Source organism: Oncorhynchus masou, chromosome 15 (genome assembly GCF_036934945.1).
Source record: "Oncorhynchus masou masou isolate Uvic2021 chromosome 15, UVic_Omas_1.1, whole genome shotgun sequence".
Lineage (NCBI taxonomy): Eukaryota > Metazoa > Chordata > Actinopteri > Salmoniformes > Salmonidae > Oncorhynchus > Oncorhynchus masou.
Window position 1 is genome coordinate 19896981 of NC_088226.1, and position 70993 is coordinate 19967973.

General features: G+C 40.4%; 5 protein-coding genes across 6 annotated transcripts; 3 read left to right on the plus strand and 2 right to left on the minus strand.

Annotated features, from left to right (window-relative positions):
- Positions 1-3691: 3691 nt before the first annotated feature.
- On the plus strand, positions 3692-4678 carry LOC135555054 (interferon alpha-6-like). The gene is made up of 5 exons (XM_064987423.1): positions 3692-3817; positions 3914-4000; positions 4129-4278; positions 4375-4467; positions 4571-4678. Exons 1-5 carry the CDS (start codon positions 3692-3694, stop codon positions 4676-4678), a joined length of 564 nt encoding a protein of 187 aa, XP_064843495.1.
- Positions 4679-10770: 6092 nt separating this feature from the next.
- On the plus strand, positions 10771-12302 carry LOC135555055 (interferon a3-like). Its single transcript, XM_064987424.1, has 5 exons — positions 10771-10905; positions 11172-11240; positions 11371-11520; positions 11824-11901; positions 12228-12302. The coding sequence occupies exons 1-5, from the start codon at positions 10771-10773 to the stop codon at positions 12300-12302; spliced, it is 507 nt and encodes a 168-aa protein (XP_064843496.1).
- Positions 12303-17813: 5511 nt separating this feature from the next.
- On the plus strand, positions 17814-18798 carry LOC135555056 (interferon alpha-6-like). Its single transcript, XM_064987425.1, has 5 exons — positions 17814-17939; positions 18031-18117; positions 18249-18398; positions 18496-18588; positions 18691-18798. The coding sequence occupies exons 1-5, from the start codon at positions 17814-17816 to the stop codon at positions 18796-18798; spliced, it is 564 nt and encodes a 187-aa protein (XP_064843497.1).
- Positions 18799-29991: 11193 nt separating this feature from the next.
- Positions 29992-44686, minus strand: rdm1 (RAD52 motif containing 1). 2 transcript variants are annotated; one of them, XR_010457905.1, is made up of 8 exons: positions 44376-44686; positions 43662-43841; positions 41452-41577; positions 40720-40885; positions 40209-40307; positions 39371-39450; positions 38841-39025; positions 29992-31748 (listed from the first exon to the last, which is right to left on the minus strand). XR_010457905.1 is itself a non-coding variant. In XM_064988600.1 (7 exons), exons 1-7 carry the CDS (start codon positions 44478-44480, stop codon positions 38939-38941), a joined length of 843 nt encoding a protein of 280 aa, XP_064844672.1. In that variant the 5' UTR covers positions 44481-44686; the 3' UTR covers positions 38677-38938. The 2 variants fall into 2 exon arrangements, 1 of the variants encoding a protein (XP_064844672.1); XM_064988600.1 differs by lacking the exon at positions 29992-31748 and having other exon boundaries at positions 38677-39025.
- A 3687-nt stretch (positions 44687-48373) lies between these two features.
- On the minus strand, positions 48374-52622 carry LOC135555840 (somatotropin). The gene is made up of 6 exons (XM_064988601.1): positions 52521-52622; positions 51919-52058; positions 51666-51782; positions 50820-50975; positions 49532-49678; positions 48374-48918 (listed from the first exon to the last, which is right to left on the minus strand). Exons 1-6 carry the CDS (start codon positions 52597-52599, stop codon positions 48856-48858), a joined length of 702 nt encoding a protein of 233 aa, XP_064844673.1. The 5' UTR covers positions 52600-52622; the 3' UTR covers positions 48374-48855.
- Between the last annotated feature and the right edge of the window lie 18371 nt (positions 52623-70993).

Consider the following 70993-nt stretch of genomic DNA (forward strand, 5'->3'; position numbering starts at 1 on the left):
TTGTTCTATCAATGACATGATCAATTCATTTTAACAGTTACATAAGATAAATACGTTATATAAAAGCTGCATAATCAGAAACCTACATCTCAAATTAACGTCGTCGTCATCATCACATCACCATCAGCATCGTTATATAAGTCCATATGTCAGACTTTCTTACTCGCTCACATTAGGCCAAACTCACACATCATCGTCATCATTTTCGTCGTCTTGGTAAGCGCCCAACGAAGGCTAATCTCGGGCACATACTCTTTTATCAACTAGAAATGTCCAAATTGTAAAAAGTTGGAATTTACCGAATCAATGTAATAAGAATGAACCGCATGAGAGAAAAGGAAAAGTGAAGACAATACCACCGCCTTCTACCATCCATTTTAGAGGCGGGTCGGCTTCAGCCTTCATTCAACACTACCAGTCACTACCAGTTAACTACCAGTTAATAAAATGTGTTTTTATTTCAACGATGTGCGATATTAACGCTGAACACTCATTCTTCAGATTGATCTACCCGATTAAAAGAAAGTCACCACAAAATATGCAAAATATGATCGCTGTTCCTCGCCTATTGAAACAAGTTTCTGGTTAACCCTACACATAATCTAAAAAAATGTGGTGTGCAATGTACACAATATTGACCATGGCCCTCATTTGCTAAGATGAAGCTCTGCAACATTGTATAAATAGGCTACTGTGTTTTTTTCGTGTTTCATATTCAATATTGCTTGCTGAATAACTGCTGTCTGACCTCATGAAATGCATTGCTCCAATGCAATTCTCTGCAAATACATGTATGAAAACTGTTATTTTGCTGGGCAAAAAAACATTCTTATACATTTTACAATAGCATAATTAAGAATCGCCCACTGAAAAGTTGGATTTATAAAGGGAAGCGAAAGCCTGAACCATGCAGCCTTCTTTCACCACAAACGTACTTCATCATTATTATAGAATATGGACAACTTTAGCAATGTAGGTATCATATCGAATCACGATTAAAATAATCAGTTGTTAATAATTTCGAAAGTCTGCTACACTTAAATGATATAAAAAGAAACATGGTTCTATTGAGTATCTGCCTGACTCTGTTCGGCCGAGGCACAGCAGACTCCGATTGGTGCAGGTGGACGCAGTTCATGCACCAATCCGCTAAATTTTGCACCAGTCCGCTCTTTGGTGAACACAATTTGATGCTCAATACATCTCAATATTAGGCCTACATTTATTTTATTTCATTATAACACATTTTATTTAACCAATGCTTTCACTATCTGTACCACAACGTTTAATGTAAGGTTACTATTCCAATACAGTTCACTTTTTGACATTGATATGACTTTATTTCAGAGTGGACAATATCCAGTTCTGTGTCTAAAAAAAAGAGTCGAGCGCATGTTTCCACAGCATGTTTACAAGTACACACAGGTAGGATACACTTCAGTATCATATAGCAAGATGTTGATAGCCTAAACTATAGTATATGATTTTTTACCATTTCATGACAAATGATAAATGATAAATAAATGATAAATTGGAAGTTTTACCACGGAATTTATGAGACACCCTAATGCCTAAAACCCTGTGTTCTATCATGCAGGGCGAGGACCTCTCTGTGGTTGCATTAGAGGCTTCGGGATACATTGCTCAATTATATAATGACCGTTGTCCTGTCGCGTGGAACAAGAAAACGCCGAACCTGTTCATTAACAGATGACCTAGTTAAATTGAAATTAGAGGGATGCGTAAGTATGACCCGTCATGGTGTAAACTTAGCTATATTTGGGGGACAGATAATAATTTGCACGGGTCTTTAAATTGTGATTTAATCTCAATTATTTTTGCATAATATTTTCAGAACATATCTTAAGACAGAACTAATTCACTGACCACCATTTTATATTGTCTCCAGGTCGGGTAAGGTGTTGGGGCATCCTCTGGAGATGGAGGCTCGGTTACTTCAGGCAACGCGTCATGAAAACATATTTCGACAAGCTGAGCACCGTCTTGAAACTAAAGGTGGGTCCAATATCAAATGTCTTCGAAAAGAGGCTAAATTAATCATATGAAAGTTCTACATAACCGCAAATCGGATGAATTTTGCTGCCACAACTCACATGTGAAACATGGAACTTCCAAAGGCCTTTTTTGCCGTCGGATGCGTTGGCGCAGCACCTGCTGTGGTTGAGTTAACTTAAAAAATGCATGTCTCGTTTGCATACCAGGAACACAGCGCATGCGCATGTGAGATCGTGGGGTTGAGGTTCGCTTCAAACTGGTGCAGTTTTAAAAATTCCTCGACAGCAGAGTCAAGCGGTGACAAATCTACTGCAGAGTCAAGCAGTGAGGAAGAAGCGATATGTTGGACAAACCACATAATCATCAGAGACATGTGACATGCACCTGAGGCTGGCTAATAGATTGATGGATGATATATTTACTGACTGACTGATTTATAGGTGAAGGCTATGTATTTATTTATTCCTTTATCATTTTATACTAAAATTAAAAGAAAAAAAAGCATCTATTATCATATTGTTTGTATTCATTTACATATTCAGCCATCCATGCATTCATCCATTCAAACTGTCATGCATTAATTTGTTTATAGGCAATGTGCAGTTCAAAACAACAGCATAGTTGTCACTCAACCCCTATTTTGGTAAATAGCTGAGTGATAGGTTTCAATAAAAGTAACCACTATCAGAGAGATATTGTTTCAAGTAATCACCATCCAAGAGTTCAAAATGTAATTTTAACAACATTTGTAAGCTATACAATGTTTGTTTAGATGTACGTTGTTTCAAACAATGTCATAAAAAAGTACATTTTGGGTTCTGTTGAGGTAAGACAGGTGAACAAAGCTAATGAGGCATTTAAAAGTTATATATTCTTCAAGAGTCAATAAACCTGTGTAATTTAAAAGTCTAAATGGAATGTAGCCATCGCAGAAATTGTCCCTTTTGCTAAGCATATCCCAGACGATGAAAAGTAGTATTATTAGGGACTAGGATTTAGGTATTTTTCTAATAAGCCTACGATAACGTCATCACAACACATTGGCACATTGGTTTATTTATAGGAATATCCTTGCTTGTCTCTCGTAAGGGATAAATAGTCTCTCTCTCTCTCTCTCTCTCGTATTTTTCTAATAAGCCTACGATAACGTCATCACAACACATTGGCACATTGGTTTATTTATAGGAATACTTGTCTCGTAAGGGATAAATAGTCTCTCTCTCTCTCTCTCTCTCTCGCTCAGAAACGTTTGAGCTTTCACAAGGCCAGCTGTGAGTTACATTTTTTTTAAACTACTTAGGACAACGTGCCTCCCATGAAGGAACACTCGAAACACGATGAGAGGGTAGTGAAGCACAAGGAAAGAGAAATCCGGTCTTGCGGTTCACAAGGCAAAAGTTTCCCAAATTCATTCATTTTAACTCTTAATTTAGCGGGACACCCTTTCACTTTTTGTACATCCTTTCAATCCTCACTATTTAAATTCATCCACAGATATGGGATCAGAACACAAACCACATTTTCACTGGAGGAAAAGATCAATTTACTGGCAACAGGTGAGTCAACAATATGCTATCATTTGATAATTGCTTCAGGATACAAATATTGAATTATTATCAGGATTATATTCGACTAACAATGATCATCTGCTACAGATCATCTAACTACAATAAGAATGACACTTCAGACTGTCACTTGGATGAGCGCCTTCCTCTGCGTCGCGCAAGTTTGCTCCATGCCCATGCCTTGCCAGCTACAAGGACAGCTGGTGCGAATAACCCACAACCTACTGAGAGACATGGTACATTTTTTAACTTACTTTTGCTTTGAGATGTATTCTCCAACTATGTTTAACTGAATTCCTCAACGTGAATGCTGTATTTTCTATTTATTTCAGGGGGGCAATTTTCCTCTGGAGTGCCTGCAGGAGAATGTCTTCGTGGCATTCCCAGCCACCGCATTTTCAACCTCCGGCGCGCCACAGGTAAGGGCAAGCGAGTACATCCAAGTGTTTACAGCATGAAAGAGTATTTGCAACTGTTAGGATTAGAAAGTAGAACCCTTTATACTACAATTGATGTTATTTAAAATTATTGTTGTTGTCCGTTTCAGTTGAGCAGCAGTGGTGCTATGGCTATTTATGAGACATTGAAGAACATCGACACATTGTTTGGAGCTGGCGACCTGCCTACTAAGTGGGACCAACAGAAGTTGGAGAATTTTCAGAATATTGTATACCGCCAGATTGAAGAGAGCAAATGTGTGAGTTACTATGTCAACACAGATAGGTTAACTGTTTAATTGTGGTATTGTGGCATTTTTATTATTATTCATCGCCTGCCTTTTTCTTTCTGGCAGATGATGGGCAGTGTGGATACCAGTGATTATCTCATCAGGACAGAAGGACTGAAAACGTACTTTGGGAACATTGCAGGAGTCCTAAACGAAAAGGTAGACTATAGGTTAAACACAAATAGACAATGTTTTAGATAAAATCTCTACATTGGACAATATTACCCTACATTGCCCTAACAGTTTATTTGTATTTTCACAGAATTTCAGTTACTGCGCCTGGGAAGTGGTTCGAAAAGAGCTCCTGTACAGCCTACAGTTCATTCTGGAACACAACTCTGATAGCCTGCTGTGGGCCAACAGAACATGAATTTGAACTTGCAGAACTTTTTTACAGTTGTGTTTGATTTTAAAAGCCTACTATTCTACAATCATGTAATGTGCAACGTCAAACAGCAGTATTATTTATTAATGTATTTATTTATTTATTTAACAAGGTTATTTTTTTATGCATGCCTATTCATGAATTTATTGATTAATCTATTTGAAAATATGTTGCTCTTCATCAAATGTTAAGTTAATAAACATTTCTATAGTTTTAAATATTGTTAATCGGAGTGCTCATTCTGTAGCCAAGTCTGTCGATGTGTGAACATTCATATTTGTGTTAAACATGCTCAGAACATATGGATGGCAATACATTTAGTGCTTTAGCCTACGAATCAATTAAGGAAAGCCCTCAAATCAAGTCAAATGTATCTTCTCAAAATGTAGTTATATTGAAAATCCTTTTTTCAGTGAAGTGTGTTTTAGCATTGGACATGGCGGACCTGTTTTGAACGTTGTACTTAGAGTTCCTATACGAATTAATTTCCTACTATAGAGATCCTATTAAATTATTCGAAATCCTAATTCTATGGTTCCAACCCACTCTTTGGAATTGCGATCCACTATCAATACCGTAATCGGAACAATTTTAGCCGAATAGACTGAACGGGTGCACAGTGATTTCACAAGCAGTGAGGTAAAATGGTCGATCTTTAGCCTTCATTCAACACCATCAGTCTCTCTATTAATAACATGCATTTACATTTCAAAGGTGTGTTTTACAAACACTGAACAGACATATGTTTAGATTGCACTGCAATATGATTAAAAGAGAGTTAACAGACATAATGTGTGAGCAAAATGTGGTCTCTGTGAAATGTCATTTGAAACAACGGATCTTGCTAACCCGACACAGAATGTGAAAAGTGTGGTGTGCAATATGCACAATTTCAGCATATTTATATTGAACATGGCCCTCATTTAATAAGACAGAGACCTGCACCATTGTGTTACAGTTATTCGTTTTTCATATTCAATTATTGCCCGCTAAATATCTGCTTACTGTTATCATGAAATGCATGGCTCCAATGCAATTCTTTACATAGACATGTATGAAAACTGTTCACTTGCATTATATTCATCTGATTAATTTCACAATATAATAATTAAGAATCACTCACTGAAAATGTGGGCTAATAAAGTGAAGCAAAAGCCTGAACAATGCAACCTTCTTCAACACAAATAATTGTTTTTTATCTTCATGGAGCGATACTTGGTTTTATACTTCAACAATGTAGGTATCATATCGAATCAAGATTATAGGTTGTTAAACATTTATAATGTGTGCTGCTCTCAAGTTCTATCAAAAGAAACATGGCTTGAAATGGATGTGCGTCTGTCTGACTCTGTTCTGCTCGACAATGCAGCATCCCATCCGTGCAGGTGGACGCGGTTGGGCAGACTGAGCGATCTGAGCATAGATCTGCTCTTAGATATGGTGAATAACTTAAATTGCTCCAGTCCACTATTCTGTGTGCCCAAATTGATGCGCATAATAACGTGTCAAATAAGCTTGTTTACCAATCAGGACCTGAATATGACTACTTGTCACATAATAATTTAACGCGTTCATACATATTTACGTAGTTATTACACACTGATTACAATATCATTCGTATTACATATGTCACAACGATTCTTCGATAGGTATGCTCTGATGCTGTTAAAGTTGTCTCGCGCACCTACAGTGCTGGTCATAAAAAAAGATAACTATCTGGTGGATGCAAACAATGTTCTTCCTCAAAAACATAGCAAAACGACAATCTGTTTCAGTATCTATAGTTAGGTAGCTAACTATATAGCTTTGTGTCATCGTCTAAAATAACCCTAATTTATAAGACAGTTCTTATTTAATTAATGGTGGTCTGACCCATCTACGTTAAACTAGACACAATAAGGATTAGCCACAACAGTAGACTTTGCGGTTAGCCTTCAAAATAAAATTATGTCACTGACAGTGATGCAAAGTAATACAATAGTAGAATTATGCCATAATTTAATAGATCAAAGTAAACGAGTTTGTAATGTTGTTATTTAAAATCAACCAAAGACAACCATTTGTTAATTTGGGAGGAAACCTATGTAGAAAACCTGAAGTTTCAGGTGGCTAATATTTTTTTCATCGGTCTTTTTTTGGACACTTCTTCCAGGTGGCTGGGGGTCCCGGGGCTTCAGCGCAGGTGCACGATTCTCTACTTTGCGTACAGTCCCTGCTCTACTCATGGTGAACCTCCCTTCACATTTCTCACAGTCAATTGTGAATAACAACTCTTCAAATGTTTCCAGTGAAACGTCATGCAGAATCTGCATACCTACCATTTGATCTCAATCAGTTTAATGAGGATATACATTTACATTTTCTTGAGTTTCGTAGTCGCCTATAGTGTTGTTTTAAATGATTTACAATGAGTGAATTGTCGAGCAGATGGTGTAAACAAACTGTAGCATAGCCTACCTGTTTAGTTTAATTTCAAAGCACATATTTGGCCTAGCAGCACAATCGTCCTCAAATTTCATAAGAAATTCGTTTTTTTGTTGTTGTTGTTGTCTTACAGTAACGTTATACTACGCTATTATATTTGGTTCTGCTATGTAGAAAACTATCATTATGTGATCTTGCAGAAATAGATTCAGCTTTGATCTAACTTCATTAAATGAGCACCGTTCGCCACAGTAGGCTAGCATGTTGTCTATGAATAGAGAGGAGACTGTGTGGAGTTGGGGGTCCTGCACATGTGCAGAAGCTTCAGGACCTTTAGCTGTTGGGAGGAAATGTCCGTTTTTTTCAATTGCCTGTCTTTAAGTCACATCATTCTTTCAATAATCTCACCAGTAAAATCATAACTAACCAACACTAACACTTTGATGAAATTAATTCACTTTAAGCTGTCACTGTAGAATCAATATTGGTTTGTTCTTTACCTATAGAACACAACTTGAAACTTCAGGGGGAGGGACACAAGTGGTGGACCTGGTTTTCTGGATTTCAAGGTCTTTACACTGTCATTGTGAATAACATTTATCAAATGCATGTGTCAACAATGAATGCTTGGTTATGCTTTTCACTGAGTAAAAAGTCAAATCAATGTCATGGATATGAAATGGAAAAGTAAAAACGACGATAAGCATTTGTCTCCTGTGTTTACCAAAGTAATTTGTTTACATTGCCACTTTTTATTTATTTATTCCATTAATATGCCTACACTCTTTCACTGAACTAAATATAGAACCCAAGGTGTTCTTCCTCACTGAACCAAAGTTGGGTCCAAGAATAACTTTGTATGCTGCCATTTATGAATTATTACTGCTACTAATAAATAATATGTATAGATAAGAATATAATACATATATTTAATAAAGGACAAAAGAATACCAGCATAGTTTCGAGATTATATTATCATGTTATGCTAACGTCATCAGAAGCAGCCAAAAGAGTAGATCATCTGTCTCTAATAGAGTTACTGACAGACTCTGGGAAAAACAAATGGTGTTTTATCTTAAAAGTGATGTAATGATTAACTATTGAATCACCATGACATCTTACAAATAATTTATCTGATTGGTCTAATTATTCATTTTGGGGAGGAAAAAAAAGTGAATTGTGGCGGCTGCTACAATGTTGTACCAGGCTCATGTTACGCTTCCCAGGTGAAAGAGCATTGGGTAAGACAGACAGACAAACACGGAGAAAGTCTTGGTTAAGTGAAAGTGATGAAGGGATCTGGGACCAGCAGTGAAGCCGAGACGTATCAGTGGCTCCATAACAGCAACAATTTAGATTGTCTATCAATATCCGAAATAGACATAAGGTCTATGCTTTCCCAGCAGTTAACTGACTTGCCTAGTTAAATAAATGTAAAAACAAAGTAAAAAACAAGAATGGTCCACCACCCAAAGGACATTCATTCAACTTGGTGTGTGTTAGGCTACGTTATGTGAGCTAGCTTCCAGCAAGCTAGACGCCCATCTCGCCCCGTTGCAATGGACCGTTTTCTGATCAAGAGAAGAGATTTGATAGACATTGAAAATCCAGACCCAGGCCCTGTCTCAGAGGGGGCCAAAGAAGAATAGGGAGATAAGAAATAAGAAAAGAAAGATGAATCAGAGAGAGGAACTCGTGAGCCACGACGTGAGGGGGCACCAGAGCAGTTCGTCGCTGCTCGCTGTGCTCCCTCTGATTTAAACCAGTTAGTTACATGTTGAAGAACCAATTTATTTTATTATTTTTTTTACCTTTATTTTACTAGGCAAGTCAGTTAAGAACAAATTCTTATTTTCAATGACGGCCTAGGAACAGTGGGTTTAGTGCCTGTTCAGGGGCAGAACGACAGATTTGTACCTTGTCAGCTCGGGGGATTGAACTAAAAGCTAAACTAAAAACGAAACGCTCTAACCACTAGGCTACCCTGCCGCCCCAAAGCGTTGTCTTCGGTGTTATCCAGCCACAAATGTTGAACAGCAGGATCGCTACTTCAATCGTAGATGGTATGAGGATTACAAATGGCTGGAATGTTCTATTTCAAAAGGACCGTGCTTTCTGCTTTGCATGACGCCACTTTCAACGTCCCGGAAACCATGGCGGAGAGAAGGCGGCATTTACCCACGATGGCTACTGGAACTGGAAGAAAGCGACAAGTTCGTTCAAGACACTCAATGCTAGTGTTAAGCATACATATGCAATGATAGCGTGGAATGAGTGGACTATTCAGAAAGAGTCTGGGTCAACAATATGCAATGCTCTAAATGATGGACATTCGAAAATAGTCGGAGAGAACGGAGAGTATATGAGAGCAGTTGGAAAGTTCTTGTCCATGCTTAAAGGTTACAAAGACTACTTCGTGGACGCATGCTGCGTGTAAAAACCTACCTGAGAAACAAAATGGCAAACACTCGACTCAGCAACCTTGACTGCCTGTCCATACACGCAGAAAGAACAAATTTGCAACGAACCACAACAACAGACGCATGTCCTTCTATAAAACAACACTTGATGAGTAATTGATTCATTTAATATAAATATGCCATAGGATATTATTATGTGGTATTAAGTTAGGTAATTTTGTATATTGTGCGATGCATATTTTTTCAATAGAAATGTAATCACTAAGATTGTGATGATAGCCAGTTCGTTTTACAAGTGTGTGACACAGGCACAGGCACAGGCTAAATACATTGCACTTCTCGTTGTGGCAGCACTTTGGATATTATTAATTGAATTTCTGACGTTGTGATAGCCATTTCATCCGAAACATTATTACCAATGTACAGTTGTCTGATTATGCATATGAAATAAATGCACTTCTTGTTGTTGTCGCATTTTGGATGTATTGTGCTGTTATTGTTGAAAGACTTCAGTGCATGGGCGCTGTCCGGTGCCTTGTGGTCACTTGTAGCTATCACTTGGGCTTATAGCTATTTTGTTGAATATTCTTTCGATAAATTAAATTTAAAAAATTACATTTATATCAATGTGCTGTGTGTCATATCTGGTTTTATTGAAAAAAACGAGAACTTCCTTGTAACTCTGAAGTCATGAAAATGGACTATTTTCTTAGCAGCCCCAGGTATTGGGCAAGCCCCCCTTAAGCCTCCGGAGAGAAAAAAAAATCCTGGCGCTGTGCCTGCTTGCAAGAACCCCGCGAAAAAATATTTCGGACTAAATTAGAACGAAACCCACTACATTTATTTATTATGTGGGTAAATGTCTTAAGTTTGGGATTTATTTCGACTTCGACGATTTTGTTATCAGATTTTTTTATAACGTTTTTTTTTTTGCTGTTAAATGCCTAGTTTATAATCGCGAATAGCCTATATCTCAATATAATAACCTACATTGTCGTGGTTAAACTACCATTCAACGCTGAGATTTGGTCGTCCAGAAGAAGGACCAGGCATGGAATTCCTTTGCCGGCATGTGCAAGAGTCTGGAAAGTTAAAGTCCCCGCCTCCGATAGGTTAATCCGGGAAATTCTCCATACAGCTTTCCCTTTCCCAACTCCACATACAACTCCTTAACAGAGCCAAAATGTTCAAACTCAACAGGAAAAGTAAGAACGAAGCAAACGACTATTTAGAATGTATACAAAGGAGAACTGGACGTGTATTTGTCTTATTATTTGCGGTATGCAGAGCGTGTGTCATTGCTGTGACTGGATTCGACACCACTACGGCCTCTTGAGCGAAGAATACCTTTCCCTGCTGGACCAGATGGTGAGTTATCAGCACACTGTAAAAGGAGAATGAATGCATGTATTAAGGACAGCAAAACAAACAACCAAGCAAAATAGTAATGTGATTTAGCCTTTGTGTTAGAAGACTGTAATCTATATGTGAATAGCCATAGTAAAAGGGCGCTATAGCGGATATAATGACAGAGCGATCACGAGAGGATATATACATTAGGCTTATACTGTCCTTGCAGTATAAGCTATACTTTTAGACACGTGACTTAAAATACTATATTGGTGGTTTTCCAGGGAGGAGACATCACAGAGCAGGAGGCCCCTGTCTTTTTCCCCGAATCACTATACATAGATGACGCCAAGGTAAAAACTAGAATTTTGACTTTTCATGTTCTGATATGCTTTAGTATAGCGGTCCTGACCCAACGTTACATTGATGGCATAATTGAACCCTATACTGTTTATCGTCTTCTTTTTATAACTGCATGTGTAGTTTGAGGACAAAGTCAGATTCCGGAACGAGACCATCTATCAAATCACAAAAATGTTTGATGGGAATATGAAGGCTGTCACCTGGGACAAGAAAAAGCTGGACGATTTCCTCAACATTCTCGAAGGCCAATTTGAGAACCTTAAATCCTGTGTAAGTAACGGTTCTATTTAAAGTATAATTTATCCCTGTTTTGGTCAGGGCTCTCCAACCCTGTTCATGGAGAGCTACCCTCGTGTAGGTTTTCGCTCCAACCCCAGTTGTAACCAACCTGATTCAGTTTATCAACCAGCTAATTAATCGGCTGGGCTAGATGAGGATTGTAGTCAAAACCTAAATGACCGTATCTCTTCAGGAACAGGGTTGGAGGGCCCTGTTTTAGGTGTAGACTATTAACTGTACAAGTGAGAATCTGTGGGCTATTATGTTCAGTGGAAGGCTAATTTTGTCCAACAGGTATCACCTGCCAAGAAACCCGAGAGGAGACTGAAACGCTACTTCAAGAAGTTGAATAGGAAGGTTCTGAGAAAAATGGTGAGTTTGTTTTCGGATGGCAACGTGTTTAATACATCTGATCAAATGAATATAAACTAGGCTACACAAGAGCAGTTTTGGTGCACTTTTTCGGTTCTGGGGACATATGTATCAAGCGTCGAAGAGAAGTGCTGATCTAGTATGAGGTCTCCTCTGTCCTTATTCATAGTGATCTAAATGACAAAACGGATCCTAAATCAACACTCCTACTCCGAGGAGCTTCATACATTACTATTATTACATACGGCCCCAGCTCTTTGTTGTTCAAGACAAAATGGTCATGATATGTATGATATCTAATATGTACATTTTCCTTTGTTTTTCAGAACTACAGTGCGCAGGCGTGGGAGCTCATCAGGAAAGAGACGAAACATAATCTGCAAAGACTGGATATTTTTTAGGCAAAGATGCACTGATCATCCGGACTCATCTCAGAAGCTACACATTTACCAGTTTATAAGAATGCAAACAATCACGTGGGACCCTGTTAGTCTATTTATTATATTTAAAATCATAATAAATATATCATAGTTTGTAATTATTATACATTTCTCTTTTGTACCTGTGTTGAACTAAACTGTATTACCTGTCTACTTAAAAACCTGTGAAAAAGAACAATATTGAAAATGTGTCTATTTGAATTTCACTGCGTCTCTTTCTGCTTTTTCAGTGTCTCACACTTATTCTCAGTGGTGGAAAAATTACCCTTTTGTAATTATGGGTAAAAGTAAAGTAACCTTAATAGAAAGTGACTAAAGTAAAAGTAAAAGTCACCCAGTAAAATTCTACTTGTGTAAAAATATTTGGTTATACTTAAGTATCAAAAGTAAATGTTATTGCAAAAAATATACTTAAGTATCAAAGTAAAAGTATAAACTATTTCCAATTCCTTATATTAAGCAATCCAGACGTCACCATTTTCTCATTTTTTAAATTGAAAACCAGAGACAGTAGGGATGACCAGGGATGTACTGTTGATAAGTGCATGAATTGGACAATTTCCTGTCCTAATTAGCATTCAAAATGTTACGAGTACTTTTGGGTGTCAAGGAAAATGTATGGAGTAAAACGTACAATATTTTCTTAAATGTAATGAAGTAAAAGTAAATGTAGTCAAAAATATAAATAGTAAAGTAAAGTACAGATACCGCAGAAATGTCTTAAGTAGTTATTTAATGTATTTTTACTTAAGTACTTACACCACTGCTTATTCTAGATATTTGACCTGTTTAATACTTAGAAATGCGCCTGTTGTAGACAGACAGGGTGTCTGAGGGTTGCTCACAAGGTCGGCTCAGCGGGAGAGAAAATATTGGCTGAACACCCAGACTGTGGTTGCCAGGTGTTGTCCTCCTCCGCATCCGGTCTTTGAGAGCAAATGCTTTGCTGAGAAAGGAGACACTTGGTTATCTTTGTGTAACCCGTAGCGATAGTATCAATATGCCGAGGGGTAAGTACCTCGTCAGAGCCTCTGATTAACTTCCACATGAAGCGCTGTTTGTCTGTAATCTCTCCAATAAATATACATTCATTTAAGCTTGACTTTGGGGTCCTTAGTAGTAATTCCACGACTTGTGAATGAAATGTATTTTGTCTAAATTGTCAAAATTTCGTTCTTGTCTAAAGCCAATAAGAGTGTTTTTATCTAACCATCTGAGGGGATGCAGATTAAACGAGTTGCTGATCGTCAGTCACATGATAATTCTACTTCATACACCACATGACCAGACGTATGTGGACACCTGCTCATCGAACATCTCATTCTCCCCTTTGCTGCTATAGTAGCCTCCACTCTATGGGAATGCTTTCCACTAGAAGTTACTTGGAACATTGATGCGGGGAGTTGCTTCTATTCAATTCTATTCAGCCACAAGAGCATTGGTGAGGTCGGGCACTGATGTTGGGCGATTAGCCCTGGACACCAAGTGTCTCGTTCCATTTTTTTTTTTTTTTCCCTTAATATTACTTGGCAAGTCAGTTAAGAACAAATTCTTATTTTCAATAATGGCCTAGGAACAGTGTGTTAACTGCCTGTTCAGGGGCAGAACGACAGATTTGTACCTTGTCAGCTCGGGGGATTTGAACTTGCAACCTTTCGGTTACTAGTCCAACACTCTAACCACTAGGCTACCCTACCGCCCCCCGAAGGCTATCCCGAAGGTGTTCAATGGGGTTGATATCAGGGCTCGGTGCAAGCCAGTTCTTACACACCAATCTTGACAAACCATTTCATTATGGACCCTGTTTGGTGCATTGGGGCATTGTAAGGCTGAAACAGGAAAGGGCCTTCCCTAAACTGTCACCACAAAGTTGGAAGCACAGAATTGTCTAGAATGTATGCTGTAATGTTAACATTTCCCTTCATTGGAGCTAAGGGGCCCCAGACCACTATTCCTCCTCCACCAAACTTTACAGTTGGTACTATCCATTCGGGCAGTTAGTGTTCTTCTGGCATCCGCCAAACTCAGATTTGTCCGTCTGACTGCCAGATGGTGAAGCACGATTCATCACTACAGAAAATGTGTTTCCACTGCTCCAGAGTCCAATTGCAGCAAGCTTGACACCACTCCAGCCGACGCTTGGCATTGCGCATGGTGATCTTGGGCTTGTGTGCGGCTGCTCGGCCATGGAAACCCATTTCATGAAGCTCTCGACGAACAGTTCTTGTGCTGACATTGATTCCAGAGGCAGTTTGGAACTCATTAATGAGTGTTGCAACCAAGGAGAGACAATTTTTACGTACTATGCTCTTCAGCACTCAGTGGTCCGGTTCTGTTGCTTTTGTAGCCTACCATTTCGCGACTGAGCCATTATTGCCCTTCGACAGAAGGATTTGATTTGCCAGGTAGTCCTGAGGCATGGTCCTAGGGCTCAGGTCAAGAAAGAAAGAAAGAAAGAAAGAAAGACACAGACAGACAGACACAGACAGACAGACAGACACAGGAAAAAAAAGAAAAAAAAGAAAAAAAGAAAGAAAGAAAGAAGGAAAGAAGGAAATAAATAAAGGAGAGAGAGAGAAAGGAGAGAAAGAGATTTAGAGAGATCATGCTTAAATTCACACAGGACACCAGATAAGACAGGAGAAATACTCCAGATATAACAGACTGACCCTAGCCGCCCGACACAAACTACTGCAGCATAAATACTGGAGGCTGAGACAGGAGGGGTCAGGAGACACTGTGGCTGTCACGGCCATCGAAAGAAGAGGACCAAAGTGCAGTGTGGTGAGCGTACATTTCTCTTTTCATTTAAAATGTCGCCAACAAAACAAGAACCGACGAACAACCGGGAAGCTTACAGGGCTAAGTGCCACGAACAAAAGATAACTACCCACACTGAAAGGAGGGGAAAAGGCCTACCTAAGTATGAGTCCCAATCAGAGACAACGATAGACAGCTGTCCTTGATTGAGAACCATACCCGGCCAAAACATAGAAATAAAGAAACATAGAAAACAAAACATAGAATGCCCACCCAACATCACACCCTGACCTAACCAAATAGAGAAATAAAACGTCTCTCTAAGGTCAGGGCGTGACAGTGGCCCCATCTGATGATACCCCCGGACAGAGCCAAGCAGGCAGGATATAAAAGAGGAACACACTTCAGTATCATATGGCAAGATTTTAATAGGCTAAACTATAGTATATGATGTTTTTACAACTTCAAAATGATACATTGGAAGTTTATCCATGGAATTTACACCCTAATGCCTAAACCCCTGTTTTCTTTTACAGAGGTGAGGACGTCCCTGTAGTTGCATTAGAGGCTTTGGGATATATAGCCCAATTATTTAACGGCCTGACTCCTGTCAGGTGGAACAAGGAAACACTGAAACTGTTCAAAAACAGATGACCTAGTTAATTTAATACATTGGAGGGATGCGTCAGTATGATCCGTCATGGTGTAGCCTAAGCTATATTTGGGGAGCAGGCAATAATTGGCACAGGTCTTTAATTTGTGATTTAATCTAAATGATACTTGAATAACATTTTCAGAACCTTTATTAAAACAGAATTATTTCACTGACCACCATGTTATATTGTCTCCAGGTCGGGTAAGGTGTTGGGGTATCCTCTGGAGATGGAGGGTCGGTTTCTTCAGGCAACGCGTCTCTGAAAACATATTTCGATCACCACAAATTGGATGAATTTTGCTGCAACAACTCACATTTGAAACTTGGAACTTCCAAGCGCCGTTTTTGTCGTCGGTTGCGTTGGCCCAGCACCTGCTGTGGTTGAGTTGACTGAAAAAATGCACATGTTGTTTGCCCTCCAGGAACACAGCGCACAGCGGAAGTTCACTCCAAACTGATGCAGTTTTAAGAATTCCTCGACAGCAGAGTCAAGCGGTGACAATGTCGACTGCAGAGTCAAGCAGTGAGGAAGAAGCGGTCTGTTGGATAACCACATAACACCATTGGAGACATGTGACATGTACCTGAGGCTGGCTAATAGATTGATGGATGATATATTTACTGACTGACTGATTTATTTATATGTGAAGGCTATGTATTTATTTATTCCTTTACTTACCTATAACAAAATGAAATGGCATGCATCTATTATCATATTGTTTGAATTCATTTTCATATTCAGTCATCCATGCATTCATCCATTCAGTCAATCATGCATTCATTTGTTTACAGGCAATATGCAGTTCAAAGCAACAGCATAGTGGTCACTCAACCCCTATTTTGGTAAATAGCTGAGTGATAGGGTTCGATAAAAGTCCCCACTGTCAGAGAGCTATTGATTCAAGTAATGACCATCCAAGCGTTTAAAATTATAATTTGAAGTACATTTCGAAGCTATACAGTGTTTGTTTAGATGTAGTTTCAAACAATGTCATAAAAAATACATTTTGGGTTCTGTTGAGGTAAGACAGGTGAACGAAGCTCATGAGGCATTTAAAAGGAATATATTCTTTAAGAGTCAATAACCCTGTGTATCATTAATTTAAAAGTCTAAATTGGATGTAGCAATCGCAGTAATGTCCCCTTTTGCTAAGCATATCCAAGACGATGAAAAGTATGATTATTAGGAATTAGGAATATTTCCAATAAGCCTACGATAACGTCATCACAACACATTGGCACATTGGTTTATTTATAGGAATATCCTTGCTAGTCTCTCGTAAGGAATAAATAGTCAAGCGATAATGTCAGCCTGATTATTCAGATGCAGACGTCATAAAATGCTGGTTAATTTCAATTTAATCATCAGTTATTATCAAGAGTTTAATTCAAATGTATAGACATGAATGGGATTAAAGACAGAAGATCCAAACAGAACGAGATCATATTAAATCATCATCTCTCACTCCCTCTCTCTCACAGACACGCGCACGCAGACAGACACACACACAGAGAGAGAGAGAGACAAACAAACAAACAAGCAAATAAAGAGGTCAACAGCATTCATTGTAAAGTTAAGGGGTCGATATTCTCTCTCTGTCACTCTCTCTCCTTCTCCCTGACTTAGATACATTTGAGCGGTCACAAGGCCAGTTATGAGTTACATTTTCTAAACCTACCGAGACCAAGTGCCTCCTATGTAGGACCACTCGAAACATGATGAGAGGGAAGTGGAGCAAACGAAAAGAGAGATCCGGTCTTGCGGTTCACTAGGCAAAACTTTCCCAAATTCATTCATTTTAACTCCTAATTTAGCGAGACACCCTTTCACTTTTTGTACATCCTTTCAACCCTCGCTATTTAAATTAATCCGAAGAAATGGAATCAGAACACAAACCACATTCTCACTGGAGGAAATTTGCAATTTACTGGCAACAGGTGAGTCAACAATATGCTATCATTTTATAATTGATTCAGGATTCAATTAATTCATTATTTTCACGATTCTTTTCAAATAACAAAGATCTTCTGCTGCAGATCATCTAAATACAATAATAATGGTACTTCAGACTGTCACTTGGATGAGCGCCTTCCTCTGCGTCGCGCAAGTTTGCTCCATGCCCATGCCTTGCCAGCTACAAGGACAGCTGGTGCGAATAACCCACAACCTACTGAGAGACATGGTACATTTTTTAAATTACTTTTGAGATGTATTCTCCAACTATGTTTAACTGAATTCCTCAACGTGAATGCTGTATTTTCTATTTCTTTCAGGGGGGCAATTTTCCTCTGGAGTGCCTGCAGGAGAATGTCTTCGTGGCATTCCCAGCCACCGCATTTTCAACCTCCGGCGCGCCACAGGTAAGGGCAAGCGAGTACATCCAAGTGTTCTTTACAGCATGAAAGAGTATGTGCAACTGTTAGGATTAGAAAGTAGAACCCTGTATACTACAATTGATGTTATTAAAAATTATTGTTGTTGTCCGTTTCAGTTGAGCATCAGTGGTGCTATGGCTATTTATGAGACATTGAAGAACATCGACACATTGTTTGGAGCTAACGACCTGCCTACTAAGTGGGACCAACAGAAGTTGGAGAATTTTCAGAATATTGTATACCGCCAGATTGAAGAGAGCCAATGTGTGAGTTACTATGCCAACACGCATCGCTTAACTGTTTAATTGTGGCATTGTGGCATTTTTTATTATTATTCATCGCCTGCCTTTTTCTTTCTGGCAGATGATGGGCAGTGTGGATACCAGTGATTATCTCATCAGGACAGAAGGACTGAAGACGTACTTTGGGAATATTGCAGCAGTCCTAAACGAAAAGGTAGACTAAAGGTTAAACACAAATAGACATTGTTTTGATAATATCTCTACATTTGACAATATTAACCTACATTGCCCTAACAGTTTATTTGTATTTTCGCAGAATTTCAGTTACTGCGCCTGGGAAGTGGTTCGAAAAGAGCTCCTGTACAGCCTACAGTTCATTCTGGAACACAACTCTGATAGCCTGCTGTGGGCCAACAGAACATGAATTTGAACTTGGATAACTTTTTTACAGTTTTGTTTTACAATTGTGCTTGATTTTAAAAGCCTACTATTCTACAATCATGTAATGTGCAACGTCAAAAAGCAATATTATTAATGTATTTATTTATTTATCCTGGTTAATTATTTATGTATGCCTACATATTAATTTGATGTATCTATTTGAAAATCATCAAATATTAAGTTAATAAACATTTGTATACTTTTAAATATTATTCATCTGAGTGCTCATTCTGAAGCCCAGTCTGTCGATGTGTGAACATTCAGATTTGTATTAAACATGCTCAGGTCATATGGATGTTAGAACTATTAGTCCTATAGCATACGAATCCATTAAGGAAAGCCCTAAAAACAAGTCAAATGTATCTTCTCAAAATTTAGTTTTATTCCAAATCCTTTTTTTCAGTGAGGTGTGTTTTAGCACTGGACAATGCGGGCCTGTTTTGAGCGTTGTACTCTGAGCTCCTATGCAACTTCCGTTCCGACCATGGAGATCCTATAACATTTTATAATTCCCAATTCTGTGGTTCCAACTCCCTCTATGAAATTGCTTTCCACAGTAAATAACGTAATCGGAACAATATTAGCCCAATAGACTGAACAGGTGCACTGTGAATTCACTTAAGCTAGCCCAGCTCATTTAATCCCCACCGTTTCACTTAGGTGTCATAATTGTTCACCAAATGTACATTATCCCAGGGGCGTTGAAAGACAAAATGTAAGTAACCGAATTTCTGTCCCTCTTACTGCCCCGGATGCCTCTGTTGATCCTACAGCTATTGTCTTTTATATATACAGTGGGGCAAAAAAAAGTATTTAGTCAGCCACCAATTGTGCAAGTTCTCCCACTAAAAAGATGAGAGGCCTGTAATTTTCATCATAGGTCCACTTCAACTTTGACAGACAAAAATAGAAAAAAAAATCCCCCAAATCCCATTGTAGGATTTTTAATTAATTAATTTGCAAATTATGGTGGAAAAATAAACTTTTGTTATTGACCAAATGCTATCTCAATACTGGGGTGGCAGGGTAGCCTAGTGGTTAGAGTGTTGGACTAGTAACCGAAAGGTTGCAAGTTTGAATCCCTGAGCTGACAAGGTACAAATCTGTCATTCTGCCCCTGAACAGGCAGTTAACCCATTGCTCCTAGGCCACCATTGAAAATAAGAATTTGTTCTTAACTGACTTGCCTAGTAAAAATAAATATATATATATATATATATCCTTTGTTGGCAATGACAGAGGTCAAACATTTTCTGTAAGTCTTCACAACACTGTTGCTGGTATTTTGGCCCATTCCTCCATGCAGATCTCCTCTAGAGCAGTGATGTTTTGGGGCTGTTGCTGGGCAACACAGACTTTCAACTCCCTCCAAAGTTTTTCTATGGGGTTGAGATCTGGAGACTGGCTAGGCCACTCCAGGACCTTGAAATGCTTCTTACGAAGCCACTCCTTCGTTGCCCGGGCAGTATGTTTGGGATCATTGTCATGCTGAAAGACCCAGCCATGTTTCATCTTCAATGCGCTTGCTGATGGAAGGAGGTTTTCACTCAAAATCTCACGATACATGGCCCCATTCATTCTTTCCTTTACACGGATCAGTTGTCCTGGTCCCTTTGCAGAAAAACAGCCCCAAAGCATGATGTTTCCACCCCCATGCTTCACAGTAGGTATGGTGTTCTTTGGATGCAACACAGAACTTATTTGTCCTCCAAACACAACGGGTTGAGTTTTTACCAAAAGGTTATATTTTAGTTTCATCAGACCATATGACATTCTCCCAAGTTTCTTCTGGATCATCCAAATGCTCTCTAGCAAACTTCAGACGGGCCTGGACATGTACTGGCTTAAGCAGGGGGACACGTCTGGCACTGCAGGATTTGAGTCCCTGGCGGTGTAGTGCGTTACTGATGGTAGGCTTTGTTACTTTGGTCCCAGCTCTCTGCAGGTCTTTCACTAGGTCCCCCCGTGTGGTTCTAGGATTTTTGCTCACCATTCTTGTGATCATTTCGACCCCACGGGGTGAGATCTTGCGTGGAGCCCCAGATCGAGGGAGATTATCAGTGGTCTTGTATGTCTTCCATGTCCTAATAATTGCTCCCACAGTTGATTTCTTCAAACCAAGCTGCTTACCTATTGCAGATTCAGTCTTCCCAGCCTGGTGCAATTTGCAAATAAATTCATTAAAAATCCTACAGTGATTTTCTGGATTTCTTTTTCTAATTTTGTCTGTCATAGTTGAAGTGTACCTATGATGAAAATTACAGGCCTCTCTCATCTTTTTAAGTGGGAGAACTTGCACAATTGGTGGCTGACTAAATACTTTTTTTGCCCCACTGTGAGGAAGAAGCGGTCGTTTGGAGAACCACATAATCATCATTGGAGACATGTGACATGTTTCTGAGACTGGCTAATAGATTGACAGCTGATGTATTTACCGACTGAATGATTTGTTTATAAACATTAGTTGACTGATATTTATATGTGAAGGCTTTGTATTTATTCCTTTATAATAAAATTAAACAATTATTCTCATTTCGTTTTTATTAATTCATTTATATATTCAGCCATCCATGCATTCATCCTGCCATTCTTTATTGTATTCATTTGTTTATAGACTGACTATTGTAAAGGACTAATCTGCAGTTCAAACAACACCAAAGCCGTTACTGAACCACTATTTTTTCATAATAGCTGAGGAATGGGGTTGGAGAAAAGTAACCACTGTCACAGAGCTATGGATGAAAGGAAGGTCCACCTATGAGATTAAAAGTTGTAGGCTAGTTTTAAGTACAGTTGGAAGCTATATCCTGTGTTTTTCTACATTTACATGGTTTCAAACAATGTCAAACATTTTTTTATTTTGGGTTCTGATGAGGTAAGACAGTAGTTGAACTAAGCTCACGAGGATTGTAAAATGTATATATATATATTCTTCAAGAATCAATGGGTAGCTTGCGTATGATTTAAAAAAAATGGATGTGGTAATCGCAGAAATTTCCCTTCAGCGTCGTATGTCGGGGATGATGAAACGTTATAGTATTAGGAATTATGATTTAGGTAATTTTCTAATCAACCTACGATTACGTTATCACAACACATCGGCAAATTGGTTCATTCATATAGGCCTGCTTGCCTCTCCCAACGACAAACTATTAAAATGTTAATGTTAGCAGGATTATTCAGACACAGACGTCATAACATGATGGCTCGTTTCTATTTAATCATCAGTTATTACCAACAGTTTAATTCAAATGTACAGGCATGAATTGGACGCAGAAGATGCAAACAAAGCGATCGTATTACGTTTTGTGTGGCTCAGCTTGGTAGAGCGTGGTGCTTCCAATGCCAATGCTGTGGGTTCAACTTCCATGGGGGACAGGTAAAAAAAAACATAGTAAAACTGTATGCACTCGCCACTGTAAGTTGCTCTAGCTAAGAGCGTCTGCTAAATGACAAAAATGTAAATCATAATCTCACAGAGAGAGAGAGATACTGGTTGACTGATAGTGTTTTATTTATTCATAACATTGAATAAAAAAATACATGAATCTATTCTCATCTTGTTTTCATATGCATATACAGTTGAAGTCAGAAGTGTACATACACCTTATCCAAATATACATTTAAACTCAGTTTTTCACAATTCCTGACATTTAATCAGAGTAAAAATTCCCTGTTTTAGGTCAGTTAGGATCACCACTTTATTTTAAGAATGTGAAATGTCAGAATAATAGTAGAGAGAATTATTTATTTCAGCTTTTATTTCTTTCAACACATTCCAAGTGGGTCAGAATTTTACATACACTCAATTAGTATTTGGTAGCATTGCCTTTAAATTGTTTAACTTGGGTCAAACGTTTCGGGTAGCCTTCATAAGCATACCACAATAAGTTGGGTCAAATTTTGACCATTCCTCTTGACAGCTGGTGGAGCTGGTGTAACTGAGTCAGGTTTGTAGGCCTCCTTGTTCACACACGCTTTTTCGGTTCTGCCTACACATTTTCTATATGATTGAGGTCAGGGCTTTGTGATGGCCACTCCAATAACTTGACTTTGTTGTCCTGTATCAATTTTGCCACAACTTTGGAAGTAGGCTTGGGGTCATTGTCCATTTGGAAGACCCATTTACGACCAAGCTTTATCTTCCTGACTGATGTCTTGAGATGTTTCTTCAATATACCCACATAATTTTCCTGCCTCATGATCCCATCTATTTTGTGAAGTACACCAGTCCCTCCTGCAGTAATGCACTCCCACAACATGATGCTGCCACCCCGTGCATCATGGCTGGGATGGTTTTCTTTGGCTTGCAAGCCTCCCCCTTTTTCCTCCAAACATAATGATGGTCATTATGGCCAAACAGTTCCATTTCTGTTTCATCAGACCAGAGGACATTTCTCCAAAAAGTACGATCTTTGTCCCCATGAGCAGTTGCAAACCGTAATCTGGATTTTTTTATGGCGGTTTTGGAGCAGTGGCTTCTTCCTTGCTGAGCGGTCTTTCAGGTTCTGTCAGTATAGGACTCGTTTTACTTTGGATATAGATACTTTTGTTCCGGTTTCCTCCAGCAAGGTCCTTTGCTGTTGTTCTGGGATTGATTTGCACTTTTCGCACCAAAGTACGTTCATCTCTAGGAGACAGAACGCGTCTCCTTCCTGAGCGGTATGACGGCTGCGTGGTTCCATGGTGATTATACTTGCGTGCTATTGTTTGTACAGATGAGCGTGGTACCTTCAGGCGTTTGGAAATTGCTCCCAAGGATGAACCAGACTTGTGGAGGTATACAATTTTTTTCTGAGGTCTTGGCTGATTTCTTTTGATTTTCCCATGATGTTAAGAAAAGAGGCACTGAGTTTGAAGGTAGGCCTTGAAATACATCCACAGGTACACCTCCAATTGACTCAAATTATGTCAATTAGCCTATCAGAAGCTTCTAAAGCCATGACATCATTTTCTGGATTTTTCCAAGCTGTTTAACCTGTTGAAACTCCCCATCCCGGATCCGGGATCGTGACTAAAGCCTCAGGCTCATTAGCATAACGCAACGTTAACGATTTCTGAAAATCGCAAATAAAATGAAAATAATGCGCCTGCTCTCAAGCTTAGCCTTTTCTTAACAACACTGTCATCTCAGATTTTCAAAATATGCTTTTGAACCATAGAAATTGACTAATTTGTGTAAGAGTATGCTAAGCTAGCTTAGCATTTTGAGTAGCATTTAGCACGCAACATTTTCACAAAAACCAGATAACCAAATAAATAAAATCATTTACCTTTGAAGAGCTTCGGATGTTTTCAATGAGGAGACTCTCAGTTACATACCAAATGCGCAGTTTTTCCTGAAAGCGTCTGTGTGTAGGAGAAATCGTTCCATTTTGTACATCGCATTTGGCTACCGAAACGAACCGAAAATTCAGTCACCTACAACGTCAAACTTTTTCCGAATTAACTCCATAATATCGACCGAAACATGGCAAACGTTGTTTGGAATCAATCCTCAAGGTGTTTTTTCACATATCTCTTCATTGATATATCGTTCGTGGAAGCCTGCATTCTCCTCTGAATTCTGTGGAAAAATACTTGCAGCTGACTTTTGCTCACCAATTTCGGTGCAGGACACCAGGCGGACACCTGGTAAATGTGGTCTCTTATGGTCAATCTTCCAATGATATGCCTACAAATACGTCACAATGCTGCAGACACCTTGGGGAAACGACAGAAAGGGCAGACTTACTCCTCTCGCATTCACAGCCATATAAGGAGACAATGGAAAACAGAGCCTCAAAAATCCTGCTCATTTCCTGGATGCCGTCTCATCTTGGTTTTGCCTGAAGCTCACGTTCTAGGGCACGCACAGAAAATATCTTTGCAGTTCTGGACACGTCAGAGTGTTTTCTTTCGAAAGCTATCAATTATATGCATAGTCGAGCATCTTTTTGTGACAAAATATCTTGTTTAAAACGGGAACGTTTTTCATCCAAAAATGATATAGCGCCCCTAGAGTTTCAAGAGGTTAAAGGCAGTCAACATAGTGTATGTAAACTTCTGACCCACTGGAATTGTGATACAGTGATTTATAAGTTCAATAATCTGTCTGTAAACAATTGTTGGAACAACTACTTATGTCAGGCACACAGATGTTCTAACCGACTTTCCAAAACTATAGTTTGTTAAGAAGAAATTTGCGGAGTGGTTGAAAATCGAGTTTTAATGATTCCAACCTAAGTGTATGTAAACTTCAACTGTATTCATTGAGTCATACTTTCATGGATTAATTTGTTTATAGGCAAACCTTTTGAAAAGGGGCAACCTGCAAATCAAACAACCACAAACCCTCACCCCGCCACTGTTTTGGTAAACAGTAAAGGGATGGGGTTGGAGAAAAGTAGCAACTGTCAAATTCATAGCAAGATCAGGATGCAAGTGTCGGACCATCAATGAAATCAAAGTGAGACTATAGTTTTAACCACATTTTGAGGATGTAAAGTATTTGCTTACAATTCGCAAAATTATTTACAAAAAACAGAGTAAATAAAGCTTAGAATTTGGGTTCTGATGTGGTGCGACAGTTGAACTATGAGGCATTTAAAAGTTTGTCTATTCTTCAAGAATCAATAGATATATATAATTCATTAAAAAGTCCCAAATTGTAAGTACCAACCGCAGACTGGCCCTTTAACGTAGCATGTCCTGGAGGATCGCATGCTGTAGTATGCCTATTAGGTCGTTTAAAATATTTGACATTTTCTGATAAACCTACGATAAGGTTATCACAACATATTGGCAAACTGGTTTAATCAGATAAGCAATGACAAGATATTCACATTTTTATGCTAATGGATTATTCAGATGATAAAGACATAGAGGTCTACAGCATTCATTGTACACTCTAAACAGTAAGGGTTCAACAAGGGTCCTTTGTCAGAACCTCAAAGTTCTTAGAATAACCTTTCTTGGCACTGAAAATGACCCCCAAAAAGTCCTTCCAAGTACCCTATGGAAGGTGGGGTTCATCGAGGAGCCTCACTGCCCAAAGAAAACATTTGGATTTGAATTTGAAAGGACAGCAGGTGCAGGCACTTAACTGAAACATTAAACAAGATCTCCTCAATTTAAGGTAAAGTTTGTCCCTTGTATGATCTAAATTGATTTTGTTTTATGATTGTCTTGTTTTGTACACTTTGTACAAAATAATAAAATGCAGTACTACAGGATATTTCTTAACGTAGCTCTTTATTAGCTAGCTATAACTGGCATGTTCACATATCGCTTACCAGGATCAAAACTGACCATGACCTAACCATTTGGGTGGTCTTAACCAATCATAGCACAGTATGATATGGTGGTAAAATGCATCCAATTACAATTCAGTATGTTTACACATATGAATATTACAATGATGACACCATCTATCTTCCAATTTTTGTGCAAATCTTTCTAAAACAGAAAAATGGACACAATTCAATGGATATCAATCAACAAAGAAGCAACTATGTAGGCTATAAGAATATGTTGAAAGCTAGCTGTATTGGGTTCTGATGACTGAACTGCTCACTTTTGTGTTTATGTCTGCCGGTATACAAACGAGGCATACAAGGTGATCACGTTGACCATCTGCCTCCCTTACCTCTTCAACTAATATCACAAAGGTATGTTTATGAAAACAATTATCAAAGTTTTATTTTCCATTCATAATCATCACAATAACCAAGGTATGAGTTCTGTCGTGTGCACGTTCTGTTAATCATCTGTATATCTACTATTTGTGGATTCATAGACTTCACCCTCCCTATACCTCTGATGAACAAAACAGGAAACCTGTTCGATCACCATGCTCTGCAAAATCATTCTGGCTATGGATACGGAGAACATCAACACATTAACATCAACACGCCAGAGGATATACCCATTGGACTCAGGGTCCTGCTGGGAGTTTACTTCATATTTAGATTTTTTTATTCTGCTTTGCCTCTAAAATCATAATAAACAAAGAGAACTAAAATATTGTGTAATTGTTGTTATTGTTATGCATATTATTATTTGTATTGATAATAATAGCGGAGGGGGGGTGGGGGGGTAGTTAAAAAATGAACCCCAAAAGGTTGTTCAAAAGGTTCTTTGAAGATCCATTATAAGGGTTTCTTTGAAGAACCATTTTATAGGGGTTTCACCACAGTTTCAATCTGAAGTACCCCTAAAGGACACTCAAGGAACCTTTTCTTTTTAGCTTGTATAGTTAAGGGTCGATATTATCTCTCTCTATGTTTTAGCAATGTTTGAGCCTTCGCAAGGCCAGATGACTTCCATTGTTTAGACCTAGCCTACTGAGGACACATTAGGCACATGAGAGAGAAGTGGAGGATACGAAAAAGGGAAATCCGGTAGTCCAAGTGCGGTTTTCACAAGGTCAAACTTTCTCAAATTCATTCATTTTTTACACTTAGTGAGACCACCTTTCACTTCTTGTACATCCTTTAAATTCTCACAATTTAAGTTAAGCCACAGATATGGGATCAGAAAACAAATTCTGACTCTGGAGGACATCTGTACTGTACTGGCAACAGGTGAGTCAATATATAATTTGATCATTGCTTCAGGTTTCACTGAATGAATCACTTTCAGGATTATATTAGACTAACACTGATACTCTGTTACAGGTCATCTAGCTACCCCAAGAATGACACTTCAGACTGTCACTTGGATGAGCGCCTTCCTCTGCGTCGCGCAAGTTTGCTCCATCCCCATGCCTTGCCAGCTACAAGGACAGCTGGTGCAAATAACCCACAACCTACTGAGAGACATGGTACATTATTTAAATTACTTTTGAATTGAGATGTATTCTCCAACTATGTTTATTCACGGAATAGCTCAACCTGACCTCAGTGTTCTCTCATTCTTTCAGGGGGGTCATTTTCCTCTGGAGTGCATGCAGGATAATAATGTCTTCATAGCATTCCCAGCCACTGCTTTCACAACCTCCGGCGCGCCACAGGTAAGTGCATGGGCGCATATCCAAGTGTTCTTCACAGCATGAAATAGTATTTGCAACCGTTAGGATTAGAAAGTAGAAAACCTTAAACTGCCATTCATGTTTTTTGAAATTATTGTGGTTGTCCGTTTCAGTTGAGCAGCAGTGGTGCTAAGGCTATTTATGAGACATTGAAGAACATCGACACATTGTTTGGAGCTGATGACCTGCCTACTAAGTGGGACCAACGGAAGTTGGAGAGTTTTCGGAATATTGTATACCGTCAGATTGAAGAGAGCAAATGTGTGAGTTACTATGCCAACACACATTACTTAACTGTTTAATTGTTGGATTGTGACACTCATTATTTTCTTCTTGTGTCAGATGATGGGGAGCGTGAATACATGTGATTATCTAGTCAGGGCAAAGGTGCTGAAGACATATTTCAGGAACATCGCAGCTGTCCTAAAAGAAAAAGTACGGTACAAGCAAATACAGTATAATGGAAATCCCTGTTTTGATAATACCTCTATGAATATTAGCCTACATTCCCCGAACAGTTCATTTTTATTTTCACAGAATTTCAGTTACTGCGCCTGGGAAGTGGTTCGAAAAGAGCTCCTGTACAGCCTACAGTTCATTCTGGAACACAACTCTGATAGCCTGCTGTGGGCCAAAAGAACTTGATTTTGATAACATAATTGTAGAATGGTAGGCTATGTGCAATGTCAAACTGCAATTTAAGGCATTAATGATTTTATCTATCAAAGTTATATATTTATTTGACAATTGTGCATACTGTTGCTGTCACATAAATACACATGTTTTAATACTTTTAAATATTGCTACTCTGTGTGCTCATTCTGTAGCATCGTGAGGCACTGTCTGTCGGTGTGTGAAAGTTCAGATTTGGGATAAACATGCTCAGGACATTTGTTTACATGTATTTTTATTTAACCTTTATTTAACGAGTCAGTTAAGAACAAATTCTTATTTACAATGACGGCTGACCCCGACCAAACTCTAACCCGGATGACACTAGGCCAATTGTGCGCCACCCTATGGGACTCCGAAACAATGGCCAGTAGTAATACAGCCTGGAATCGAACCAGGGTCTGTATTGACGCCTACTAGCACAGATGCAGTTCCCTAGACCGCTGCGCTATTCGGGAGTGGGCGGCTGGCCTATAGCCTAATAATCGCTAAAGGAAAGCCCTAAAAACAAGTCAGATGGCGCGAATTGTACACAGTCATTCCTTCGTTCCACATTGTCTGAGAGGAGTTACTTTTGTCCGGTCGAATCACCAATTGTTTTGTACGTTAATAACATCCTAAAGCTTGATTCTGCACTTAGTTTGACCAGTTTAGTCGACATATAATATGTCATTTTGAAGTTTTGATGCGCAACCCCTCGAGACCAGAAGTAATTTTGGATGCATTTCAGCTGGAATTTGTCGCATTTGCTAACACAAAGACACACGACTTGAAACCAAACGCTGTTTTGTGTAAGTATGACTCCTTCCACTACATTCTGATCGAAGACCATCAAAGGTAAGGGAATATTCATGTTGTAATTTTGTGTTTCTGTTGACTCCAACATAGCGGAGAAATATTGCTTACGTCTGAGCGGCGTCTAAGATTATTGAATAGCTAACGATTTCTGTAACGTTAAAAATGTGACAAAGCGATTGCATTAAGAAGCAGTGTATCTTTCTAACTATATGTAGAACATGTATATTTAGTCAAAGTTTATGATGTGTATTGCTGTTATCTGGCGTTGTTATCTATAATTTCTCCGGACATTTTTTAGCATTTTCTGAACATGGTGTCAATGTAAACGGAGATTTATGGATATAAATTGCATATTATTGAAAAAAACAAATGTACTGTGTAACATGTCCTATTACTGTCATCTGATGAAGATTTTCAAAAGGTTAGTGAATTATTTTTCTTTTAATCCTGCGTTTGTGATTGCATCTTTTGTTCGACAAAATGGCTACATATCGTCTGTGTCTTTGTGGTGGTTTGATATACATATGTACTATGTTTTTGCCGTAAAACATTTTAGAAATCTGACTCGCTGGGTAGATGAACAAGGTGTTTCTTTCATTTGAGCTATTGGACTTGTTAATGTGTGGAGGTTAAATATTTCTAAGAATATTTTTGCATTCTGTGCTCCACTTTTTGAGTTGAGGGGGTGGGGGGTGCCCTTGGGGAACGTGTAGCGTGAACACGTTACAACCTGACTTCAAAATTGATTACATAGGTGAGGGGAAACTATCTACACAAAATACCCCATAATGACAAAGTGAAAACCTGTTTTTAGATTTTTGTTCAAATTTATTTAGAAATTAAATACATAGTCATGCAACTTATTATGTTAAGCATATTTTTAACTCCTGAACTTATTTAGTCTTGCCACAACAAAGAGGTTGAATACTTTGTTTGTTGTCATCAAAGCACTTCATGATGACCCAAGGGAGTGCTACTGGGCAATAGTCATTTAGTTCAGTTACCTTTGCTTTCTTGAGTACAGGAACAATGGTGGGCATCTTGAAACATGTGGGGACAACAAACTGGGATAGGGAGAGATTGAATATGTCTGTAAACACTCCAGCCCGCTGATCTGCGCATGCTCTGTGGACGCGGCTAGGGATATCATCCTGGACGGCAGCCTTGCAAGGGTTAACATGCTTACATGTCTTACTCACGTCGGCCACGGAGAAGGAGAGCCCACAGTCATTGGTAGCGGCCGTGTCGGTGGCACTGTGTTATCCTCAAAGCGGGCAAAGGTGTTTAGCTTGTCCAGAAGCAAGAAGTCAGTGTCCGCGACGTGGCTGATTTCCCCTTTGTAGTCCGATTGCCTGTAGACCCTGCCACATACATCTTGTGTCTGAGCCGTTGAATTGCAACTCCACTTTGTCTCTGTTCTGACGTTTTGCCTGTTTGAATGCCTTACAGAGGGAATAACAACACTGTTTGTATTCGGCCATATTCCCAGTCACCTTGCCATGGTTAAATGCGATGGTTCGCCCTTTCAGTCTTGCGTGAATGCTGCCATCTAGCCACGGTTTCTGATTAGAATAGGTTTAATTAGTCCCAGTGGTACAACATCTTTTATACACTTCCTGATGAACTCAGCCACCGCATCAGTGCATTCGTCTACATTATTCTCAGAGGCTACCCGGAACATATCCCAGTCCTGTGAAACAGAGTATTTTACAATCCCCGGTGTCTCTCTGGAAGGAAATCCTCGGCCTGAGCTAGTCAAATTTATTATCCAGAGACTGAACATTAGCGAGTAATATACTCTGAAGCAGTGGGTGGTGTGCTCACCTCCGGTGGTGTTTTGAAACAGCGTTCAATTGCCATGGTGGGAGGGGGGTGGGGTTACAAACAAAGGATCAGAAAGTCGTATTCCTGGTCGTAATGCTGGTGAGTTACCGTCGCCCTGATATGCAAAAGTTCTTCCCGGCGGTATGTAATAACACCCAAAATTTCCTGGGCTATTAACGTAAGAAATAACACATCAAAAAAATTAATACTGCAAAGTTTCCTAAGAGCTAAGCATGGCAGCCCTATTCGTCGGCGCTATTTTACCAGTACCAGACATTCAAGCTTTTCATTTTTTATTAATTTGTAAAAAAAATAATAATAGAAAAACACAATTCCAATTTGACATTATGGGGTATTGTGTGTAGGCCAGTGACAAAACATCTACATTTGATCAATTCGGGATGTAACACAGCAAAATGTGGAAAAGGTAAAAGGGGTGTGAAGACTTTCTGAAGGCACTGTACATGCATGTAGCCTATTGCTGTAGGGTTCATGTCAGGTCACAGCCAGGTGTAGTCTGATCATGTCTAAATGGTGAGATTTGACTGAGGGCCAGTTGAGCTCAAAGAGAATCAGAGGATTTATGTATAATGGCGCCAGACGGGTAAACAGAATGACACACCCTGCACCTGAAATAGAAACATGGAGGTGAGTCATTTTATAGTATATGATTCACTGACCTGAGATTGAAACAGACCTAGATCAAAACATCACGGTTAATGAACAGGTGTCAAGATTGTGAGTGTTATGATTCACCATATACACCTACATTATCACAGGTCTGATTTTTAAGCACCGCTGGCTAAAACAGAAATATATCATCTGATTCAGAGGGGATTACTATTACTGTGGAAGTTCATGAAGGGGACATAAATGCTGTGGTAGATCTGTCTGAGAACTACATCCTAGAATATGACAATGGACAGGTCTGACACTCTGAATTAGGGCAGAATGTCAACATTTGGCAGAATATTGATAATCACTAAAGAAAAGTCATGGTATTAAATGTCAGTTTTTATTAACAATTACATTTAAGGAAATAGTCTGACGCTATTGCAGGAGTAACATTTAAACTAATTTTTAAGTCTAAGTTAGAGCAGCTCATTTGACTCATTAATTCCCATGCTAAAAGTTTGGGTTATGATTGAGGTTAAAAACTTTCACAAGGTCAGGAAATAGCATCTGGTTTTGTAAACCTCAGTCACTTATAGGGGATTTATTCATCTGAGGTCAAGTACTATGCATTTTCCTTGGCCCAATAATGGTCTTTAAAATCCCGCCAGTCTGCCACTTCCACCGAATGTGTTATTAGTCGGTATTTACCAGAACTAGTGCTACAAAGGGAGGTGTGAGCTGTGAAGTGAGTCACGACTTCAGCCCACACCTGAGAAACCAAGGAAGACACCACAGACCTGTGGCTTTAGGCCACTGACCATAAACCACTTCTCTTCTAATCCTCAAATCAAAAATGTGTTGGCCAATACAGTCCATAACTATTGTCACCCTTGATAAAGATGAGCAAGAAAGACTGTATATAAAAAAACAGTAAATAATCTAAATACTGAGCTACATTATATTGTATGCTAAAAAAAGGGAAATGATGTTATTTTATACTCACACAATTGCTCAGAGAAAGAGATTTGAGATCACGTTGAGAGGGATCTTAGATCATTCCTCCATCCAGAATCTTCCCAGACCCTTGATCTCCTTTGTCTGCTCTTATGGACTGCCCTCATCAATTCAAAACACAGGTTTGAGGTGTAGCGTAGGTATGAGGTACTTTTCAGAATGTGCTTCCATTTTTGGGCACCAAAGAACTCTATTTTTATGGCATCTGACCATCTGGAGTTTCATACATGGCATTGACACATTAATTGGAACAGGTGCTGGTCACACTACATGAAAATTAAAGCTATTTGGCCGTGAAAAAAAAGAAGCTTATGCAGAAAATGACCTTATACCTACATTAAAATAACGTGGTGGATCTTTGATGTTATGGGGATATTTTGCTTCCACTGGTCCTGGGGCCCTTGTTAATTGACCACAAAATCAACATTTTGCAAAGTCCGTCTCAGTCTCTGGACTTGACCCAATTGAAAACCTGTGGTTTGATTTGAAGAAGGCATTCCAAATGAGCAGAAGCATATCAACGATCTGGAAAGATTCTGTGTGGAGAAAGGGTCTAAGCTCCCTCCCAACATGCAATCTCATAAAAAGTGTTCAAAAAAGGCTCACTGTTGTTATCCTAAAGTATTGAAAACATGGGGGGGGGGGCAAGAATATTGAACATCCTCAACAAAAAACAAATGTTGATACTTTCTCTGAACAATTGTATTAGTATATAATTATAGAATTTACCAATTTTTCTGAGCACACATTGTTCAGTATTTTTACACAGTAATTTTGCTCATCTCTATCAAGGGATTCAATAATTATGAACCTAATTGTACGTCTTCTACCAACCCATCCATGGTTGACTGGTTCTCTCTCTCTTCATTGGGATTATTCATCATACCAGAGTGTGGATAAGTTTGAAGTCTGATGCTAACTAATATAGATTCCAGTAAACTTTAATTGGACAGCCGATTTGAACTCAAACTTTTAACACATAACTCCCATATTGGGCTGCCAAACTTGGTGGATGGTTGCCTGGTTACGTCTCCTCATTCGGATTTCAGGACAAGGCATACTGCTCATCATACCGGAGTGTGGATAAGCTAGTAGACGAGTCTAATGCTGACTAATATACAGTTGAAGTCGGAAGTTTACATGCACTTAGGTTGGAGTCATTAAAACCCGTTTTTCAACCACTTCACACATTTCTTGTTAACAAACTATAGTTTTGGCAAGTCGGTTACGACATCTACTTTGTGCATGACAAGTAATTTTCCCAACAATTGTTTACAGACTAATTATTTCACTTCTAATTCACTGTATCACAATTCCAGTGGGTCAGAAGTTCACATACACTAAGTTGGCTGTGCCTTTAACAGCTTGGAAAATTCCAGAAAATTATGTCATAGCTTTAGAAGCTTCTGATTTACTTAATTTGAGTCAATTGGAGGTATACCTGTGGATGTATTTCAAGGCCTACCTTCAAACTCCGTGCCTTTTTGCATGACATTATTTGAAAATTAAAAGAAATCATCCAAGACCTCAGAAAAAAAATTGTTGACGTTCACAAGTCTGGTACATCCTTGGGAGCAATTTCCAAATGCCTGAAGGTACCACATTCATCTGTACAAACAATAGTATGCAAGTATAAACACCATGAGACCACGCAGCCGTCATACCGCTCAGGAAGGAGACGCCTTCTGTCTCCTAGAGATGAATGTACTTTGGTGCGAAAAGTGCAAATCAATCCCAAAACAACAGCAAAGGACCTTGTGAAGATGCTGGAGGAAACAGGTACAAAAGTACCTATATCCACAGTAAAACGAGTCCTATATTGACAGAACCTGAAAGGCCGCTCAGCAAGGAAGAAGCCACTGCTCCAAAACCGCCATAAAAAAGCCAGACTATGGTTTGCAACTGCACATGTACGACAAAGATCGTACTTTTTGGAGAAATGTCCTCTGGTCTGATGAAACAGAAATAGAACTGTTTGGCCAAAACGACCATCGTTATGTTTGGAGGAAAAAGGGTGAGGCTTGCAAGCACAAGACTGGTAGGGATGCAGTAGGGACTGGTGGACTTCACAAAATAGATGACATCATGAGGCAGGAACATGATGTTGATATATTGAAGCAACATCAAGACATCAGTCATGAAGATAAAACTTGTTTGCAAATGAGTCTTCCAAATGGACAATGACCCCAAGCATACTTCCAAAGTTGTGGCAAAATGGCTTAAGGACAAAAAATTCAAGGTATTGGAGTGGCCATCACAAAGCCCTGACCTCAATCCTATAGAAAATGTATGGGCAGAACTGAAAAGGTGTGTGAGAGCGAGGAGGCCTACAAACCTCACTCAGTTACACCAGCTCTGTCAGGAGCAATGGGCCAAAATTCACCCAACTTATTGTGGAAAGCTTGTGGAAGGCTACCTGAAATGTTTGACTCAAGTTAAACAAGTTAAAAGGCAATGCTACCTAATACCAATTGAGTGTATGTAAACTTCTGACCCACTGGGAATGTGATGAGAATTATTTATTTCATGTTTAATTTCTTTCTACTATTATTCGGACATTTCACATTCTTAAAATAAAGTGGTGATCTTCACTGACCTAAGAAAGGGACTTTTTTTACTATGATTAAATGTCAGGAATTGTGAAAAACTGAGTTGAAATGTATTTGGCTAAGGTGCATGTAAACTTCAGACATCAACTGTACATTACTGTACATTAAATAACAACAAATTGAAATGTTCTATACTTTAATGTGTTTGGATGCCAATCACTAAATCTTGCTAATCTGGAGGGAAAATGCACTACTATTGAAGGTGGCACTGACTGCACTTAGTTGAAATTCAAGAAATAACATTACAACTTCAAATAAATCATACAATATCATAAAATGACTGACCCACCACAGTGACTCACAGTAAAATAGTCTACCATGCACTCATACACTTCCAATGGCGCAGAGGCAGACGAGAATAGGAAGTTCGGTATCCATGGCTGCAGATGTTTAGATTAGGAAACGAAAACAAAGAAGGGAAAAAAAACTAAGCGAGAGAAGAAACTCCCTTTGAGACATGACATGATCTCTTGGCATGACAGAAATAGTGCGGGTGAGACTGGCAGCGGTTTGAGGAAGCTATGTGCCCTGGACACACACACACACACACACAACTCTCAGTGCCTGTTGGCGGATTGTGACTCATTTACTGCCTCATTGATTAATCATCTAATTGGACGATGTATGATACATTTTACCACAAAATATAAACACACTGACTGGCTATCAGTACCACTAAGAGTTTTCATTTGTATTTGTCGTGGCTGTCTACATACCCCCACAGAGCGATGCTGGCACTAAGACCGCAATCAATGAGCTGTATACCGCCATAAGCAAACAGGAAAAACGCTCATCCAGATGTGGTACTCCTAGTGGCCGGGGACTGTAACTCAGGAAACCTTAAATCAATTTGACCAAATTTCCACCAGCATGATAAATGTGCAACCAGAGGGAAAAAAAAATCTAGACCACCTTTACTCCACAAACAGAGACGCGTACAAAGCTCTCCTTTGCCCTCCATTTGGCAAATCTGCCAATAATTCTAATCTTCTGATTCCTGCTTACAAGCAAAAATTAAAGCAGGAAGCACCAGTGATTCAGTCAAAAAAAGTGGTCAGATGAAGCAGATAGTAAGCTACAGGACTGTTTTGCTAGCACAGACTGGAATATGTTCCAGGATTCTTCTGATTGTATTGAGGAGTACACCACATCAGTCACTGGCTTCAAAAATAAGTGCATCGATGACGTCGTCCCCACAGTGACTGTACGTACATACCCCAACCAGAAGCCATGGATTACAGGCAACACCCGCATTGAGCTAAAGGGAAGAAATGCCACTATTCAAGGAGGGGGACTCTAACCCCGAAGAAATCCTGCTATGCCCTCCGACGAACCATCAAACAGGCAATGCGTCAATACAGGACTAAGATCGAATCGTACTACACCGGCTCAGATGTCAGTCGGATGTGGCAGAGCATGCGGACTATTACAGACTACAAAGGAAAGCACAGCCAAGAGCTGCCCAGTGACACGAGCATAACAGACAACCTAAATTACTTCTATGCTTGCTTCAAAGTAAGTAACACTGAAACATGCATGAGAACATCAGCTGTTCTGGACGACTGTGATCACGCAGCCGATGTGAGTAAGACCTTTAAACAGGTCAACATTCACAAGGCCGCAGGGCCAGATGGATTACCAGGATGTGCACTCTGAGCATGCTCTGACCAACTGGCAAATGTCTTCACTGACATTTTCAACCTCTCTCTGTCAGAGTCTGTAATACCAACATGTTTCAAGGAAACCACCATATTCCCTGTGCCCAAGAACACTAAGGTAACCTACCTAAATGACTACCGAACTGTAGCACACACATCTGTAGACATGACGTGCTTTGAAAGGCTGGTCATGGCTCACACCAACATCATAATTTGCATACCGACCTAACAGATTCACCGATGATAAAATCTCAATTTCACTCCACACTGCCCTTTCTCACCTGGACGAAAGGAACACCTATGTGAGAATGCTATTCATTGACTACAGCTCAGCATTCAACACCATAGTGCCCTCAAAGCTCATCACTAAGCTAAGGACCCTGGGACTAAACACCTCCCTCTGCAACTGGATCTTGGACTTCCTGATGGGCCACTCTCAGGTGGTAAGGGAAGGTAACAACACATCCGCCATGCTGATCCTCAACGCTTGGGCCCCTCAGGGGTGCATGCTCAGTCCCCTCCTGTACGCCCTGTTCACTCATGACTGCATGGCCAGGCATGACTCCAACACCATCATTAAGTTTGCCGATGACACAACAATGGTAGGCCTGATCACCGACAACGGCGAGACAGCCTATAGGGAGGTCGTCAGAGGTTGTTGTCATGTGGTGCTATGACAACAACCTCTCCCTCAACGCGATCAAGACAAAGAAGATGATTGTGGACTACAGGAAAAGGAGGACCAAGCACGCCCCTATTCACGTCGACGGGGGTGTAGTGGAGCAGGTTGAGAGCTTCAAGTTCCTTGGTGTCCACATCACCAACAAACTAACATGGTCTAAGCACACCAAGACAGTTGTGATGAGGGCATGACAAAACCAATTCCCCCTCATGAGAATGAAAAGATTTGGCATGGGTCCTCAGATCCTCAAAAGGTTCTACAGCTGTACCATCGAGAGCATCCTGACAGGTTGCATCACTGCCTGGTATGGAAACTGCTTGGCCTCCAACCGCAAGGCACTACAGAGGGTAGTGCGTACGGCCCAGTACATCACTGAGGCCAAGCTTCCTGCCATCCAGGACCTCTATACCAGGTGGTGTCAGAGGATGGCCCTAAAAAATTGTCAAAGACTCCAGCCACCCAAGTCATAGACTGTTCTCTCTGCTATACATGGCAAGCGGTAACGGAGCGCCAAGTCTATGTCCAAGAGGCTTCTAAACAGCTTCTAACCCCAAGCTATAAGACTCCTGACCATCTAATCAAAAGGTTACCCAGACTACTTGCATGCCCCCCCTCTCCTCTTTTACACTGCAGCAACTCTGTTACTATCTATGCATAGTCACTTTAACAACTCTACCTACATGTACATATTACCTCAACTACCTCGACTAACTGGTGCCCCCGGACATTGATTCGGTACCGATACCCCTGGTATGTAGCCTCGCTATTGTTATTTTACTGCTGCTCTTAAATTTGTTTGTTTATTAGGTATATGTAAATGATGTATGTAAATGTATTTTTACACTGCATTGTTGGTTAGGGCTTGTAGGCAAGCATTTCACTTTAAGGTCTACTACACCTGTTGTAATTCAGCGCATGTAACAAATGTAATATGGCTGCCCTCGTTTTCTCTCTAAGAGACACAAACACCTAAACATAATTAGGAATGAACAACTTGTGCTTTTAATAAAATATTGAATTGTCAAAAAGTTCCTAAACATTTACGGAATTTCAAAAGCACGTTATATGCAGTCGTAGTACATCAAGATATAGTCTACAAAAGGTATTTTCCAAAAACATTACATACTTTTTAAAAGAATGTACCTGAAAAATGTTTAACGGGAAATGCAAAGTTGTTCCATGGCACCGACTTAAACACAGTGAGTGCAAGTGAACACAGATAAACTGTCTCCAGGTACATGTCACATGTTGATACTGAGGTCCCATGCTATATCCTCATTTTCCTCCTGGCTATCAGGGTCAAATTGGCTCCAGGGAATGTCATTAACCTGACAAAGACATTTTTTAAAAAAGGACATTGATTGCAGAGATCAGATTTGATTTAGATTTCATTAAATGCTTGTGGTCAACAACACTGAGTTATGCAGAATATTACATATAATCAGTTACATTAAGTCATAAAGTATACTACTAAAGTTATTATTACATAAAGTTAACACCAGTGACTGTCCAGTAAAGTTGCCAATAATTTAAACTGCACTGGCAATTTGTATAAATACTACATTGACCAAAATACATACAAACTAAGCAACCCATGTGGGTAGAAAACAATTAAAAGAATACAATGGTAATCTAATGTGTGGAATAATTGCTGTAAGAGAACAGTGTGGTACCTTTATGAGTCCTTTCAGATCCTCATCTTGTAGGACATCATCTCGCTCCACCCTGCATTCAACGACAACTTTCCCATTTCCTGGAAGAGATTACATTTTTTGTGATTACAATTTTTATTCCCTTATGTCAGAGGATATCCCTGCCCATGCCTGTAAACCTGGAAGACATTAAAATATGCAGAGCTGATATCTTCAAAATGATTCCAATGATCAGTTCACTTAAGAGTTCAAGGCCTCGTTTCCCAGAGCCTTCGTAGCATTAAGAACATTGTTAAAACCATCTTACGATGTATATTTAGTGGTCAATCTGTTTCCCAGAGCCTTTATTAGTAAAGATCTATAACAACCTTTGCACATCTACGAGTGACCCAGACCACTCGTAGAAGAATAGACAAAAGTGCATCGTTAGATGTTTTTTTGCCCTTCCGCGTGTCACTTTATTCACAGAAGATCTCTGCTAAACATAGAATCAAGATGTTAAGGCTAGATATCTGTGTGACTGTGACCACCAATAACCTCAGAATGAAGTGAACTACAAACACAAAGCTGGCTAAATATTTGCAATTGTTACAAACAAGTAAAAGAAAAAAACAACGCTTGAAATGAAAACCGAGATGACTGCATTAAAAGATAAATAGACTTCATGGGCCTATATATTGAAATCATAGAGTTTTATTTTGCCACTAGGCTACGTATCGAAAATGTTGCCTCAATATGCATCATGTATGACAAGATGTGCGCAATGATGTGCCCAATCAGCCGTATGGGAAAACAAGTGGTGGCGGGAGCTTGGACTGTCGTTTCCGCGTCTCCCAAATTTAAATGAAGCTTTACTCACCCAGAACCAGCAGCAACACCTTCTCGAAAGCGTCAACCACTGCTTTGTCCCTGGCCCATCTCTGGAGCTTTCCTCTTTTTGGCAGGACAACATCTGGACCTATGGCCACAAAACCGTAGAGAGGAGTTTTAGTGAAAGAAATGCAGACCATTTTCTAGCATGTGTTGACAGACTAGAGCTTTCACTTTCGCTGCACAAGAAGAATGAGTTATTTCATTACAAAGACACCATTTGTGTCTTTTGCCCTCAATGTGGATCAGGAATGTTCTGAGAATAACACAGACATTTTGGAAAGGCAATTAGAGATCAACACCTTTAAGTCAACAAGCCCAGTTGGGCAAAAGTATGTGTCGATTCTTGTCTATATTCTGTCAATATTGTCTGTTTATTTTAAAGGCCCCATCACCACCATTTCACCAGGTCAAATTCCTGTAATTTGCAAATAAAAAAGGTGATTCTCATTCTGAAACAACTTTCTCATAGAAACTGTGACTGTTCTGCGGAATCTCACCGGTGCCCTCTATGGTCTCTTCAGCCACTCCGACGCCTCGGCAGCTAAGGCCATGCTGTGGGAAGGTGACATCCATGATGCAGCCGTACTTCAGGGTAATCTCCTGAGGGTCACCAGTTGTGGTGGACAACCTGCCGGATTCGTCACAGTTGGAGATGTCCTTCAGCTGTCCAGAGAAAGGAAGGCTTCATTACATATTGTCGTTGTCTGACGAAAACCTTGTAACTACATTTTTGGCAATTGTTATTATTAAACTTTTTTTTTTTTTTTTTAAATAGTTTTTTTTTATTGAAAGCAGTAACTCTCCTCAATGTACTTTCGACTCAAGGACCAAGAAAATATAGCTTCTGAAGTTTCATAATTGTATGTTCTTTAATAGGAGAATGTTAATTTCTTAAAATTTTCTGTTTTGGATATATGAGCTTATCATCATACAATGACTGTAAACGACATGGTCCATATTCTATACAGCAGAAAGGGATTGACATAAAAAGTTGGGACTGAAGAAGATGTGTTACTTTAAAGTCTAACAACCTATCATCTGCTTGTGTTGTCAATCTTTTCATGCCTTTATACATCCTTTAGGTCATTGGTCACACAAAGCTAACTAGCTAGCGATTTCACAATGGCTACACCCACCAAAACAAACAAATATTGTATCTGTTGTGTCATACTGTAACATAGTACTGGAACATAAAAAGAGACACATCTGGGGGCATTGCTACTCCTTACTGTAACAATGTGGGTGCTCCATCCATTAAAACCCAGGTAGTGGTTGGCCAAGTCCTGACACTTGCTACGGCTCAGTGGCTTAGAGTTGTGAAGGAAGTTTGGGTACTGCTTTGTGCTCAGCTTTACCTGGAGAACAGACAGAGAATGTACAATCAGTTCTAAATGTCCATCATTACAACGGTTATGACTTCATGGTGAACAGTGTTTTGGGGAAAAAGTGAAGCAGAGCAGACGACCAGCAAGAGGCTGGTCTACAAGTCATCATGGAGTGGTAAGACACTGCCATCTACTGGTCAAGGTCTGGTATTAGTTATTGGTCAAGTGTTACTGTGAAGGTTCACAGCAGCTGTGAGAAAAAGACTACTCTTGGGGCCTTGAAGTTGTTTTAACCCTCCAGCTGTATTACGGTCGAATTGGACAGATTTACAAGTTCTCTCTGAAACATGTAGTTTGTTTAATCTGATTGTCATAAGGTTCCAGGACATTGTCCACACAGGGCATATGAACACACCAAATACATTTTTATGATTTTCATAATATTTTGGGTGTTTCGTTTTAACTTTGTACACCTGTGGTGTTTCTGGTCAAAAATGACCGGTCATTAGAAATGAATGGGTGAGACTACAATTAGTGTATAAAATTGGAGTTCAGGGACATACCCATTCATCAGATGGACACACTTCCTCTCCCAGACCCTCACATGTATGCATGTATGTTTGAGCACACACACACACACACCTTTCCCCCAATAGAATCTTTCCCCACGGGAACTACACCTGTTGGCATTCTCACAAACAATCGCAACATTGTTTCAATAATAGATAAAACTTTTCTCGCAGTTCTGGTATATAAAGCTTTTTTGAGGCCTTGCTCACAATTCGTTCTGTGGCAGCACAATGACCAAACGATATACTGTATGTGAGGCTCTTGATCATATCTTTGATCATGACACTGGTGAGGAGGAGAGAGTCCTTGTTGAAATTTGACAAAAAGCAGTCTGTGATAAATAGCACAAAATGTTTCATTTGAGAACTTGTTATAGTCAAAATAATCCATACATTATGCTTTTTTTTACTCAAAAACAAGTTATATGAGCTCAGGTCAATGAGGCCATAAACAGCAAATAGAAGTTCAAAACGTGTAATGTTCACAAGAACTTAAGTTGATAAAAAGATCTAACACAACATTAGGTGATAATATTTGTATTATTATGGATTTATAATCAGCCATTATGGGGCTATCATTTTGGACCGGGAACACATAATTAATTAACATGAAACGAACACAACTGGAGGGTTGAATGGGAAAAAGTGATACAAAAATATATACATGTCACATAAGCAAGGATCTTATGAAATAATACAATTATAATACAATCAATTTGGAGAGAATTTTGATCTCTTTGGAATTGCTGTTTGTAAATAGATGAGAACTTCAAGCACTAAATTATACAATAGAGTACCACCGTATGAGTCATAATACCCATAAAACCTAGCGGTCAACAAGGAATGGTTCCAAATGTTTTTCCACTATTAATTTTTCCCATAGGGGATTTTAAAAATAAGGGCTGTGTTTCATGTAGGCTTACCCTGGGGAGACGATTTGATAACCATGTAAATCTCTCTAGGACAAGGTGACTTTTATCAATATATTTGCCTGTATTTAACCCCCAAAAATGAAACGCTAATTAGCAGCTAATGTGGCTATCATAAAGAACTTCAAATGATCTGGATGAGACTGACGAATCAAGGCAAAGGTAAGAATCTCTGAATTAAATATCTAATGTTAGCTAAATGTAGTAATGAATAAAGTTTTGTGCAAGTTTAAAATTGACACAATTCCTGTTAGCATAGGTGTCAGCTAGAGATGATGTGCAGGAGTTTGCAGGGATTTGTAGTTTTGCATGTCTTCTTTGACGCTAATTAGCATTTTCGAATCTGAGAGTAAATAGAGCCTAATATATTGATAAGTCACCTTGTCCGAGAGAGATTTACATGGTTATCAAAACGTCACACCAGGGTAAGCCTACAAGAAACAAAGCCCTTATTTTAAGTGTTTCTAAAATCCCCTATGGGAAAATTAATGGTAGAAAAACCATTGGAACAATTTTCCTGTTCGACCGCTAGGTTTTATGGATATTATGACACCTCCACCGTGGGGCTCTATAGTCTACAACATTTGAGTAAGTTTCTCTCTGAATGTTCCCTTACCTTCAAAGGAGAGCTCTGGAAAAAGCCTCTTCCATGTGTGGCTTTCTGTGCTTTAGATGCCTGGGCTGCGGAGAAGTACTTGACTAGGGCATAGAACCCTGGCTCCACCCCGGCAGCATTGGGACACACCTTTACCAGATACAGCGGTCCAAAGTTGCAGAATATGTTCCAGATGGATTCCTTTAAAATAATACAGTACATCATTTCAATTCATGGCAGTGAAAATCATGTATTAGCCTACTTTACATAGGCTGGCGGGTAGGAGCGCTGGGCAAGTAACCGTAAGGTTGCTGGATCGAATCCCCGAGCTGACAAGGTAAAAATCTGTCGTTCTGCCCCTGAGCAAGGCAGTTAACCGACTGATCCCCGGGCGCCGATGATGTGATGTCGATTAAGACACCCGCGCACCTCTCTGATTCAGAGGGGTTGGGTTAAATACGGAAGACATTTCAGTTGTACAACTGATTAGGTATACCCCTTCCCCTTTCTACCTTGCTCTCCTATCAAATAGTTCGTATCAAAGTTGCATTAGTGTTCTACAAGTAAAATGTAGATGTGTCCAAAACAAAGTCTTATAAAAAGGCGTTTACTATTAGATTGCTTAAATAAAAACACACTTTTTTTCTGGCGATTCTCAAACGTCATTAACTATACTAGATAACTAGTGTATTAATCACATAGCTAACAACGGTATAATTAATCAACGAGACTTACGTAAATAAACGCGTCTGAAAATGTGGATAGAATATTCCAGACAAACAGTGTTTTGTTATTTTCAATGGGTACCCTGAACTCTATTACGTCCACCTCGACCTCCATTGCAGTAGTGAATTCTGGCTAGAGAACCATTATTACTGTAGGCTACTACTCTGCTCCGCCAACAGCGTTGCACGAAATGGTTTCAATGTTGTAGGTTGGTATTATTGTCCTCCTAGTAAAGTATTTTATGGAGGATAGTATGAATCAATTTATCGCAGAAAATTTGATATGACGTTTACGTTGACTTCCGCACAAGAGCATTTGATTTCCCCGCGCTGAAAACGTCATTCGTTACGCAGAGGGTTTCTTCTTCTTCTATGCTATTATGGATGTCTACAAACACAGGTTAGAGATGCATGCCGCCACTTACTGTATGGGGTGAAAACTTGTGAACTTTAATGCAGTAAAGGAAAGGCTGAAAAAACATATTCATATCATTCCCAAACGTTTTTTTTCTATGTTTTATTAGTTTGTCCTGTACAATTAATCACCTGCACAATGAATGCAAAAATATCCACCTTCTTCATCATTAGTATTTCAGCATCTTTTATTTGATGATCGACATCAACAGGCTGCTTGCTTGTCATCCATTGCCAAAGCTTCATCATCTCTACTCTCTCCTTCAACAATTTCACTGTCTCCACATAGGAGACCTGCTTGACAGCCCTGTGCATTGCTACTTTGACCTCATTCACCCTAACAGGGCACTCAGGGAATGCTGGAAAATGCTTCCCATCACAATTGCAGCATTGTGCATCCTCCGACTCTTCAACACTTATATTCCATCTGCAAATACTTGACACGTGGCCAAACTTTTTACATGCATGACATTGCAGTGGACTTTTGTACATACACTCGCACTGCATATCTCATATATCACAGCTTTACATGGGTCAGGAGAGACTCTTCATCGAACAGACAGGTTTTCCTCCTTCTTTCCATTCACAATAAAGGTAAAGCGACGTTCCCCAGCTATTCCCGGAATATTGTCCCTATACCATGAAGCCTCAATATCCCGCGAGATGACACCTTTCTTCGGTGCCCTACTCTGAAAATCACAACTCTCCACTTCGTACATTGACAGTTTGTAGAGCAACAGTGCTTTCTCCTTCTGCTCTTTCGATGACCATGAAATCATCATCATACCGCTCCTGGTCACTCTGACTGACTCCACCTTCCTCAATTTGTCCTTCACCATCTTCGTAATCGCAAAGGTCTCTCAAAAAACATCCTTATTCATGAATGGTACACCAACCAGAAACTGCTGTTCATTTCCAGCTTGAGCTCTTTTATCTCAATTCTTCTTAATTACCATGGTTCAGTTATTCTTACCAACTTTATTCTCGCCAACAGAATCCAACACCGTGTCAGCTTCCGCCATTGCACGACCTGCCACCACCGGGCCAGATTCAAGTTTGTCCATCCACCTTCCATTTCCTCTTCTCCGGAAACCATCATCCTTCTCGTAATCTCGTTGTATCTATCTAGCGTCTCCATTTGATCAAATATTGCCCTCACTTGGCAAAACCAACAAGATTGTTCGACCACCGAACAGTTGAGGTAGCTGTAAATGTCAATGATAAACAACAGTTTACTGATTAAAGAATTTGAGAAAGCTCTGACTTTACTCCTACAGTAGATTTTCTGTACGCAACACAGCCAATGAGCTCGAGCACGGGGCAGTGCTTACAGTTCTGTAACTAATGAAATTGCAAGTGCTGGGACACACCTTCATCTGGTTAAAGTTAGGGTTTGGAGTCGCCCATGATCGAAAACCTAAGAAAAGTAAAATAATCACATCGTTTTACCTCACCATTGAAGTCCCTTCACTAGAACCATTTTCAGAGAGGTTGGTAGGATAATTGTCTTTTGGTAATCAAGGTCATATGTTCCTCAGGTTAAAAATGGAATATTACCATCACATTCTATTTCCCGTCCCCTGGCTTTACAATTGGACTTGCTCGTGCCTTGCAGGGGAGCCTCACGAATCTGTGATTTAAAAAAAAATTAATCTTTTTACATTTCAACTTTATTTAACCAGGTAGGCTAGTTGAGAACAAGTTCTCATTTGCAACTGCTGACCTGGCCAAGATAAAGCTTAGCAGTGTGAACAGACAACACAGAGTTACACATGGAGTAAACAATTAACAAGTCAATAACACAGTACAAAAAAAGGCGAGTCTATATACATTGTGTGCAAAAGGCATGAGGAGGTAGGCGAATAATTACAATTTTGCAGATTAGCACTGGAGTGATAAATGATCAGATGGTCATGTACAGGTAGTGATACACCACTGGTCATGGCATTGACCTTACTGATGAATGATAAGTTATAACACAGCTACAAGTACTGAAGGTAAGTCCATAGATTGAGATATGGTGGGAGTTGATGTGGGGTGGCATGGTGCTTTTGTAAATCTACAATTCTGGTATGTCTAAGTCTCTCAACTCACATTCATCTAAAATTGAAATGTTCATTACACTTCATGGATGGAACTTGTTAGTCATGATGCACCGATGCTGTCCCTCTGACATCATCAGCGTCGCAAAAATCCATTGCTAAAAACCTGAAAGCGAGCTTCACATCCACTGTGTGTCACGAATGTTGAATATATAATTACATTTGAACTTACTCTGACGATTGTCCATGGGGTTGGTTTATATATAGCGTGGAATTTGAGACAAAATATCTGAAGGAATATATCAATAAACAGGTCAGCAGCATACCCTCTTCCTCTCTGTCAAAATAAAAGTCTGGCACAAGTTATGGCTTGCTTGCCAACATATGGCGCACTTGCAGGACTTTTGTTTTGGCATGAGGTGTTTGACATGTTACATGCTGACCACACCGCTCACGTCGCGTGCGCGAGCATTGCAACTTAAATGTACACATACATGTTATTCAAATATTGCACCCACACTGCTCACGCTCGTCAATGAGCATCTGCGTTGCCAAGCCCTATAATAGAAGTCAGTTCTATTTGTGACATTGAACACGGTGCAAGTCATGCCTCTCACATCTCCTCATTGATTAATAGAAGCAGATACCCACGTGCCATCACCTCATTGGTTATACCCACGTGGGTGATTGAAAGATGAACTGAGGTCAGTCGGTCGTCGTGGCAATACTATGAATGTTAGATGCCAATCGCCATATAAAGTCCAAAGATGAAAGGGCCTGGAAGGAGGAGAGATGACTGGAAACAATTCAGTTGACTGTTTTATGTGTGGATTAATTGTCAGAGTAGAGGACCTTGTGAATTTCAGGTAAAATAACAACTCAACATTTATATCCCAAATTAGCTAGCAACAGCAAGCTAGCTAAATGGGACAAATTAGCTAGCAACTGCAAGCTAGCTAGCTAAATTGCCATAAATGTTGAATGCTTTTTGACTTATCCCCAAATTAATATAATTGGTTCAGAGTTTGTTTTGATATTTCAACCTGCGTGTTGTGATCACGTTTGGTGTGGGGGCAAAATCAATTTGCGCACGCGCGCATCCAGTCTGGGCATGGTGTTAGGCACCTGCAGCAGACCCATGTTTGGAAAGTCTGTTTATTATTTTGTTCCATCGGATATCTTTTCTCAAATTCCGAGGTATATAACAACCAACCCTATGGACAATTGGCAGACAAAGTTCAAATGGAGTTTTATTCAACATTCGCAACAGACGGTGGGCATTCATGTTTTTGCCAATACAAATGTACGTAACTATGGGCTGGATTCAATCCGTATCGCTGAAGAACCGTGTCACATTTTTCAGGTAATTTCTGATTGAGCCGACATATGCAGCGTTTGAAGTGAATGCAGTCTCTGCGAACGCAGGAACATTGCCTTTACATTTCAATGGAGTGTCTGCGGTACGGATTGAATCCAGCCCTAAGTTGTCCGAGAGACACCATATGAATGTGTGATTTGAAAGATATTAAATAGAAGCCAAGAGATCATGTGCTGCAGAGAACAACAGATTTATTGAAACATTAATCACTATTAGTTTCAAACAATAAGATTAAGGAATGAAAATACTAAAAGGAAATTACTCTAAAATATATTATCCAAAAGCTTGGAGCTCTACAAGTTCCCATTTTACCCCTAAATATTAACGTATGCATAAACAGTAGCACCGCCATGAACCATATATCTAAATAAGACATTTAATAACCTTTTCTATAAGTGTACTAATCAATGGTAGCTCAGAGTGATAGAGTTAATATAGAAAGTGTTGTTGTTGATTTCAGAGAACAAATTGCAAATGCCTGAAAACCCCTAGAGTCAGGCTCTACCAGATCCAAAATAAAATTACTCTAGACTGAAAAGCATGTTTAATAGAGAATCTCAATTGAAAATGCACCTCAGTGCAGGGCAAGGCCTAATCTGTATCTGGGAAACCGAACCCTGGAGACAGGCTCTTGCTGGCTGCCTCTCCAGGCCAGTCTACAGAGTGCAGTTGGCCTCCAGTGACTTCCTGCACTTGGCGACGGTCAGGTAGGTCTCGACCTCGGGGGGGGGAGGAAAAAGAAGAATGGGTTATAGTTGACACATTTTAATGTGTGTGTTCTAGGTCACCAGATCTTTCTCGAGAACAGTCTTGATCAATGAACAATAATAGTAATAATATATGGGTTAAAGACCCAAAGATACTGTTGGAATAGGCTAAACGTTGATCATTGAGATAGTAAATGAAAGAAACTGGGTTATGTCAGAACTTAATGGTTCTCTGAAAAAAAACAATGGACATCTGTGGATTAGATAAGGGGTTGAAGTCAGGAGGTGAGGACAGATTCTCTGAAGGCAGTCATAAAGGTTTGTTATCCTGTTACCCTCTTTATTAGCTTCCTGTGGAGCCATAAACTGTAAGGATTGAAGAAGGAGGAGTGTTTTCAGTAGGATGTATATGACTGTGGAGTGAGAAATGTTTTTCTGTCTGATTACAGCTGTACAGAACCTTTGGGAAGAATTAAACTTGGTTAAAGCTTCTCTAGTGTCCGTGAGTTATTTACTCTGAAAAATAAGAACCTAACAATGCTTTGCAATAGAGAACACAACAAAAACAACGCACTGTAGAAAATACAGGAATGTACATGAAATTGAAGGCAACATGGTTTCACACCTTGTGCATGTCCTTCTTGAAGCAAGCCAACAACTCGTAGTTCCTCCTGACGTTTCCGTCGCCCCCCAGGTTCTGGTAGTAGTTCCCGTAGGGGGGCAGCTGCTGAGAGTCATTGTCATCCAGGCTCAGTACACCATCCTGGTTCCCCTGTGGGAGACAGAGAGAGATTCATGGTGGGGTGGATGTGTGCATATCAATATTTGTGTATTGGGCCTTTCTGAAAGCACACGTAGCAAAAGACACATGCATAAATGTCCTTGAATGGAGCGATATTCAGTCATTGAATGGGGTCTCACTGATATAGTCACTATTAGCAATGATAGATAAGGTCAGTTACCCCGTCACAATGTAAAGCCCTGAAAAATCTGCTGAGAAGAGGCATACGTGGTCCTACACTATGCTTTCTAACTAGGAAAGCATACAGGTATTTCCCTTTCATGTCACTGTAAACCCTAATGTGCTGCCATTACTCAACACTTTTTAGGAAACCGGTTGCACTTAATTTACAGAATCTGACTGCAGTTACTTAAAGTGATGTTATAGTCAGTCATTACTCAAACCTATAGAGTCACCCTGTGATGTGTCCAGATTTGAGTTGTACCAGCTTGACATGTTTTAGTAATGCCACGTCTCAAATATAATTTCCCAGTGTGCCTGGCCTTTTTGAGTGAAGTGTAGTTATCACCCATGACTGTATATGTTAGTGACAGAGACATGGCTGTTGTCATTCATTTTCAGTCCTGTGGCCTTCAAGTGAATTCCTAGGCAAATATTATCATTATAATTCAGCTCTTTACAACAATACATTACTTATCTCATAAGACCTTATTTTGAGGTGTGGCTTTACCCTAATACAGTGGCCTGAAACTCATGGTATACAGGCCACATCAGGCCTGCAAGTTGAGTTTGCAAAATTCTGGTAACTTGTTAATCTTTGTGAAAATGTTGAAAAATGTATGTTATATATCTTTGTGTAGCATAAAATGAATCAATCACTCAATGTTCTGTACATGCAAAAACACAGATCGTTAAAAATATATATTTTTAAAATCTACCTGCAGTAGAGCATGATGGGTAAAAGTTAATTTGTTATAACTTTAAAAAATTGCATTGATGTGACTTCTCATTTAGTTTTGAGCCAGTACCACATAAACATTTTAAGCAATAAGGATTTTTCATTGACTTTGAGTTGAACTTACTAGAAGTATTTGAGTTAAAAATGCCTTGGAGTTTACAGTGCACAAAGTGTGACACAACAAACGGTCATTGTTCTCCCTCCTTTCTTTACCGTGATGAGCAGATTGATGCCCACTTTGAGGTCGCTGAGCTTCTCAGAGATCTGGTTGGCGTTTCTGACCATTAGGCTGTTGGAGATGATCAGGGTCTGGCTAGGGTACTCCCAGGATTCAATCAGACGGAAAGAGATATGGAGCAGCTTCAGGACCTGTGTGTGAAGATGTAGAGAAACCACAGATAATTGGAAAATGAAGTTGGGTTGTATTGTACAGCTTCAGATGCCATATTTACATGATTGAGTGAAATACTTTTGGGGCGGGATTCCTGTACAGAAAAGCACAAAATGGAGATGTAGAGAAACCACCAATTAGACAGTGATGGTTTTACTTGCAATGATTGTGATATGTGGTTGTTTTATCTACCTTAGTTGAAGACACTGCTGGGAGAATTGTGTGCCGCCCTATGGGACTCACAATCACAGCCGTTTGAAATACAGTCTGGAATCAAACCAGGGTCTGCAGTGACACCTCTGGCACTGAGATGTAGTGCCTTAGACTGCTGTGCCACTCGAGAGCCATGCATGATGCTGCCTCTGCTTGTCATTGTAAATGAGAATTTGTTCTTAACTGACTTGCCTAGTTAATTAAAGGTTAAAATAAAATTTTAATAAAAAATTATAAACTTGAGTTTACATAATTGGTGGTCTGCTTGCCCAATAACTAATGACTAAGTTCTATCGATTGTTCAAATTGAGATGCCCTATTATTTATTTTTGGAATCTTGCATCATGGAGGAGTTCATATTTAAGGTGAATAGCAGAGTGAAACTGTCACGATCTGACACTTTATATGGTTCTAAAGGGCATAACATGCGTAATTGTCTCAGCCAGGTTACTTACTGAACTCTTCTGAGTCTCGTGCTTGTCGATTGGGCTCACGATGGAGTCAGAGTTACAGAAGTCCAGCAGGAATATCTTGTTCAGCTGTCTGCGTTCATCAGGCAACAGGGTACCGTCCTGCACAAAATCACAAAGGGAGAGAGATATTGTTTTAGCCACCAGGGTTGTGTGAAGAGGACACTGTCTACAAGAAGAAGAACAATCATTGATACACTATTTGATATGTCCAAAGAAGATTCAAAAGCTGTCTTACAAAGTCATTGAACATTTTCTGAGCCAATAGGTGGAGATGTTGCACACGGCTAACCGCGATGTTGAAGAGCCGTTGGTTTTCTATCGCTGCCCCATGACTCAGGAAACAACTGACCAGTAAGACTGGCATCAGCAGAAACACTAAAAGAGAGATTCAAATAAGAAATGTAGAACACGAGTAAGTCGAACTATGGTGAGATACATTGGTAAGATTTTCTCAGCCATCGTACACTAATAGCCTAGCGGGTTAAGAGCGTTGGGTCAGTAACTGAAAGGTTACTGGTTTCAACCCCTGAGCTGACGAGGTGAGAAATCTGGTGTGCCCTTGAGCAAGGCACGTAACCCCAATTGCTCATGTAAGTCGCTCTGGATAAGAGAGTCTGCTAAATGACTCAAATGTAAATGTTATTGATCACATAGTTAGGTTGTTAAAGCAGGTGGTTCTGTGTCAATCGATTATAACCTCATAGCAGTAGGTTACTTGTTCACTTTTCTCTGTCGTGTTGGCCCCTGTCACAGTGATTAATGGTGTAAGTTAAATTGTACTAAATGGTACACTGACTTCCCACTGAAAAAAGAAATAGACAGAAAAAGCAGGCTTACCTTGTCCCATTTTTACTCTTAATTGCCAAGGATGGTTACTTAACTTGAAAGTGCGGTGGTCGGTTGAGTATGTTGTCATTTGTTTGGGGCCACTGTTTTTATAGATGGGGAAATCCATGTTTTAATGTATCAGTAGGAGGAACCATGAGATTTTCATCCATTTACCACCTTTCATAGGACCTGTTTTTGTATGTGATTGTGGAACAATCACCATAATACGTCAAATCAATCATACATTTTTCCATGAGTTTGGGAAGAGGGGAGGTGTCCTAAAAAAACAACTTACTTGATGACTGAACGAATTAGGGTCAAAACACATACAACACAAACCTCTGTTGTCTAGGATGTAATGAATGGACACAAGATGCACACACACACACACACACACGCACACACGCACACACGCACACACGCACACACGCACACACGCGCGCACACACACAGGTTATTCTGCCATTCCGCTGTGGTACTGTGGATAACAGGCAGTATGACAAGACATTTATTATATTGCTTCTTTATTAACCCCAATATCTTATTGTTTAATGTCAAATTGAATGTCCTATGGCATTAACACTTAGTCAAAGTCCTCAAAGTAGACACACAGAGAAGGACTCGAGACGGCATATGTTAGAATGTATCGTTTTTTGTTTAAATTCAGACAGGGTCTTGTTATCATCAACACACACAACATAAAGAGTCACTTGATCAATACCAGTCTGTGAAATACCCGATCCTTTTTCTTTTTGTGTGAGAGCCTTTGTTATACCTGATGAAGATCCTTTCAGTAATCTAAGCATTGTCAAGAAAGCCTAATAAAGGTATCTATTGGAGCAAGTGTGTAGGCCCTACTTCCTCCGTTGATTGATTGATTTATTTTGGGGGGAAAATATGAGGATAACACATGAATGCTTTCAGCCTAGCAGCATGTGTGCTTGACTACACAATGTTACCAGCCCAAAGCCTACACTCTTTTTGTGCCGCACCACCTTACTGTATTGTTTACGATACACATGTACGTGTCGGTGTAAGGTGTCATGGCACCTATGAAGGTTATCTGGTCAATAGTCATGACAGTAATGAGATCATGTCAACGTGGCATACGGGGGAGTAGACTGAACATGTTCAACCGAAGTTGAGTGAACATATTCAACCTAGATCCATATTCAGCGTTCAGGACACGGAGACGTGCTGAATGTCAGGCCCAGCGCTGTCCTAATCCTTTCCTGGCGAAAACAGAAATCGATCTGTTAACCCACATCACTTTGGAAGGGCGGCAGCAAGTGCATTTACTGACCTCATTACCTTGTTGAATATGTGGTAGCTGGCTTTCAAAAGAGCACTATACAATGCTTAGTTTCGGCCACACTATCTGATTGGATGTAGGGATGACTTGTTTTGAGAGTACAGCAAATCAAAAATACTGTATGTACAGCATATATCGATAAAGATTTTATTCCATCATCCAACCTCTCATCATCTTGCCCCATTGTAGGATACGAATTGTCTGTAGCAAAATGTCAGAAATCACTCAAAAAGTTCAATTGTTGTTTACGTTTAGTCACATACTGCATCAGTGGTTCCTAAACTTCTCTTTCCTTTTGACCCTTATTGACCCTTGTGGAAAATCCACATGAATTTTACATGTGAAGTGTTTCAGAAACACATGTTTTCATGTGATCACGTGATCTTATGTGAAGTTAATGTGATAACATGTAAAGCAACCTGTGATAATGGCAGGGTAGCCTAGTGGTTAGAGCGTTGGACTAGTAACTGGAAGGTTGCAAGTGCAAACCCCCGAGCTGACAAGGTACAGCCCCTGAACAGGCAGTTAACCCACTGTTCCTAGGCTGTCATTGAATATAAGAATTTGTTCTTAACTGACTTGCCTAGTTTAAAAAAATAACATGAAACTGCACATGTTTATGGGGTTGCCACATATAACCGTTGTGATGTGGTTGTAACTCACTCCAACTCTGCCTGGGCCTCTGTGCCACATCACACTGACCTTATAGGTAGGAGGTGAAATGGCGAACTATAATACCTCTCCGTGAAATGAAATTATGTTGAACCAACGTGGACAAGATGTTGTTTTGGCTTTTGTGCTCGGTGGGTTGTCTTGTTACACTTACCGATATAGTGCTTGGATTTACATCAAGGGGATAGACGTGAGCTACCTCTACACTGTTACATGGTATGAAACTGCAGCTAGGTGCCAGTGGGTGATTACATCACTCAGTTCAGCCTCAGCTGCTCAATTCCAATGAAATGGCAAATGGCATCTCCCCAGGCGAGGTACACGACCCTCCACCACTCTGTGTCAAACAAGCCTGTGAGACCCTGACACAATCGAAGATGATATGCACATCCAAAACTTGAACCTGAAACCCTGACAATGACTTGGAGCGGAAAAGTCCATGGCCCCCATAGCAAACACCAACGCTGCCCCACCCTCCCATGCCCTGGCAAAGAGTGACCGTCCCTGGCTCCTGGAGTCTCGCAGTGTTTTTGTCTGTGCAGGCCAGTCAAGTTCTTCCACACCGATCTAAACAAACCATTTCTGTATGGACCTCGCTTTGCGCACAGGGGCATTGTCATGCTGAAACAGGAAAGGGCCTTCCACAAACCGTTGTCACAAAGTTGGAAGCACAGAATCATCTAGAATGTCATTGTAGTGTTGATTTCCCTTCATTGGAACTAAGGGGCCTAGCCCGAACCATGAAAAACAGCCCCAGACCATTATTCCTCCTCCACCAAACTTTACAGATGGCACTATGCATTGGGGCAGGTAGTATTCTCCAAACCCAGATTAGTCCGTTGGACTGCCAGATGGTGAAGCATGATTCATCATTCCATAGAACGTGTTTCCACCGCTCCAGAGTTCCAATGGCGGCTAGCTTTGCACCACTCCAGCTAACACTTGGCATTGCCCATGGTGATTTCAGGCTTGTGTGTGGCTGCCCGGCCATGGAAATCCATTTCATGAAGCTCCCGACGAACAGTTATTGTGCTGCTTTCAGAGGCAGTTTGGAACTGGGCAGTGAGTGTTACAACCGAGGACAGACGATATTTATGCGCTACGCGCTTCAGCACTCGGCGGTCCCGTTCTGTGAACTTGTGTGTCCAACCACTTCGCGGCTGATCTGTTGTTGCTCCTAGAGGTTTCCACTTCACAATAACAGCATGTAGAGTTGACTGGGGCAGCTCTAGCAGGGAAGAAATTTGACAAACTGACTTGTTGGAAAGGTGTCATCCTATGACAGTGCCACGTTGAAAGTCACTGAGCTCTTCAGTACATTCTACTGCCAATATTTGTCTATAGAGATTGTATGGCTTTGTGCTCAATTTTATACACCTGCAACAGGTGGGGCTGTACTAGCCAAATCCACTAATTTGAAGGGGTATCCATATACTTTTGGCCATGTAGTGTTTTAGCCTAACCCATGAGATTTGTTTTCATCCTGATCAAACGCAGCCTACTGAACATTCTACTCTAAAGAGTGAACGTCAAAGACAATGTCCAACCCGAATTTTGATTCTTCACAACCACCAGGACATCCATCACCACTATACGTCTTGAACTTTGATTAAGATCTTTCAGCAGAATAGAATATGAGGATGTGATACTATAGAATCCCCTATCGACATCCAGACACAGAGCTGAGAAGCAGCAAGACAAGCAGTGGGTCATTTAAAATGACAAGATCTATATAGACATTCAGAGAATGTGCTTACGCTGCTCTGTGCTCACTCTCACCCTCGGCATCTTAAGAGAGGATACCGTTCAGGGGCGTATTTAAGTGTGGGAAGACTACCAGGCTTCGGTATTTAATGGCACATGTCCAATTTCTTCCAGAGTGTTCTGCAGGGTCCTGAAAACGTGCTGTGACACCCAGCGAGGTCTCCTGTCCCCATACTCTGTTATCCGATCAATCAGCATGTCGTTTATGATTGGTTGGTTGATGGACAGGGACGTCATCACGACCCCGCTTGCGGGGCTTTAGCCCTTTAGCCCTCCAACCCTGAATATTTTGCGCTGCTGCTGCTGAAAACAAATATATACGCTGAATGAGTCGCTTAGTTCATAGAACCATGGTTACATGAAACTCCCAAAGTCATCCAACCGTTATAATAAATGTAAAGCAATTGCCGTGTGTGGTCAACTAGATGGTCATTTGTTAGCTAAGTTTAGTTGTGAATGTTAGCTGAAAGTGCTTAGTTCATGAACCATGGTTACATGCAAAGTCATGATCGTTATAATAAATTCATCTAGTCAATTAGAAAGCAAAGCATGAGCTAAGTTTAGTTGAGTGCTCATGATCATTCATCTAGCGAATTGAAAGCAATGCAGATCTTCTCCACACACAATTAGGCCTATATTGCCGACCCGATGAGCTTCCCTAATGTTTTCCTGAACTTTCCAATACTTTTCTGATGCATTTTAGTCACAGCCTACTGAGCACAATCCATTGAATTAATACTAAGTGTTGATTATTTTGCCTTGGGTAAAGCACAGAGCATGGAAGAAAAAAATATCAGTGGGAAGTGGTGCTGGAAGTGCTGCAGATACATTTAAATAAATGTGCCTAATTATATAATTACTCCTGTCTGTCACACCCTGACCATAGTTTATTTGTATGTTTCTATGTTTTGGTTGGTCAGGGTGTGATCTGAGTGGGCATTCTATGTTGGATGTCTTGTTTGTCTATTTCTATGTCTGGCCTGATATGGTTCTCAATCAGAGGCAGGTGTTAGTCATTGTCTCTGATTGGGAACCATATTTAGGTAGCCTGGGTTTCACTGTGTGTTTGTGGGTGATTGTTCCTGTCACTGTGTTTGTTGCACCAGTCAGGGCTGTTTCGGTTTTCCACGTTAGTTGTTTTGTATTGTTCGTGGTTTCATCTTCATTTAAAGATGTATCTAACTAACCACGCTGCATTTTGGTCCGATCCTTGTTCCACCTCTTCGTCAGAGGAGGAGTTAGAAGAAGCCCGTTACACTGTCTGTACAGAAATAAATGAAATCATTGAAAATACTACACCGGAGAGCATAATTTAGCAACAGATGATCAATAGCTTCTTTAATAAAAAATTGCTGTTGATTGTTTTGTCACATCATCAGCACATGTAAGCCTATTGTCGGGAAGGCGGCAACTGGGCCGCCCACGGGAAATATCAAACAGCTGATTGTTGAGTCGTGGCTGGAAATGTGACTGTCAAAGAACAGAAGGCAGCAGTTAAAAGGCCTTCCGCAATATTTCAAAACACAATTGCCGGGAAATAAACTGTGTGGATGAGTGAGTGCCACTGGAAAGTTGGTGGACCATAATTGTAAGATCTGTGTCTCTATTCTTTTCATTGGCCTATATGCTATTGGTTGCATTTAAGACATGGTCGTGTGTTTTGTTGATCTCAGTATGACAGTGTCAGAGTGGCCTGTCAGTTTGATCATTTGTGTGGTATTTAAAACAATCTTGTAATGTCTCCAGTCATGTAGAATTATGTAGAGTAATTTAGAATTGCATGAAATTATTTTAGAAAATGACATTTTTCTCGAACCCGCAAATACAATGACATGCATGCAAGGGCTGCGCCCCGAATGTTATGAAGCTCTGGTGACGCCCCTGTTAATGGAGCTGGGAGTGAATCAGTCACGCGGTAGAGTCGGTAGCTAGCTAGCTAATCACCCATGCATTTCCTTAGCAGCTAATGGGGTTTGGGAAAGGGAAAGGACAAAGGGTGAAAAGCTAAGCAGCTGGCGGAGTTCAGTGTCATTCCATGTTAATGAATGGCTATGTTTCCCTCACCATGCCAAGGGGTGCGTTTTTTTCTAAATGCATTCTATGAATAGGAAAGGGGGGTGTGAAGATGGGGGCAGAGTTGAATGATCCCGATTCCAGATGTCTCTATTACATGCACCCTCACCCACCCATCTGCCCACCTTCTCCTGAAAGTGCAATGTGAATGTAGAGGGCTGTTTCGTGCCCCTTTTTAGATGTGACTCCAATAACTATCTTAGTCAACTTTCAAGTATCTCTCCTATTAACATTTGAGACTGTTACTTCCGCTCCTGCTGCTCCTGATGTCTAAAATTATATATAACATGACAATTTGTGGTTGATGTTGGAACGAGGAAAACGGCGGCTGGTGTTGGTTGTCTATCAACAAACAAAACTTTTTTTGCCATCCAATGTCACTTCTGGAAGGGTTTCATCTCCAGGACAAGCCCTGCCAGTGCATCTCACTACATTCTGCAAAATCCACGCCACTCCAAGGCCATGCTATTTCCCTCCAATCACATACAGGTACACACAAGCATGTAGCACACACACACACACACATGCATACACTTACACATCAGCGTATCGCTGTGTTCCCACCCATCCAGATCTACTTAAAACAGTAGCATCATCAAGGACCCCACACACCCCAACCACAAGCTGTTCACTCCCTTGTCCTCGGGCAGACGGTATCAGAGCATGAGGTCTGATACCAACAGGCTCAGAGACAGTTTTATCTTCAAGCCATCAGACTGCTGAACACTTGAACTGGACTGACCACCTGTACTCACTCTCCACACCTTAGCACACATGCAATCCCTCACACACTCACACACACATCACAATGGCTGCTACCACCCTCTTCTATTGCACACACTGATTTAATACTGCCCAATTTAAACATTTGCCCCAAATCCCTCCTTTCTCTCATACATGTGTAAATATTGTACTTTAAATTGTGCATTCATGTATTAAACTCATGCTAAAACATGTATTATATACTACTGAGCCATATACTTTATGTTCATATTCTTGTCTTTTGTAATTTCTTATTCATGTCACATGCCCTTTTTATTCTGTACATACCACTAATATATCTTGAAACTAAACCTTGTCCTAAGTGAGCTTAAGGAAAAGCCTCACAGCTCAGTGACTATGAAGGTAAAACTTACAGGCGACACAAACAAAACAGTTCCACTGAAATAGCTTTCTCTAACATGCCATGGACATAACATGGCTTTTATGCAAAGAGCCACTGCTGTGACACAGGAGCCGACTGTGAGTCGAAATAGGAGTTTACAACCAGTATGTGTGTGTGTAAAGAATAATAGTTGGAGTGAGTGAATAACCAGAACGTAACCTTTAACGTGATGTAGAGCAGGCAATGGTGGAAACGTTGTCTTGCCAGCCGTGCTTCATTTAGAGTGCGTCTTTAACTTGCACATAGTGAGGGTGCACCCTTTATTAGGTTTGAACTTTTTGTTTTACAGAGTACTGCATGGATGATGGATGAGTGCATACCACTTGGTGATTCGGAAACTTAGGGTACAGTATAGATCAGACAAACTCAACTCTGGACCTCGAGGCCAGTTCCACTGCATTTTTTCGTTGTTCTCCTCAGAGAGAATAAAGTAGACGGCACGGGTCAAAATTGAGATTTATGGCCCTGTGTCCAGATGACGTGTACATGTCCAAATATGGGCCTCCGGCCAGGACATCCTGTTCCTGTTGTCACGTGTTAGAGGGTGTGTTATTTTATATCTATATTGCATCTATTCCTTTGAAGTTGCAGATACAGGCCCTTGCAGATACAAATGATGGAAATCGCTACATGCTAACGGTTATAGATATTTTCTCTAAAATAGCTTTTGTCAGGGTCTTAAAAAATAAGAGTGGGGCAGAGGTGACCCGGGCCTTTGACTCTATCTTGAAGGATGGAGGAGCCCCCAAGAAAGTGTAGACTGATGGCGTAAAATAATTTTTTAATAATACTTTTCAGATACTCATGAAGAAGCACAATATAGTACATTTTGCTACAGGCTCGGATTTGAAAACTTCAGTTGTTTAACGCTTTAACTCTGAAGGAGCGTTAATGTGGCGCTATTTTACAGCTCACAACACGCATGGATATATCGATATAGTTCAAGATTTAGTAATGGTGTACAACAACAGCTACCATAAGAGTATACGTATGAAACCCTCCGAGGTCTCTTCTGAAAACTATTTTCAAGTCTTTAAAAATCTGTATGCTTTGTTCCCCCTTCGCCGTAAGAAAAAAATACATTTAGAATTCATTGTGGGTGACTTGGTGCGTATATCCAAGTTGAGGGGTGTTTTCGACAAAAAATATGAGCAAGGCTGCAGCGATGAGTTGTTCACGGTTACCGAATGTCTGCGGCGCCTACCCCAGGTCTACAAATTAAAAGATTATGACGGGGAATTTATAAAGGGATCTTTTTATGAGAAGGAATTACAGAAGGTACAGTTGGGTAAAGACAAAGTCTTTCACGTGGAGGAGATTCTAGATCAAAAGAGAGAAAAGGGTAAAAAATGGGTGCTGGTCCGCTGGAAAAACTGGCCCCAAAAGTGCTCTACCCAAACAGTTGGGTATTAGAGCACGATGTGGTGGAGGCATCGGGGGTTAACTTAAACCCTCATGCATGATAAAATACAACATCATTCGCGTGTACACAGAAGTGCATCATGGAACACAGCGGCGTCTACCTGACTCTCCCCAGTAAATGCGTCTGCACATATATATCGTAATAATCAGGGTTTGAATTATACAACCAATTTTCCAAAGCCTATAGTTATCAGAGGCCTGGGAAGTAGGTCTCAGTGAGATTACATACCCCCATAGCTGGTATAATATCAAAGATAAGGACCGTGATTTTTATTGCAAAAAGTTATCGCAACCTGCAAAACTTATTAAGGTTAAAAAAGGGTTCTATAGAACCGTCAACAGGATTGTCTCCGAGTTGAATGAACTCCTAACACTGAACAATATGGAAACATTCCTTATCTACAACCCTATACATAAACGTGTACAAATCTCAAGAGATGCTGCCGAGGGAATAAAGACATGTGGTAATTTAGCCTACATGTTGGGGATGGGTCCCAATAAATGGACGTATGTGAAAGATAAACTATTCCCATTCCCTGCGGATATACATGCAGGATTTTACAACATATTTGTGTATACTGACATCATATCCTATCAAAGGGTCGGAGACAGCTGTGTGCCACTCCTGAGAACAGTTCATATAGACGGAAAGGATGGTGACATAGTCACTGTCACCTACGACAAGCCACACTACGTACCTGTAAGCAAGAAATATATTGAAAACATTCGTGTTGAGCTTAAAACGGATCAGAACGAAAACAACGAATTTACTTATGGTAAAACGATTGTAAAAATCCACTTTACACCCACCATAACCTCTCTACATATATAATATTAGTATTATATATTTTATATACATAATACAAATAAATTAAAAAGGGTTATGGAACACCGACATCTCGACCCTAACCGTTATGTATCATACTATGTTGATTAAGTGGGTAATGGGTTACCCGGCTATTATGGATCCCCAACCATGTACGGTTCGGGGATAGGAGGTATATTTCATAACCTCTTTAGGATGGTTTTACCGTTTATGAAGAGAGGCCTCAGCATAGCCAAACCGCATTTAAAATCAGCAGCAAAAAATATAGTAAGTGAGGTTGTAGCCAATGCTATGACCAGAAGGGCGTCACCAAATGTCGAGCGTCAAGAAGGCTTGGGGCGGATGATGTTGTCTCGAAGACCAAAAAAGAGACCTCCGGGTATAAGGCGCAGGCATGCGCCTAAAAAACGGAGGTTAACAGTTAAAAGAAATTCAGTAAGTCAAAGACGGTGTAAAGTGAGGAGGTCTGGACCAAAAACGGTAAAAAGAATACTCTGAAGTATTTTCTAAAAGAACAAGCATCATGGCTCTTTTACACCGCATGTCCTCTGAAGCTATAAAGACAGAGCTCGATCTTTCCACGGCCCCCTTAACCCAACATTCAATAGAGAGGTCCAGTTATGTGGAGATAGCCCCACTCTCTGCCATTACAGACAACGGTCCCATAGAGTTGTTCATACCAGGCCACGGTGACAACTATCTGGACCTCAACAACACCTTGGTGCATTTGCGTCTAAAAGTGACCAAAAGAGATGGTACTAATATTGCAAACGATGCCAAAGTGAGTCTCATTAATTAACCAGTGGCCACCATCTTCTCCCAAGTGGATGTGACTTTGGGTGAACGCCTAATCAGTCAAAGCAGTGCCACGTACCTAGTGATGGGAACCGAGCCGGGAACATGACATTGCTCGACAGTTCAGGGCCTTGTTCGCTTTCTGGAGGTTCTCCATATAGGGCCATCATGTTGTGCATACTCAACTACTCTGAAGACACTCTCAAGACACAATTCAGCGCCGGGCTGTTTAGCAAGGATACTGCAGGAGTCTCTATGGAATCGACAGACCCATCCACCGGTGCAAACAAAGGACTGGAGGCACGCGCTCGCTACTGTGCCGAATCTCGTGAGTTTCATTTGCTAGGCCCTATACACTTTGACATTTTCTTTCAAGAACGTTTACTCTTAAATGCAGTTGATTTAAGACTAAAATTAACCAGAGCCAAGGATGAGTTTTGCCTAATGTCTTCCAAGGACGGGGACTTTAATTTAAAAGTGTTGGGGGCCACGCTTTATATTAAAAAAGTGTCTGTATCTCCGGCAGTTCGTCTGGGTCACTCACAGGCTGTGATGAAAGGAAATGCCCTTTACCCTCTCCAAAGAATTACCATGAAAACCTGTAGCATACCTGTGGGCAGTAGAATCTGTAGTCAAGAAAACCTATTTCTTGGCCCTTTACCACGATACATGGTTATAGGTTCGGTTGATCAACGCCTCTAATACGGGCAGCTTAAATAAAAACCCATTTAATTTTCAAGACTTCAATGCAGAGTATGTAGCTCTGTGTCAGGATGGACGTCAGGTCCCTGCTAAGGCTTTCCAATCCCGCAATTTAATAACAACATATCTGTGCGAGTTAAATTTTACAATCTATTCCTGGCTTCCGGGAGGCATCTAAAAGATATCTCTTTACCTACTGACAGAAATGATTTTGCAGAGGGTTACACATTGTATGCTTTCAATTTATCGGACATCTGATGATGACACCTCAGGATCAAATCTTTCGGTGGTGTCCCAAGGTAACCTCATGGGCTGGAAATGCGTTTCCGTAGAAGGCCTTCCGTCATGGCCTTTTCCTTTTTACCTGTACGGTCAGCATGATTGTTTATGCATGCTCTGATTCAATGCATAAACAATCATGCTGACGGTACAGGCTAAAGGTGTACGGAAACGCATTTCCAGCCTGAGGTTACCTTGGGACACCACCGAAAGATTTCCTGAGGTGTCATCATCAGGGGATAAATTGAAAGCATACATTGTGTAACCCTCTGCAAAATCATTTCTGTCAGTAGGTAAAGAGAGATCTTTTACATGCCTCCCGGTAGCCAGGAATAGATTGTAAAATTCTCGCACAGATATGTTGTTATTAAATTGCGGTTGGAAAGCCTTAGAAGGGACCTGACGTCCACCCTGACACAGAGCTACATACTCTGCATTGAAGTGTTGAAAATTAAATGGGTTTTTTATTTAAGCTGCCCGTATTAGAGGCATGATCAACCAAACCTAAAACCATGTATCGTGGTAAAGGGCCTAGAAATAGGTTTTCTTGACTGCAGATTCTACTGCCCACAGGTATGCTAAAGGTTTTCATGTTAATTCTTTGGAGAGGGTAAAGGGCATTTCCTTTCATCACAGCCTGTGAGTGACCCAGACGAACTGCCGGAGATACAGACACTTTTTAAATATAAAGCGTGGCCCCCAACACTTTTAAACTAAAGTCCCCGTCCTGGGCAGACATTAGGCAAAACTCATCCTTGGCCCTGGTTAATTTTATTCTTAAATCAACCGCATTTAAGAGTAAACGTTCTTGAAAGAAAATGTCAGCGTGTATAGGGCCTAGCAGATTAAACTCACGAGATTCGGCACAGTAGCGAGCCCGTGCCTCCAGTCCTTTGTTTGCACTGGTGGATTGGGTCTGTCGATTCCATAGAGACTCATGCAGTATCCTTGCTAAACAGCCCGACGCTGAATTGTGTCTTCAGAGTAGTTGAGTAAGCACTCCATGATGGCCCTATATGGGTATGTGGCACTGCTTTGACTGATTAGACGTTCACCCAAAGTCACATCCACTTGGGAGAAGATGGTGGCCACTGAATAATTAATGAGACTCACTTTGGCATCGTTTGCAATATTAGTACCATCTCTTTTGGTCACTTTTAGACGCAAAAGTATTATTTTTACCGTTTTTGGTCCAGACCTCTTCACTTTACCCCGTCTTTGACTTACTGAGTTTCTTTTAACCGTTAACCTCCGTTTTTTAGGCGCATGCCTGCGCCTTATACCCGGAGGTCTCTTTTTTGGTCTTCGAGACAACATCATCCGCACCAAGCCTTCTTGACGCTCGACATTTGGTGACGCCCTTCTGGTCATAGCATTGGCTACAACCTCACTTACTATATTTTTTGCTGCTGATTTTAAATGCGGTTTGGCTATGCTTAGGCCTCTCTTCATAAACGGTAAAACCATCCTAAAGAGGTTACGAAATATACCTCCTATCCCCGAACCGTACATGGTTGGGGATCCATAATAGCCGGGTAACCCATTACCCACTTAATCAACATAGTATGAGACATAACGGTTAGGGTCGAGATGTCGGTGTTCCATAACCCTTTTTAATTTATTTGTATTATGTATATAAAATATATAATACTAATATTATATATGTAGAGAGGTTTTGGTGGGTCTAAAGTGGATTTTTACAATCGTTTTACCATAAGTAAATTCGATGTTTTCGTTCTGATCCGTTTTAAGCTCAACACGAATGTTTTCAATACATTTCTTGCTTACAGGTACGTAGTGTGGCTTGTCGTAGGTGACAGTGACTATGTCCCCATCCTTTTCGTCTATATGAACTGTTCTCAGGAGTGGCACACAGCTGTCTTCGACCCTTTGATAGTATATGATGTCGGTATACACAAATATGTTGTAAAATCAGAATGGGAATAATTTATCTTTCACATACGTCCATTTATTGGGACCCATTCCCAATATGTAGGCTAAATTACCACAGGTCTTTATTCCCCCGGCAGCATCTCCTGAGATTTGTACACGTTCATGTATAGGGTTGTAGATAAGGAATGTTTCCATATTGTTCAGTGTTAGGAGTTCATTCAACTCGCAGACAATCCTGTCGACGGTCCTATAGAACCTTTTTTTAACCTTAATAAGTTTTACAGGTTGCGATAACTTTTTGCAATAAAAATCACGGTCCTTATCTTTGATATTATACCAGCTATGGGGGTATGTAATCTCGCTGACCTACCTCCCAGGCCTCTGATAACTCTATAGGCGTTGGAAAATTGGTTGTATAATTCGAACTCTGATTATTACGATATATATGTGCAGACGCATTACTGGGGAGAGTCAGGTAGAAGCCGCTGTGTTCCATGATGCACTCCTGTGTACACGCGAATGATGCTGTATTTTATCATGCATGAGAGTTTAAGTTAACCCACCGATGCCTCCACCACATCGTACTCTAATACCCAACTGTTGAATTTTTGGGGCCAGTTTTTCCAGCGGACCAAGCACCCATTTCTTTTATCTTTTCTCTCTTTTGATCAGGAATCTCATCCACTTGAAATACTTTGTCTTTACCCAACTGTACCTTCTGTAATTCGTTCTCATAAAAAGATCCCTCTATAAATTCCCCGTCATAATCTTTTATTTTGTAGACCTGGGGTATGCGCGGCAGATATTCGGTAACCGTGAACAACTCATCGCTGGAGCCTTGCTCATATTTTTTGTCGAAAAAACACCTTTACTTGGATATACGCACCAAGTCTCCCATAATGAATTTAAAATTTATTTTTTTCTTACGGGAAAAGGGAACAAACAATACAGATTTTTAAAGACTTGAAAATAGTTTTCAGAAGAGACCTCGGAGGGTTTCATACGTATACTCTTATGGTAGCTGTTGTTGTACCCCATTACTAAATCTTGAACTATATCCATATATCTATGCATGTTGTGAGCTGTAAAATAGCGCCACATCCGCTCCTTCAGAGTTCTGTTAAAACGTTCAACAACTGAAGTTTTCAAACCCGAACCTGTAGCAAAATGTACTATATTGTGCTTCTTCATGAGTTTCTGAAAAGTATTATTAAAAAAAATATTTTCTGCCATCAGTCTGCACTTTCTTAGGGGCTCCTCCATCCTTCAAGATAGAGTCAAATGCCCGGGTCACCTCTGCCCCGCTCTTATTTTTTAAGACCCTGACAATAGCTATTTTAGAGAAAATATCTATAACCGTTAGCATGTAGCGATTTCCATCATTTTATCTGCAAGGGCCTGCATGTCACATAGATCCGCCTGAAATTGGGACACGGGTTGTGTAGAAAAAACTCTATTTTTTGGAAATTGTTTTCTTACGGGTTTATGTAGAGTGTGCGCATCCTGCTCTGATAACCACTCATTCACTTAGGCATCGCTTAACCGGCTACCTGTTTCTTCGGCTATTGCTCTCTGTAAACCCAGGGTTAGAGGGATTATAATAAATTTTTTCAACAGGCCATCCTTCTTGTCTCTGAGGTACAATAACGTTAATAAGCCACTTTCAAATAACGACAACATTTCATTTTCATTTTTTGGATTGTTATTTTCAAGAAAACATTATGTATTACATATACAGAAAATTCAGAATTCGTTGCAGGATACATGTCCCCGTTTTCTCAATGATCACAGCATGCAACACCCTGTATATTTGATTTAGATTAACAGGCTTGTGTCGCTGAATTTTTAAAACACACACATCCGCTATAAAAGTATATAAACAACAAATATGATACATGTTACAATTAAATGGTGATCCAAACAAATAAAGTAAAATCTTAGACCAAGTTGTTTCTAGTTCCTCAGAATCATCCCCAAGACGGGATACCAATTGTGTCCATTGTAGACTCTCGCTCGCATGTCGTACATGATTCATGATTTGCTCCATTTTCAGCACACGCTCTACATTAGTCCAGGAATTGTTGGTTGTGTAGAACGATACATTGTTCACTTTATTTTCAATAATTTGATGCATAACATTTGTAAGTTCTCGCAAAAGAAAAAATGTATTTATTCTGTCTAACATCGTATACACATAGTTACCCATTGCTTTACATCTAAATAACAAATTGTCACTCTGTCTCTTGGGGTTTATTGAGCCAGAAAGTCATCACATCAGCCACCACAGCTTCCCTGTATTTGTTATCGTCCACCAGGGTGTGTCGGATTTCTTTGAGTTTCTCATGGATGTAGATCGCCTCCTTCAGTTCATGTAGGAAATCCTCGGTTACCCCTTAAGTCTGGGAATAGACGACACAAAACCCATAGACTCAAGGGCTCTGACCAGCAATGGTATAAACCTGCAGGAACAAAGTATTTTCACCAGCGCCTCAAAATGGTTGAAGAAGTAGTATCTTGAGGGGTCGTATAGGCAAGGATGCCTGAGCTGGCTGGGGTGATTGATCTCACAACCGATGCATTTTTCTCATATACACTCTCCAATCACCACGTTTAAAAGCGTGGCTACAGAGGCCTTGATGGTGTCCACAAATATAGTACTGACCACCCCATCAAACACGTCAGGCTGTGTATATGTAGGGGGTGTCGTGGGTCTTGCCAGGGGGAGTAGAATGTTGGGCTGCGAGGCATAAAATCCTTAGGGTCGGGCCCCCATGAGGTTTCGGAGTCCTTGGTATGTGGTAGGAATATCAATGGTATATGCGTAAGTGAAGAACTGTAGGTTTTAAGGACCCTCCTTTTATTGTTGAACCAGTCCTCTGGGTATCAGGGCGTGGTTAACCTAGCCGCGTACTTAGTTTTCTTCTGACGATGTACCTTCTTGGGGCTCCTTTGAATCATAATCATCGGGATTCGTATATATTATGCACTTCCTTACTTGAACAATGCTCTGTCGCTGTTGGTTCTGTACAAACGGAGCGTCCAACAACTCCAATATTTTCAATTCCATTAAATCCCAACTTTTAAAAGGAATAATCATGCGCAACCTAAAGTCCCCAGTCAGGCCTCCATCACGAATGTTTTGGTTGCGGGTTTCCTCGTTGCTGATATAGAACTCCACGCAGCCACATGGAAGTCCATTCTTTCTTTGTATTTTCGCCCTGTGAAATACTCTTCCTGAGGAGTCAGGGGAACCTTCCCAACGGGTCTCGTAGCCCATGAACAAGCTATACCCCTTGGTGATAAGTCTCAGTTCGGGACACAAAACCTGGCGAAAAACCGTCCAGTCTTCAACCCCATAGTCCACTCCGAATGTCTGGTCGGTATATTCTTCTCCTTCGGCTACCATATAGAGGTTCACTCTACAGGCCAGGTAATCAAACAGATACCCCCATTGCTGTCCATTAGACATCAGCACTTGATCGTTCAGCGCAGTTGCGGGCGGTATCTGGGTTCTATACTCACTTAGAAACTGCTTTTTTGGCGCATTGTATATTGTGGCATTATACTTGGCCCTTTCTTTATGTTTCAGCCGCGGTCCTGCTTCCGTTGTTACAGTCATCACAGCTTTGTCACTGATCACAAAATCCATGTTAATTTAAAAAATCTTGTTTACTGTTCTGGGGTCGCATGCCTTGTTCTGAACTTTTATTTATAATGCGTCTGCCACAGCCAACACCCCGGACATTCCTGCTTCATGAGATAGCAACCATAAGGGCAATAAAACTGGGGGTGTGGGGCCATACTCTTTCAAAAGTTCAAACACATCCCTCCAGTTCAACCAGGTCCCTAGACATCAATCAGCATGACAACTTCAAAGGAATAGATGCAATATAGATATAAAATAACACACACTCTAACACGTGACAACAGGAACAGGATGTCCTGGCAGGAGGCCCATATTTGGACATGTACACGTCATCTGGACACAGGGCCATAAATCTAAAATTTGACCCATGCAGTCTACTTTATTCTCTCTCCCCTCGAGTCAGGGACTGATTTAGACCTGGAACACCAGCTGTGCGCAAATAATTATCAGGTAGAATGGAAAAATAGCAGGCTCCAGACCTCATAGGATAAAATTTTGTATACCCCTGGTATAGATCATTAAAATGTATTTAAAATGTCTCCTTCCTTTTCAAACTCCTTTACTTGACTTCAATGACACTTCCCAAGCCGGCAGCCTCTATCAAAAACAATCAAGGGCTTATCAAATTCACAGGTCAGGAGTCAAAGAACACCACATAAACCCAATTTGTCACATGCACGTTTCTTTCTGCAATGTAAAAGACGGAAGCAGAAGCTGAACATTAAAACACAGTGTCTGTTGTTTGAAGTCTTTCAAGCCTCATCCTATTGCAGTAGGCAGTGAGCTGGGCTTTATTTGTGTAGGCAATCCATCAGATTTGTTAGAATTTCAGACCGGAGGAGAAGGAGACGTGTCCGCCTCTATGTGTGTGTGTCTGTCCGTCTGTCTGTGTGTCTGTCAGACTGTCTGTGTGTGTTCTCAGATTTAAAGGTAGAGGAGCGCACTAAAAGCCCAGTAATGTACACTCAACAATCAAGTCAAACAGGTTTGAAGAGTTACAGGTGAACGCTAAGTGTTTGGGGCTAGAGTCTCTGTGTGTGGTGTGTGTGTGTGTGTGTGTGAGTGTGTGTGTGTGTGCGCAAGCGTGTGTGTCTCTGTCTGACAGTTATTCAAAGATGAAAATACACAAAATGTCTGCGTGCGGTATGAGGGAGTATGACAGTGTCAGTAGATGATATGGGTGAGTAAGATAGATAGATGGTATGGGTGAGTCAGAAGTCTGTGGTGCTTGGCAGGATGCCCCCACAAACAGGTGCATGCGATGGAGAGGAGGAGGTGTTGCGCGGGGGGGCTAGATGACACCTGCACCTGTCTCCCCCAGCTTGGCTCCTGTCTCACCTGCCCCTCTAGACACAGTCGTCTTATTTACAGAGATGATGGCTTCATTTCCAGCCACAAGGGGGGTTAAGAGATGCTGCATGCATGTGTTTAAGCTCTGACCGCTGCGTCTCAAACCCTCTATACCAAACCATGCAAATCAGAACCGCTGGCATCCAAGACAGACGAAGGCATGTCTCCGGGGGCCTCCCGAGTGCCCTAATTAGACATGTAGATCAGGTTGTAACTTATTCTCTGTGTTATTAACTGTCAGCACTATCCCCTCCGTTGAAGTCACATTGCTGGTGGAGAGGCCTTGGTCCTTGTCCTATGGCCTTGACTCCCATGTTGTGCCATCCGCCTGTTCGCCTTCCCTCGAGGGGACGATGTTGGCAAAAACACGCTGTTTTGTTATTTGGCTGCTGTTGTATGGTGGTCACTGGCGGAGACAAGAGGATCCTTTGTAAATTTATGTAGTTTTTGGTCAATTTGTAAGGGAAAACTATTTGGCACTTGTAGAGTCGAGGAGAGCCATCACACAAATAGAAATGGACAATGTTCTCAGTGTTAGAAGGGGGACATTTTGATCTCTGTTGAATGTGGGCCATGTGTAACA

Coding starts and splice junctions, on each gene's coding strand:
- LOC135555054 (XM_064987423.1), top strand. CDS start 3,692: ATGACACTTCAGACTGTCACTTGGATGAGCGCCTTCCTCTGCGTCGCG. Junction 3,818..3,913: donor ACAACCTACTGAGAGACATG/GTACATTTTTTA, acceptor TATTTATTTCAG/GGGGGCAATTTTCCTCTGGA. Junction 4,279..4,374: donor AGATTGAAGAGAGCAAATGT/GTGAGTTACTAT, acceptor TCTTTCTGGCAG/ATGATGGGCAGTGTGGATAC.
- LOC135555055 (XM_064987424.1), top strand. CDS start 10,771: ATGTATACAAAGGAGAACTGGACGTGTATTTGTCTTATTATTTGCGGT. Junction 10,906..11,171: donor TTTCCCTGCTGGACCAGATG/GTGAGTTATCAG, acceptor GTGGTTTTCCAG/GGAGGAGACATCACAGAGCA. Junction 11,241..11,370: donor TATACATAGATGACGCCAAG/GTAAAAACTAGA, acceptor CTGCATGTGTAG/TTTGAGGACAAAGTCAGATT.
- LOC135555056 (XM_064987425.1), top strand. CDS start 17,814: ATGGTACTTCAGACTGTCACTTGGATGAGCGCCTTCCTCTGCGTCGCG. Junction 18,118..18,248: donor CAACCTCCGGCGCGCCACAG/GTAAGGGCAAGC, acceptor TGTCCGTTTCAG/TTGAGCATCAGTGGTGCTAT. Junction 18,399..18,495: donor AGATTGAAGAGAGCCAATGT/GTGAGTTACTAT, acceptor TCTTTCTGGCAG/ATGATGGGCAGTGTGGATAC.
- rdm1 (XM_064988600.1), bottom strand. CDS start 44,480: ATGGAGGTCGAGGTGGACGTAATAGAGTTCAGGGTACCCATTGAAAAT. Junction 43,842..44,375: donor TTTCAGACGCGTTTATTTAC/GTAAGTCTCGTT, acceptor ATTATTTTAAAG/GAATCCATCTGGAACATATT. Junction 41,578..43,661: donor TCCAGAGCTCTCCTTTGAAG/GTAAGGGAACAT, acceptor TCTGTTCTCCAG/GTAAAGCTGAGCACAAAGCA.
- LOC135555840 (XM_064988601.1), bottom strand. CDS start 52,599: ATGACAACATACTCAACCGACCACCGCACTTTCAAGTTAAGTAACCAT. Junction 51,783..51,918: donor AGAAAATGTTCAATGACTTT/GTAAGACAGCTT, acceptor GATTTTGTGCAG/GACGGTACCCTGTTGCCTGA. Junction 50,976..51,665: donor ACGAGACTCAGAAGAGTTCA/GTAAGTAACCTG, acceptor CTTCACACACAG/GTCCTGAAGCTGCTCCATAT.